This window comes from Solanum verrucosum, unplaced genomic scaffold (genome assembly GCF_900185275.1).
Source record: "Solanum verrucosum unplaced genomic scaffold, falcon-dt-bn FXZP01000302.1, whole genome shotgun sequence".
Taxonomy (NCBI): Eukaryota; Viridiplantae; Streptophyta; class Magnoliopsida; order Solanales; family Solanaceae; genus Solanum; species Solanum verrucosum.
In genome coordinates, this window is record NW_026019914.1 from 1,696,584 (window position 1) to 1,768,672 (window position 72,089).

General features: G+C 37.1%; 1 protein-coding gene and 1 pseudogene across 1 annotated transcript; both read left to right on the forward strand.

Annotated features, from left to right (window-relative positions):
- The first annotated feature begins 6,424 nt into the window (after positions 1-6,424).
- Positions 6,425-26,083, forward strand: LOC125822732 (SPX domain-containing protein 2-like; annotated as a pseudogene).
- Positions 26,084-29,612: 3,529 nt separating this feature from the next.
- On the forward strand, positions 29,613-30,290 carry LOC125822741 (uncharacterized protein At1g08160-like). The gene has a single exon (XM_049502183.1). The coding sequence runs from the start codon at positions 29,613-29,615 to the stop codon at positions 30,192-30,194; it is 582 nt and encodes a 193-aa protein (XP_049358140.1). The 3' UTR covers positions 30,195-30,290.
- The last annotated feature ends 41,799 nt before the right edge of the window (positions 30,291-72,089 follow it).

Here is a 72,089-nt window from a genome sequence, read left to right on the forward strand (position 1 = left end):
TGGCTTCTAGGTTGAGGGACTTTGGGATGATGAATCCTCTGGTATTTGTTGGCTCCAAGGTGGGAGAGGATCCCCAAGAGTTTTTGGATGAGGTGTATAAGATAGTCAATGCTATGGGGGTGACTTCTAGAGAAAAAGCGGAAGTGCCTTCTTATCAATTGAAAGATGTTGCCCAAGTTTGGTTTACTCAACGGAAAAGCAATAGGCAGGTAGGAGCAGGTCCTATAGAATGGGAGGAGTTTAAGAAAGCATTTCTAGGTAGGTACTTTCCCCGTGAGAAGAGGGAGGTTAAGGTGGAGGAATTTATCAAACTAAAGCAAGGTAGCATGAATGTGGAGGAGTATTCCTTGAAATTTACCCTATTGTCTAAGTATGCTCCATCTTTGGTGTCCAACCCTAGGGACGAAATGAGTAGATTTGTGACCGGTGTATCCGACCTAGTTAAGAAAGAGTGTCGTACCACAATGCTCCATGATGACATGAACATTTCTAGACTTATAGTGTATGCTCAATCTATTAAGGAGTCCAACTTGAGAGAAAGAATAGAGAGATGAAGAGGTCTAAGTCCGGTGAACAAAGTCAACCAAGGTCCAAAAAGAGGTTCTACAACCATGATTCCTCTATGGTCAACAATGATAGGGTGTCTAACCCTAAATCTCAAGGAAGGAATGGAAGTGGTTCTTCTCTTGAAAGATCTATATGTGCCAAGTGTGGGAAGCAACATTTAGGTAAGTACATTGCCGGCACGGATGAGTGCTTTGGGTGTGGAAAGAAGGGTCATAAGATGAGAGATTTCCCAACACTCATGGCAAAAGGGAGAGAGACCAAACAAGCTTCTCTTGATGGCCCGAATTCAAATGCTCCAAAGAGAAACCGTTTCTATGTGCTTCAACCTAACAAGGACAAAAGAGCTCATCTGGATGAAGGCACCGGTATGTGATAGTACCTTATAGATTGTGAATGTTGTATTGAGATTCCTATGTTGTTTTCATGTTATTATTAGTTGGGTTTACTCCTAAGTGGGGGATAGAATGTGGAATAGTAAGGTTGTCGAGAGTTCCGATATCCTTATCGCTTTCCTTCTATTATTATTCAAGCTTTAGACAAAGAGTTCCTTGTAGCTTGTTTCATGTTTTGGAGTCATGTGTGATTATGTGCTTCCATGGCCTCCTTATGATATGCATGTTCTTGATGAATTCATGTTTGAATGAGAAAATGAGTTTATATTAATTATGGTCCTCATGTTGATGTGTATTTAGTATGAGTTGTCTATTTGCTTCATGAGGTGGATTATTGAACATGGCTAGATTTGTTTTTATGAATAAATTGCATAACGTGCTTAATGATGTTATGATGAGCATGATATGAGTTGGAGAAGGTAATTTCCTCCAATGAATGAGAAATGTTGAAATTTTCATGCATAATGAGTTTATAGATGTAATTCCTACCTTCTCGTGTTGCATTTAGCTTATTGATGTGGAGTTGATGTTTCCTCCTAGTTTTGAGCATTGTTTATAATGTTGCATACATGACATGATGCTAGTCTTGAGTTGTGAATCCCTTGAATTGTTTAAAAGTATCATTTGAGGACGAATGTTCCCAAGTGGGGGATAATGTAACCACCCATAAACGAATAGGTGAAACTAGAGCCTAACTAGTGTGTGCTTTAGTTTGTTGTGGTGTTTCATGTGGTAAAATGTTGTCCCGAGCCATGGTTGAGGGGTTTAGGGGTTAAACGTAAAGGTATGACCCCCCAAAGACCAACCAAGGGTCCTTGAGGGGGACCCTGAAGTGTAAACCCCAAGGAAACCAAAAAGTTGTAATTTTGGGATGACCTACGGATGGCGACCTATGCCCTGTAGGTCCATCCACACCCCGTGGATGTCCTCCGTAGGTCAAGGCCCTAATTGGAAAGCCACAGCCCCAAACCACGGACCAGCAGGATGGGGCGTTACCCACCTACGGTCCGTAGGTCATGGGGCGTCGATGGCACCGGTAATCTGCCCCAATTCGGATTAAGTGAGGGTGGTTTGGTAAATTGCTAATTAAGTTAGTTTATTTGGTGGATGGTTATTATTGGTTTATTAATGTATTTTAAGGGTTTTCAAAGTATTAAACTCTATTTTAGAATTCATTATTTCAAATCACAAATTAGAACCCACCTCTCTTCTCAAAAGTTCTCTCTCTAGAAACCTCCATCGGAGGTGAAGGATTCAAGCTCTCAAGGTAAAGGTTTCATCTTTTTCAAGTGATTTTCTTGGAGTTCTTCCATAAAAGGTATGGTGGTCTTCATCCTTGACTTAGTTTCTTTCAAGGGGCCAATTTCAAAGATGATTTCAAGTCTCCAATTTTCCCCAAAAACCCTAGTTTTCAATCTATGCATGGGTTCAATTCCAAAACGATTTTAAAGGCTTTTATATGATAAATTATGAATAGAATGTTGAATTATTTATGAATTAAGATGATTTCTCCTATGAACCCATGTTTTCCCCCAAATTCTTAAGTTGTGAATTGTGATTGGGAATTGATTGATCATGGAAGTATGTTGAATTGTTTATGTTTATATTGAATTAGTGATTGAATCGTGTCAATTTACTTATCTATTGTAGTATGTTAGATTTATGGATTGATGTTGGTTCATAGCCTTGGAAGGCAAGTTCATGAATGATTTCTGTATGATTATGATGTGAAGTATATGTGTGTGATCTTAATGAAGGTGCTATGATCATGTATGGAATGTAATTGTGTTATGATTGAATGTTATTTCTCAAGTAACACTTATGAATGATGAGGTTATATGTGAAAGACTATTCTCACATACACACACTCATGAATGACTAATGAATGAAGTTTATATGATCATGTTAATGATGAAGTATCTATTGAAAAACTATTCTCAATTGTACTCTAATGAATGATAATGACATGTTGTGAAAGGACTTTCTCACAATATGGGGATTCTTAGTTGAAAGGCTATTCTCATCTTTGAATCTATGAGTTATCCAATGAATGAATGTTGGGTTTGAGATGGATACTCAACCGTGAGTTGAGGCGAGGCATCTGGTAACAATCTCTTATCCCATAATGAACTGAAGTAATGAATGTTAAGTATTACTTGGGGAATACTGCTAAGCACCGAGTGGATAGTGATATGAGATAGAAGCTCTCACGTAAGTTGAGGTGGGGTTTCTAGTAGCAATCTCTTGAGATGGATGCCCTCACGTGAGTTGAGGAGGGGTATCTAGTAGCAATCTCCCTATCTCTTAAACTATGTGCCCACAGAGGTGTAGCTAGTGGATCAACCTAAGCTAAAAACAATGGTCCTACCTTAGGCAAGTATGAATCCCTTATCCGGTGAGGGTGACACCGGGATTCCATGAATTGCGAACATGGTCTATGTCGGTTAAGGCTTACCCCACAGAGAATGTTAATGAACTATGGCTTCTCAAGAATGCACTACTTAGTGTGGGTGGTAGTATGCGATGCCATCCATGCATTGCACAAGTAGGTTTTGAGAGGGGTTGTGGTGTGTTCCTTTATCATGTTAAGTGTAATAAATGTACTCTTATGATGATGCTTATGAGAATGTTGCTTTAATGTCTAATGAATGAAGGTGCTCTTAATGAAGCTAACGAAGAATGTTGAATTAGCCTCATAGATTGAATTAGATCAGAGTGAAGAAACAAAGAAAAAAACACAAAATATGGAAAAATGAGAAGGAGAAGGAGAAAGAGAAGGAGAAGGAGCAAGACGAGGAGGAGGAGAAGGAGGAGAAGGGAAAGAAGAAGTTGGGGATCCGTCGGCCCAAGCAAGTCCAAATTATGGATTAGTTGATTTTGAAATTATGAGCCAATTCTTGTTAATATTAATATAGATAAATTGGAAAATATGATTCGAAATATGTAACTTTGTATATTTGAATTTATATTACATTATTAAAGTTAAAGGCTCATTGAGTCTTTGCATTTCTTAATGTTAGTCGCGAGTGGTAATTATAGAAAACTATAGTTATGATGACTAATTAAATAGTATAAATTTGTTTATATATTAATAAAGTCAAAGGCTCATTTAGTCTTCACATTACTTAATGTTAGTCGCGAGTGGTAATTATAGCAAACTATAGCTTTGATGACTAATTTAATAGTATAAATTTGTATAACCAGTAATTTTCCCTATAATGTAAGTATTATATTATATTAAGTAGTATAGTGTGTGTGTGTGTATATATATATACACATGTTATAGGGTGGAGTGTGACGAGCGAGATTGGGAGAGGGAGGAGAGAGGCGATCGAGAGAGGGCAAAGAGTAGAGACGATGAATTGTATATGTATATTTGTCAAAATAATTATATATATGTAACTGATATACATACATTTTTGTATATCTAGCGAGCGAGATTGAGAGAGGGAGGAGAGAGGAGAGCAAGATTGAGAGAAGAAGGAGAGAGGGAAATAATTTGTATGCTTCGCATCTCGTTTGTATAATTCGCTAGGACGCTAGTATAATTTTCATGTTTTTGACTAATTGAGTAATACAAAGTAATAAAATTTGAAATAGCGAATCATTACAAACATAAACATATGAACTTTAAACAGTTATACAAATTATATTATACAAATTACATTATATAAATTATATTATACAAAATCTGAAAAATATATGTTTATACAAACTTTAAAAGGTTATACAAATAAATATTGAACGTATATGGTGATAAAACTGAAAAATCGAAGGGAATTGTCGTCATATTCAAATACAAATCAAACGATGAATTGTTAGTTGAAAATTCTACAAATGTGGCAAATCTACAAACGTGGCTAATTATACAAACTTGAAGCCAACCCAAATAATTAATGGTTAATTTTAGTCGTGAGTGGTAATTATAATTAAGGGAAAAGGGTCAAAAATGCCCTTTAACTATGTGAAAGGAACAAAAATGCCCCCCGTTTATAGTTTGGCTCAAAAATGCCCTTACCGTCAATACTTTGGTCCAGAAATGCCCCTATAGTTACAAAATGGGTCAAAAATGCCCTTTTTCGAATAAATATTTTTTTTCTTTTTAAACACACCTTCTTCCTAATTAAAATATTATTAAAGAACACTATTCTTGTTTTCTTTTTTGTAAAATCACTTTAACAAATAAAAATGTAGGAAATATTTTTTTTCTTCTTAATCTCATTATATCAATTAAAATAGAATAACTTCATGTACCATTTGGACATATAATATAGGGAAAAGGGTCAAAAGAATGGTGCAGTGCTGACACCAATCCACATATTGCAGTGCTGCCTTTGCACCCTGATCTCCGAGCCAAGTTTAACGAGACTGCTGCTTGGGAATATGCACGAAGCATGGCAGGAAAATCTTATGGTTACCACAACCTAATATTTAGCTGGATAGACACAATTGATGGAAATTACCCACCACCCGTGGATGCTCATCTGGTAGTGCATGCTATTTTTGTCTTGCCATTTTTTTGTTTGACCTATTATCTTGAAGGTGGTCCATACATACCCTTACTTAGTAAATCCTCTGGTTTGCGAGTATAGTCATCTCTGCTTAGGCTAACTATGTCCTATCAAAAAATAAAAAAGATAATCACAACAAACAGCTAACTTATATGTCCAAATGGTACATGAAGTTATTCTATTTTAATTGATATAATGAGATTAAGAAGAAAAAAAATATTTCCTACATTTTTATTTGTTAAAGTGATTTTACAAAAAAGAAAACAAGAATAGTGTTCTTTAATAATATTTTAATTAGGAAGAAGGTGTGTTTAAAAAGAAAAAAAAATATTTATTCGGAAAAGGGCATTTTTGACCCATTTTGTAACTATAGGGGCATTTCTGGACCAAAGTATTGACGATAAGGGTATTTTTGAGCCAAACTATAAACGGGGGACATTTTTGTTCCTTTCGCATAGTTAAAGGGCATTTTTGACCCTTTTCCCTATAATTAATGATGATTTATTAAATAGTATAAATTTGCTTAACCACGTAATTTTTCATATAATAATGCAAGTATTATATATATAATGTTACTATTTTATTATTTAGATAGTTATTGTCACAAATAGTTAAAATTATTACAAAATTAAATAGATAAATACGTCATATTGATAATTGACTCAAAATTTTAAATTAATAATAAATAAACTAATTTTTTCTTTTAGAAAAAATGAATACAACCTGACTCGACCTTTATCGGATTTTTTCCAACAATTTTAGTGATTGGGAAACTCTGTAACTATTGTTCCTTTGAGTGAAAAGTAAAAAAAGAGGCAAAAAGGAAGGATTAAAGGAATGAGGGTATAGTGAGCAAAAACATATACAGCGAGAATGGTATTTCAATATTGAGAAGCATGTGTGGACCAATTCCAATGCTCGTTGATTGGTGGTAGAAAAGGAAATTGAGGAATCATGAAGTTCAGAAGGATGTTAATGATGTTGCTGAGCCTCATAGAAGAGACTTTACCAGAATGGCAGGATAAATTCCTGTCTTACAAGGATCTAAAGAAACAATTGAAGTTGATTTATGCTAATAAACTCCAAAGAGGTGAATGATTTTGTCAATCTTTTGGGAAACGAAATCGATAGGTTCAGCACTTTCTTCATCGAAAAAGAAGAAGATTATATCATTCAATTGAAGGTATCCATTTCTTTTCCATATACACTATCTTGTGTTGTACTAGTTTAGATTGACATATACTTAAAACTAATTAAATTTCAAAACCAATTAATGGGCTATTAAGCTCGTTTAGATGATAATACTCTTCTACATGAGGTGTTTTACCCATATTCAAATGCATTTTGACCTTTTCATCACTACATCATCATACATTTTTGTTTACATGTATAAATATTACTTCATCCATCCCAATATTTGTGATGTTCTTTGACTTCACACCAAGTTTAACAAAGAAATAAAAACTTTTGAAACATGTAGTCTAAAACAAGTTATACATGTTTGTGTGGCTATAAAATTGTTATTAAGGGTAAAATGAACATTTATGCAAGATCATTTCTTTTGGCAACTGTAGGTACTTAGAGATAGCATTGCTGAGATTAGAGAATCTGAAGAGTTGATGAGAGTAGGCAGAGACCTAGTGGATCTTCATGGACAGATGGTTCTATTAGAGAATTACAGTGCTCTTAACTATATAGGTACTCAACCATTACTATTTCAGCTGACAACATTTGGGAGTGTCACTAAAATGAAAGCATGGCTGCAGATCTATGTATTATGAAATTGTGTTCAAATATCATGCTTTAACAATATACTCCCTAATTACACCCAAAACTTGTTCTAAAAGGATAAGGTCACGCTGCAAATATAATTTTAAAAATAGTAGTTCTGATATTCCAAAGTTAACATGTTGAACAATTATAATTGAATTTCTATACATTAATTAACTAATTGAACTAAAATCAACTAAGAAAGAAGCTAAACTACAAGTAGTTAAAGTAAAGAGAATTCGCATATGATGCCTATTATTTTAATATTCCCAATTGTGTTGATGAATGAATGATGTGTTCCCTCTAATAGAACTCAGCAACAAAGTAGCAACATTATCCTAGAATTATTTTCCCGAGTTAATCCTAGATAATAAATCAATCAACTCACAAAAATCACAACAAAGTAGAGTTATCCCTAAGTTCCACTTTTGAATTCTAGCAGTCCGTTCCTTGATTATTCGGAAGTGGTGTTCAAAAACAAACTAGTCCTATGGTCTTTTCCAAATAAAACAAGATATAATGGCTCCCTTTGTTCACTTGAGAGATCTTCAATTAAACAACAATTAACATATAGTTGACCAAAGGGAACTAAAACAGCTAGATTAATAGGAAACAGAAGCAAATAATTCAACCATTAAAATGTTGCATTAATACAGATATAATGGAGCATTCAATTGAGAGCTCTTCAATTAAACAACAGTTAACATATAGTTGAACAAAGTTAACTAAAACAGCTAGATTAATAGAAAAACAAAGTCAAACAATTCAACCAAATTAAGGTTTCATGAAAACCCGAGATAAAGGGTTTAGCTAATCATGTTCAAATAAAAAACGATAATAAAATAATAAAATTCATTATTTAATATAAATATATTGATAGAAATTGAGTCACAATGATAGACATTGTCGCGCCCCGTTTTTTCGCAAAAACAAACTTTCGACCTAACAACTCTTTTGGGCTTTGAGTGGATTGAAGAGTTGTGTCACCTAACAAATTAAGGCGTGTTAGGGAACCTATCTAACCTAACTAAATCTAACTAGAGGTCAACGAACCAGAGATCGGGTAAGGGTTCAGGTTACCTTGAGGGAAAGGTGTTAAGCATCCCTCGAGGTCCACAAATGTGGGTTCTAGCCGTATCTCATGCAATTTATGTGAGGGTTACAAGTAGCAATTAAGGTCATTTCATTTATTTAGGTTATTTAAATTAAACATGCTTACTAAGTGATAACATAATATGTAACAATTAAGGGCACTTTAGCTATTTTAATTAATTAGTTAAGCATGCAAGACTAAGTGATAACATAATATTTAACAATTAAGGGCAGTTTAGTTATTTTAGTTAATTAGTTAAGCATACAAGACTAAGTGATAACATAATATTTAACAATTAAGGGCACTTTAGTTATTTTAATTAATTAGTTAAGAATACAAGACTAAGTGATAACATAATATTTAACAATTAAGGGCACCTTGATTTTTAAAATTAATTAGTTAAGCATGCAAGATTAAGTGATAACATAATATTAAACATGAAACAGTTATAGAGGATAAGCGAGAAGACAGAATATACAACAATAGATAGGCGAATCAATTTTTTATTGTTATTAAATACCCCAAATATTTATAATTATAAAACACATACAAGAAAAAAGGGAAAAGGGAGACTCTGACAGACTTTACGGATCAACACTCAACTTTTCTTTATTTTTTCGATAGGCTTCCGTGTACGGACAGGAAAAACCAAGGTTTGTCGCTTTAAGCTTGAGTCGATGTCATCATCTTCGTAGGGCCTAAACTACCCCTACCCCACCACCGCATGTTTTTCTTCTTTAAAAGGTGCCTAACGTCCCTGCTTAAGGTCCAAGAGGCATTGGACTACTATTAAGAGGTTTTAGACTAAAAATAAAATAAAGGTTCCTAATAGGCCCACCTAGACACCAAGTCAAACAATTTGGACAAGCATTTAGTACATAGGGTCTCATATTGGCCTCTAGATTTTATTGAACATGCTAGCAAGCACAAGTAATGTGAAAAGGCCTCATGCTTAGGTGTGTGGGTGTATAATCAATGAACAAGTATTAACAGTTAATTTCAATCGGGCATAGATATTATGAGGAAAACAGTTGCTAATTAATTCAACTAACAATCTCAAAATAGAGCAAATTTTAAGTCTAGAGATGAGCTAGTGCCAGAATGGCATTGATTAATATGCAGAAACTGATTTAGTAGCTTATTTTAAGTGGCAAAACAGTGCAGAAATTAATTCGAACAAGATTTAATCGGGACAGCAAGTAGCAGATGCAGAAAATTAATTTTAAGTGGCAGAACAAGTAAGAAGCAGATTTTAGTTCGGAAAAATATTACTATACTGATTTCAAAATGGCAAAAATATTACTAAAACAGTTTATTGTTGCAGAAATTAAATATTTCAGGCAGATTTCATTTTAAACATGCTGGAGGTTATTTAGTTATTTAACATGCTGAAAATTATTAAAAGTCTATAGATATGCTATCTAAGTGATTATCATGTTGAAAATATTATTATCAATCGTGTTAATAAAGTCCTATAGGCATGATTTCTAAATGAATTAACGCAGAAAATAACTAATAACTCATATTGACAGATAAACTAAAGATGGAAACAGTTTAGATTCACTTCTTTTAGGTTTGTTAGCATGCTGAAAAGTTGCCTATTGAAATTTATTAAAACCTAACTGTTGAATTAACAAGCTGAAATTATTCCTATAGGTAGAATTTCTAGATAAGGATAAACTAAAATTTAAGCCTATATGCATGATATTTATGCCCAAATAATAAGTAAGATATTGAGATCTTATAGACATGCTATCTATTGCAAATTACAAATACTAATATGTTATTAGCTAGACATTGATTTACAATTTTAGGTTTTAATGACATGCTGAAAATTGATTAATAAATCTATATACATGATTTTTAAGTGATTGATAGATTAAAATATTACTGCTCCTATAGGCATGATTTCTAGGTGATCAACATACTACATATATCAATTAACATTACTTAATTAGCTGAATTGATTAATTACTACACTGAAGTTGATACCAACCGGTTAGTTAGGATAATCAACTCACAAGACTAGCATGAAACAAATTCACCAATTTTAGAAATTTATTTTGACATTAAGCTTATAGATTTTAAGTGAGTAAAGGTTATAAACAAATAATGATTTTAAAACCACCTATTTAGAAATATTCCACCAACTTATGATTTACGATGAATAGCACTCAAACACAAATAGACATAACTAAGTAAAAAAAAAACAATTAGCACGTATACCCCTCCCCCTTAGACGATTGCCCCAAATTCCTTCATATATAGTAGAGTTAGAGTTTACACAATATTACAAGCCAAGATAAAGAACAAATGAATAAAATATACAACATTAAAATAAACTTAAATATAATGGCTTCGTCCGGAATTGTTCTAGGTGACTCTTCAACATCTTGAACTCTAAGTTCAAAACCTGCTAGAAGGGATAATGAAACACATAGATATAATGGCAAAATAATCGCAACATCAAAAACAAACCGGGTGCTTCGTTTTATTCATTCAAACACACAACAATATTCAAAATAATAATGCAAGATGAAATTAAACTAATGAAAGAACAACTAACCAGTTAAAGCAGAAGTGTTTAACAACAATGAAGACCCACACTTAGTCCAATAACCGACATGAACACAGTAAAATAGCGAGTAGAGGAGCTTTAATGCGTTTACCGAAAAGCTTAATTCTTTCTTTTTTTTAGAGTAGAGAGCAATATTTTTAGTATTCAAGTAAGGTGTGAACAATGTCAGAATGTGAGAGTGTTCAAAAATCTCAGGAAGGGAAAATGTGTTAATTAACGGGAGCCAATTTTGAAATATTATTTTCCTTTAATAAAATAGAGCCAATCAGTAGATACATTTATTTTATTTTATTTATTTATTACCTAAATCAATCAAACCAATTACCAATATAAACTAAGTAAGAAATCAGTCTCACTTTTAATTAAGGTAAACAAATTCAGTTCAGCATAATACCACGTAACAAGCAAGGAAAGAATAAATTAAGACAAACACTAATTGATACAAGCAAGCAAGGAAACATAATTATTCACGACGTAATATAATTACCCCCAAAGTAATATTCACAAATTAATGATTTACTGTACTCGGACAATTAAGGAAATTAGCAAGAAATATGAAATCCATAAATTAAACAATTCAGAGATTAAGGGATCAGTGAAAGTGTTGACTTAAACAAATACGGAGAATATTAACAATTTAAAGTTTACCCAAGTGTTAACGCATAAATTATGGTGACAATTAAATAATTTAGTTACTGTTATGAAGTACCAAGACTTGGATGACAAATATTTGGAGCCAAATTGACGGAGAAAAACCGATCAACCAATGATGCTACCAAATTTGACCAAGTTTAAACAGTGATCATGTTAGAACATTATGTGAGAAGAACAGTAAAACCCCATAAAGTTTATCAAAATTAATTCCATTGCAAGCCTATCCTAAATTAATCAAGCAATAATCGATTAGACGCCAAGATTAGTATTGAAACGACCCCAAAAATGCCCGAAAATGTGCTTCGGAAACACCTAAAATTGTAATTTCCATATATCTCAAAATCCGTGCATCATTTCGGAAATTCGACTTCATATTCTTATTCAGGGGGTCAAATTGAGTGGGAAATGAGTCTAACCCGAATTTTAGAACAACCGTATCAAAATTCGAAAATCGCAAAAAATGCGATTTTGAGGGTCAACTTTAAAGGGGCATATCTCTCAGCACACAAGGAACTGGAAGGAGCTCAAACTATCAAAATTAAAGCTTTGTGAGTTAGCTTTCCAACGCAATTTGTTTCGCCTCATTCCGAGTTAGGATGAAGGAGTTATAACCATTTCGTAAAACCTCGCCGGCAGAAAAGTGCCATTTCCAGTAAGCCGAAACACTGTTCACCCGCCCCATTAATTTTTCTAAGTGTTGGACAAATTTTTTTCCAAAAGGGCATATGATATTCCCTATATATCATTAGTTTCATTCCAAGTCTCTAAAACATTTCTCAAACATCCAAAAACTCTCTCTAAACCCTCTCCAAAATTCCACCAAGATCTTCAACCAAATTCAAACATCTCAAACTCTAATTCCGGATTCAAGACTCAATCTCAAGCATCAATTCTCCATTCCAATCTTCATCAAGGATTCTCCAAAGTTGAGGTATGTGGGTTTGATTGTGGAAACCTTCCTTTCCACAAGTCCAACCATTTATCCTCTATTTTACTCCAAGTTTATGGGTCCTTATGATCATTTATGAACTCTTGAATTATGGAATTATTACTACACATCCTATTATGGTCTATTTTTGTATATTATCATGAAAAGGAATGATTATATGATGTTTATGGTTTTCATGCCTCCATGATCAAATTATGAAGGTTGTTATATATGTATATATATATGTATGTTGTTGGTGGGCTGTTTTATATAGATTTTGAAATTGGTTGGACTTAGTACTCTTAAAATACATGATTTTATTTACATGAACAAGTAGCCCACCATATGTTTGATAAAATGCCATTTATAGAATTCTTATGAAATGGAAGGTCCAATGTACGTCCTATGAGTCGGATGATTATATAAGTATTGAAATGATGATGAAATGGATACATGTATATGATTTTCTCTATATAGTGTGTGAGTCGATCAAGCCTAGCTCGGGGGGTTGTAGGCCCGGGTAACCGTATCAAGGGGTTGGTACCTTGGTTGCCTAGTACGGGGGTAGTAGGCCCGTATAACCGTATCGAGGGGTTTGTACCTTGGTTGCCTAGTACGGGGGGTAGTAGGCCCGTATAACCATATCGAGGGGTTTGTACCTTGGTCCCTAGCTCGGGGGGTGGTAGGCCCGGGTAACCACATTGAGGGGTTTGTACCTCTTTCGCCTCTCCAAGGGGTGGTAGGCCTTGGAAATACTATATTGATGGTCACTCACTACACATATACTATGCCCTACTAAATATGGTTTTTATATAAGCATCATTATACATATCATCTCATTAATATGCTATCTATCGGGTACGATTATGCATTTTGCCTATGATGTCCATCCCTTGTTGCATTGCATTGCATCCCATATACTTAGTACATTCAACGTACTAACGCATACTCTATGCCTACATGATGTCACCATGTAGGGACCGGAGCACCGCTTGACCCTCGTCCTCCGCGTGGCTAATACGATTTTCTATCAAGGTTATTGGTGAGTCCTCCATTCCGGGGACGTTGCTTATGATCTTTTGCTATGTATAAGACTTTTCCTTTTAGTTATGTTTGACTATGAGGGTGAGCCCAGTTGTTTGTCTTGGCCCCCGCTAAAGTACCTATGTTTAGAGGTGGTGTTGGACAAGTGTGTATTATGCTTGAGCTTGACTCAGCTATGGTATTTAAGTATCATTTCTTCTTCTTCTTTTTTTCTTGCTCCCTTAGTCCCGATTTTCCCCTTTGATTATGCTTATGGCTTATGGTCATTTTAATTGCTTCCGCGACCAAGGATGTGTAATGATACGCTATGAGGCTGTTTGGGGTTCCTTCGGGTTCCCCATTCGCCGGTCACGTCTAGGCCCTAGGCTTGGGTCGTGACAAACTTGGTATCAGAGCACTAGGTTGATAGATCCTCGGAGTCCAACACACCGCGTTGATTAGAGTCCGATTCATGGTTGTGTTGTGCACCACAACTATGAGTAGGAGGCTATGAGACGTTTTAGGAAATGTTTCCCTTCTCCTTGTTCTAAGTCGTGCTATAGAGTTGAATTAAGTTCTTCCCTAACGGTTGCTCTTTGCTATGCTAGATCATGCCTAATACAAGAGGAAGACGAGCCCGCGCACCCGAGGAACAACCGACCAATGGGGATCTTCGGGATGCCCTTACTTTATTTGCACAAGCTATGGCTAATCAAGCCAACCACGGGGCCCAAACCCCTCAGGCTCCTACCCCGGCATCTCGGGTGAGAGACTTCGTGCGGATGAATCCCCCGGAATTCTATGGGTCTAAGTTAAATGAAGACCCTCAAGAGTTTATTGATGAAGTCCTCAAGATATTAGCTATCATGGGTGTGAAGTCAGAAGATAAGGCGGAGTTGGCGGCCTACCAACTAAAAGGGGTGGCCCAAATATGGTACAACCAATGGAAGGAAGAGAAGGGGGTAAACTATGTGGTGCATTGGGAAGAGTTCAAAACGGCTTTCCTTAATCGATTCTTTCCTCTTGAGCTTAGGGAAGCCAAATTGGTGGAGTTCATGAATTTAAAACAAGGGTCTATGAGTGTGAGGGAGTATGCTCTCAAGTTTAACCAACTTTCAAGGTATGCTCCACATTTGGTTGCCGACTCACGGTCTAGGATGAACAAATTCGTGATGGGTGTGTCCGACCTAGTGAGTGAAGAATGCCGGTCCGCAATGTTGATTAGTGACATGGACTTGTCCCGCTTGATGGTCTATGCCGAACAAATGGAGGAGGAGAAGTTGAGGAAGAAGAGGGTCATGAGGCCAAGAGGGCCCGTTTTGAGGGCAAGTTCCAAAGTAGAACGGGAGGCCGGTTTCATCAAGGTCAAGGGTCTTCTCATGCGCTCCATAAGGGGTTTGCCAATGATGTTCCAAGGGCCCAAGGTGTTAGGGGTATGGGTCCTATTGATGTATGTCCGAAGTGTGGTAAGGCCATGGTGGCCCGTGCTTGAGAAATACCGGTGCTTGCTATAGTTGTGGGGAAATGGGGCACAAGGCAATGGATTGTCCTCGAAATCGCAACAAGGGTAAGGAGGTCCGTCCACAAGGTGCCAATGCGGTTCCTTTGGGGAGAGGGGGCCGACAAGATGGTGCCCCAAGGCACAATCGATTTTATGCTTTGCATGGGAGGCAAGGGGTCGATGAAGTCCCCGACGTCGTTACCGGTATGTTGAAAATCTTTGACTTTGATGTATATGCATTAATTGATCCGGGTGCCTCTCTTTCTTTTGTCACCCCTTTGTTGCCAACAAGTTTCATGTTGAGCCCGACTTGTTGCATGAGTCATATAAGGTGTCTACTCCTATTGGTGCATATATGGTTGCTAGGAAGGTCTATAGAAATTGTCCTATTTGCATCTTGCATAAAATATTGCCTTGTGATCTTGTTGAGTTGAACATGGTCGATTTTGATGTTGTTCTTGGGATGGATTGGTTGCATGCATACTATGCTTCCATTGATTGTAGAACCCGTAGGGTCAAGTTCCAATTCCCAAGTGAACCCATTCTTGAGTGGGAGAGCCAAAATGTGGTAGTCAAGGGTAGGTTCATCTCTTGCATTAAAGCCCGTAAGTTGATCTCTAAGGGGTGTCTCTATCATCTTGTGAGGGTTAGGGATGTGGAGTCCAAAACCCTTCCTATAGAGTCGGTTCCGATCGTAAATGAATTCCTTGATGTCTTTCCTAATGACCTTCCCGGTGTTCCTCCCGAAAGGGAAATAGATTTTGGCATAGACCTCCTCCCCGATACTCAACCCATTTCTATCCCCCCTTATCGTATGGCCCCGGCGGAGTTAAAGGAGTTGAAGGAACAATTGAGGGACTTGTTGGAGAAGGGTTTTATTAGGCCTAGCCAATCACCATGGGTGCACCGGTGTTGTTTGTGAAGAAGAAAGATGGGTCCCTTAGGATGTGTATTGATTACCGGCAACTCAATAGGGTCACCATCAAGAATAAATATCCTCTTCCTAGGATTGATGACTTGTTCGACCAATTACAAGGGGCTAGCCACTTCTCTAAGATTGATCTTCGGTCCGGGTATCATCAAGTGAAGGTGAGGGAGTGTGACATTCCCAAGACAGCCTTTCGGACTAGGTATGGGCATTATGAATTTGTGGTCATGTCCTTTGGGTTGACCAATGCACCGGCTATCTTCATGGACCTAATGAACAGGATCTTTAAACCCCACCTTGATTCCTTTGTTGTGGTCTTCATTGATGATATTTTAATCTATTCGCATAGCGAGGAAGAACATATGGGTCACTTGAGGGTTGTGTTGCAAAGATTGAGAGAGGAGAAGTTGTATGCCAAGTATGAAAAGTGTGAATTTTGGTTGAGGGAGGTTGCCTTCCTAGGTCATGTGGTGTCGGGGGATGGTATTAAGGTAGATCCTAAGAAGACCGATGTGATTAGAAATTGGCCTAGGCCATTGACCCCGTCGGATATTAGGAGCTTCTTGGGCTTAGCGGGTTACTATCGGAGATTTGTGAATGGGTTTTCTTCTATTGCTTCTTCCATGACTAAGTTGACACAAAAGAAGGCTAAGTTTGAGTGGACCGACGAGTGTGAGAGGAGTTTTCAAACCTTGAAAGATAAACTTGTGTCCGCTCCTATATTGTCACTACCGGATGGGCTTGAGGGATTTGTTGTGTATTGTGATGCTTCTAGAGTTGGCTTGGGTTGTGTCCTAATGCAAAATGGTAAGGTGATATCCTATGCTTCTAGACAACTCAAAGTGCATGAAAAGAACTATCCTACGCATGATCTTGAATTAGCCGCGGTGGTGTTTGCTTTAAAGATTTGGCGTCATTATTTGTATGGGGTACATGTTGACGTGTTCACCGATCATAAGAGTCTTCAATATGTCTTCACCCAAAAAGACCTCAACTTGAGACAAAGAAGGTGGCTAGAATTTCTTAAAGATTATGATATGAGTGTGCATTATCATCCCGGTAAAGCTAATGTGGTGGCGGATGCTTTGAGTAGGGTGTCTATGGGTAGCCTAGCTCATGTGGATATTGGTGATAGGGAAATGGCTAGGGAGGTGCATCGGTTGGCAAGGTTGGGGGTTAGGTTGGAAGAGGTTGGTAATGGTGGTGTGGTCGTTGTTGATGGTGCTAGGTCTTCCTTGGTTGATGAGGTGATAGCAAAACAAGATCTCGACTCGTCCTTGTTAGAATTGAAGGCCTTGGTGAAAGAGGGCAAGGTGGAAGTTTTCTCCCAAGGGGGAGATGGTGCCCTTAGGTACCAAGGTAGGTTGTGTGTGCCTCGTGTTGATGGTTTGAGGGAGAAAATTCTTGAGGAGGCTCATAATTCTTCCTACTCCATTCACCCCGGTTCCACCAAAATGTATAGAGATTTGAGGGATGTGTATTGGTGGGGAGGCATGAAGAAGGACATTGCCAAATTCGTCTCCGGTTGTCATAGTTGTCAACAAGTCAAGGCCGAACATCAAAGGCCGGGTGGTCTAACCCAAGACATAGAGATTCCTACTTGGAAGTGGGAAGAAATTAATATGGATTTTGTAGTTGGTTTACCCAAGACTAGAAAAGGTTTTGATTCTATTTGGGTGGTGGTTGATAGGATGACAAAATCGGCTCATTTTCTACCGGTAAAGACAACATATGGGGCGGAAGATTATGCAAGGTTATATATTCATGACTTGGTAAGGTTGCATGGGATTCCTCTATCCATCATATCGGACCGTGGTACTCAATTTACTTCACACTTTTGGAAGTCCTTTCAAAGGGGTCTAGGTACGAGAGTTAAGCTTACTACGGCCTTTCACCCGCAAACGGATGGACAAGCCGAAAGGACTATCCAAACACTTGAGGATATGCTTAGGGCTTGTGTATTGGAGCTTAAGGGTAGTTGGGATGATCATCTTCCATTGATTGAGTTTGCCTATAACAATAGCTATCATTCTAGCATCGGTATGGCTCCTTTTGAGGCTCTCTATGGGAGACGTTGTAGATCACCGGTTGGGTGGTTTGAGGTTGGTGAGGTGGCCTTGTTAGGACCAGATCTAGTTATGGAGGCTCTTGAGAAGGTTAGGATGATTAGAGAAAGGTTGAAGACGGCCCAAAGTCGCCAAAAGTCCTATGCCGATGTGAGGAGAAGGGCTCTTGAATTCCAAGTTGGTGATTGGGTCTATTTGAAGGTGTCACCCATGAAGGGTGTGGTTCGTTTTGGTAAGAAGGGCAAGTTGAGCCCAAGATACGTGGGTCCTTATAAAGTGATGAGGAGAATTGGCAAGGTAGCTTATGAGTTGGAATTGCCTAGCGAAATGGATTTGGTTCATCCGGTATTTCATGTGTCTATGTTGAGGAAGTGTGTGGGTGATCCAAATGCCATTGTGTCTCTTGATGTTGTGGGTGTTGTTGAAGATAATTTGACCTTTGAAGAGGTTCCGGTCCAGATTTTAGATAGACAAGTGAAGAGGTTGAGAAACAAAGATGTGGCTTCCGTTAAAGTCCTTTGGAGAACTCAACAAGTTGAGAGTGCTACTTGGGAGGCCGAAGCGGACATGCAAAGGCGATATCCTTATCTTTTCCACTCCACTCAAGCTTAAGGTATTGATCTAAGCCCTTTATAAAATCTCAGGTCTTAAGTTCAACCCCCATGTCATTGCATACATTCATGTTTAAATTGACAAGTTCATTGTGGTTTTACAACTATGTTGAGGTTTTGAAATAAGATGTAAGTGCATTGTTGCATCCTTATGTGGGCTGATATTGCCATGTTTGTGTCCCTCATGTACGTTTCTTTAACATTCGGGGACGAATGTTCCAAGGGGGAGATATTGAAACGACCCCAAAAATGCCCGAAAATGTGCTTCGGAAACACCTAAAATTGTAATTTCCATATATCTCAAAATCCGTGCATCATTTCGGAAATTCGACTTCATATTCTTATTCAGGGGGTCAAATTGAGTGGGAAATGAGTCTAACCCGAATTTTAGAACAACCGTATCAAAATTCGAAAATCGCAAAAAATGCGATTTTGAGGGTCAACTTTAAAGGGGCATATCTCTCAGCACACAAGGAACTGGAAGGAGCTCAAACTATCAAAATTAAAGCTTTGTGAGTTAGCTTTCCAACGCAATTTGTTTCGCCTCATTCCGAGTTAGGATGAAGGAGTTATAACCATTTTCGTAAAACCTCGCCGGCAGAAAAGTGCCATTTCCAGTAAGCCGAAACACTGTTCACCCGCCCCATTAATTTTTCTAAGTGTTGGACAAATTTTTTTCCAAAAGGGCATATGATATTCCCTATATATCATTAGTTCATTCCAAGTCTCTAAAACATTTCTCAAACATCCAAAAACTCTCTCTAAACCCTCTCCAAAATTCCACCAAGATCTTCAACCAAATTCAAACATCTCAAACTCTAATTCCGGATTCAAGACTCAATCTCAAGCATCAATTCTCCATTCCAATCTTCATCAAGGATTCTCCAAAGTTGAGGTATGTGGGTTTGATTGTGGAAACCTTCCTTTCCACAAGTCCAACCATTTATCCTCTATTTTACTCCAAGTTTATGGGTCCTTATGATCATTTATGAACTCTTGAATTATGGAATTATTACTACACATCCTATTATGGTCTATTTTTGTATATTATCATGAAAAGGAATGATTATATGATGTTTATGGTTTTCATGCCTCCATGATCAAATTATGAAGGTTGTTATATATGTATATATATATGTATGTTGTTGGTGGGCTGTTTTATATAGATTTTGAAATTGGTTGGACTTAGTACTCTTAAAATACATGATTTTATTTACATGAACAAGTAGCCCACCATATGTTTGATAAAATGCCATTTATAGAATTCTTATGAAATGGAAGGTCCAATGTACGTCCTATGAGTCGGATGATTATATAAGTATTGAAATGATGATGAAATGGATACATGTATATGATTTTCTCTATATAGTGTGTGAGTCGATCAAGCCTAGCTCGGGGGGTTGTAGGCCCGGGTAACCGTATCAAGGGTTGGTACCTTGGTTGCCTAGTACGGGGGGTAGTAGGCCCGTATAACCGTATCGAGGGGTTTGTACCTTGGTTGCCTAGTACGGGGGGTAGTAGGCCCGTATAACCATATCGAGGGGTTTGTACCTTGGTCCCTAGCTCGGGGGGTGGTAGGCCCGGGTAACCACATTGAGGGGTTTGTACCTCTTTCGCCTCTCCAAGGGGGTGGTAGGCCTTGGAAATACTATATTGATGGTCACTCACTACACATATACTATGCCCTACTAAATATGGTTTTTATATAAGCATCATTATACATATCATCTCATTAATATGCTATCTATCGGGTACGATTATGCATTTTGCCTATGATGTCCATCCCTTGTTGCATTGCATTGCATCCCATATACTTAGTACATTCAACGTACTAACGCATACTCTATGCCTACATGATGTCACCATGTAGGGACCGGAGCACCGCTTGACCCTCGTCCTCCGCGTGGCTAATACGATTTTCTATCAAGGTTATTGGTGAGTCCTCCATTCCGGGGACGTTGCTTATGATCTTTTGCTATGTATAAGACTTTTCCTTTTAGTTATGTTTTGACTATGAGGGTGAGCCCAGTTGTTTGTCTTGGCCCCCGCTAAAGTACCTATGTTTAGAGGTGGTGTTGGACAAGTTGTGTATTATGCTTGAGCTTGACTCAGCTATGGTATTTAAGTATCATTTCTTCTTCTTCTTTTTTTCTTGCTCCCTTAGTCCCGATTTTCCCCTTTGATTATGCTTATGGCTTATGGTCATTTTAATTGCTTCCGCGACCAAGGATGTGTAATGATACGCTATGAGGCTTGTTTGGGGTTCCTTCGGGTTCCCCATTCGCCGGTCACGTCTAGGCCCTAGGCTTGGGTCGTGACAAGTATCAACTAGCATTCAACATTTACGAGTTGCAATTATGGCAATCATAATAAAATAGTGAATAAACATTGTTAGCAAAAATACATGAATCACATAGGATGAACAAGAGGAATAGTAATAAAATATAAAGATGTACCGGGACGGATATGTTGAGATCCGTCTTCAATCGACCCCAAAACCTTTGAACTACGTCGGAGTTCACTGTTTCTGGTGGTCGTGTTCATGGGCTACGCAGGGAAGGGAGATTTGGGAGCAACACTTGTCGGAGCTATTGTTCTCTTTGGTCTCGCCTGACCGGAGCTGCTGCCAATGGCCTTCGTCGTGCGCTGCTGCTCGTTGGAGTTGTTGTAGCCCCAGGCTGCTGGCTGTTCACCGGCTACTTGTTGATGGTGGTCCTGCGAAGAAAGGAGAGAAAATAGAAGAGGAAGGGAGAAAAGAAGGAGAGGCGGAGGGAGATGAGAGGGAGAGAAGACGCCGGAGCTGCTGCCCTCGCCGTACGCTGCCGCTAGTGGCCGGCGCTGCCCTTGCTGGTTGCCACTAATTTTGGTGGTTCGCCATCTCCGTTTGAGGCTGCTCGCTGCTCCGTAACCATTTCGCCGGAGAGGAGAGCGGAAAAAAGAGGAGGGGCAAGGTCGCCTAGCTGCTCAACAACTGCTGGCCGGCGCTGCTCTTGCTAGTGGAGTTGTCGACTCACCGGAGTCATTGACCAGAGTTGCTGCCCGCTGTTGCCCACCGGTGTTCGTCGGGGTTGCTACTAGTCGCTGGAGCGAGGAAGAGAAGAGAGAGAAGGGGGCGGCGGATCTTTTGAGGGAGGAAGAGAATGAATAAACTTTTAGGGTTTTTGGTCTGTGGTAGATTAAAAGGAAAGAGTACGTAGACTCAATCTGGACCATGGATTTATTTTAAATGGACGAACACGATTGAATCTTGAATTGATCTGATTTAAATGGACGGGTGAGATTAAAGGAAATTGAAATCTTGAAAATTGAGACAAGAATAGGCTAAATTTGAAACCAACAAGTGGCTATGATTGAAATAAGAATTTGAATTGAAGTGGCTAGAGTTGAAAGGAATTAGAATATAATAGGCTGAATTTTAAATGATTTGGAAGAAAAATTAAGGAAGTGCTATCCAATTAAAAAAATACTACACTTATTAAAATATTTTCACATAATTAAGCACACCTAAATTCTAAAATAATTTAATACAACAATTTTTTATAAAAATATGCACACTAAAATATATAATTTTTAGACAAAATCGATTTACATTTTATACTCGAAATAAGTTTTTTAAAAATATGCATTTAATCGAATAACATTTTCGAAATAGTTATAGGTCGATCAAAATTGAGTGTCAACAGACATGTTGAAGTCTTGAATATTCCTCTCCAATGGTGAAAACCTTTGTGCCTCTCCTCCCATTGCGTTGCTCCGTCATTTTCCCCAAAAAAACAAAAGATAACTTAAGTTACAACAATTGTCCTAACCATGGACTTAATTAAAATTCTTGTAAAAGTTGGACTGCGGCTCCACAAATCACTATTTGCGATTTGATTTGTGAGTCACAAAATTTTCTTCAGATTGTCATTTATTTGGTCTTTACTTTGGCTTTTAGCAATTCAGTTTTGCGAGTAGAGCTGGGATCTTGAGAGTTGTGACTTGTCACAATTCTCGCTGCTTCAAACACCACTTCGCGTTGTGCGATTCAAAAGTGTGGTTGACGATCTTCGTTAGCTGATAGCAGTTCTCAAACCAAGTCCCAAGCTGCACAATTGTGGCTCCTTCTAATCATTTCTTTCATTCTTTTAGGGTGTGTTTGGTATGACGGAAAATGTTTTCCAATTTTCTCATGTTTGGTTGGGTTAAATGTTTTGGAAAATGTTTTCCAAATCAACTCATTTTCCTCAAATTTAAGGAAAATGACTTCCCTTCAAAACTTAAGGAAAACATTTTCCAAAACTCTCTTCCAACTTCCAATTAAAAAAAAAAATTGTTGAAAAAATCAATTTATTTTGTCCCTACCCTCAAACCAGCCCCCCAATCAACCCCCCACCCACCCACCCCCTACCCCCCCAAAAAAAATATTTCAAGTATGTTTTTAAAAAATATTTTCAACTTCAAAATTTCATTTTTCACCTTATCTTGACCCCCCTCACGCACCTCCTACCCAGCCCCCCCCCCCCCCCCCCACCCCTACCAGCCCCCCCCCTCCCCCCCCAAAAAAAAATATTTTAAGTTTGTTTTTAAAAAATATTTTCAACTTCAAAAATTCATTTTTTCACCCTACCCTTGACCCCCCCACCCACCTCCTACCCAGCCCCCCTACCAACCCCCCACCCCAAAAAAAAAAAATTAAGTTTGTTTTTAAAAATATTTTCAATTTCAAAATTTCATTTTTTCATCCCTACCCTCGACCCCCAACTCTCCCACGCCCTACCAGACCTCCCCCCCCCCCTCAAAAAATAAAAAAATTTAAGTTTGTTTTTAAAAAATATTTTCAATTTCAAATTTTCATTTTTTCACCCCTACCCCCTCCCCCCTCCCCCTACCAGCCCCCATCCCCCAAAAAAAAATTATAAGTTTGTTTTTAAAAAATATTTTCAACTTCAAAAATTCAATTTTTCACCCCTACCCTCAACCCACCCCCTACCACCCCCCCACCCCACCCCCAAAAAAATTTAAGTTTGTTTTTAAAAAATATTTTCATTTTCAAAAATTATTTTCTACCCTAGTAAAAATAAAAGATATTTCTCAAAAAAAAAAATCATTCATAATCAAACACTAAAAATCTTTTCCGGAAAATATTTTCTACTCACCAACCAAACATGGGAAAATAAGTCAAAAATCAACTTGTTTTCCAGGAAAACATTTTCCATGGAAAACATTTTCCTTCATACCAAGCACACCCTTAATCTTCTTAACTTCAAATCAGTTGCGACCTATAATTATGCAACTTATGTAAGCCATATTTATTATTTAAAGACAACAAAAACTCACGTAAAGATGTAGATAAGTCGGTACAAACCTAACTTATTATTCTTCAACAAGTTTTTCTTGTACTTTAATATTCTATCTATCACCTCAGTCATGGAAGTGATCTGAAGTCTGAACAGGGTTCTTTTTTGTTAGAGAGTGGAGTGTGTTGGTGAAGTTCTCATTAGACATTCAGTTTAAGCTAAATGAAATCTTCAATCTCTATGTAAATGATAATGCATTTAAGGTTCAATGGCAGGATATGTAGGGTATTAAAAACTAGAGTCTAAGAAAGTGGAATCACACTTTTCAAGTGGTAGCTCGTTCTTAAGTTTAAGGTACCCTCTCTTCTTGTTTGTCAGTTGAATGTTTGAAATCTTTACTAAAGTGGAGTTCACATCATTTCTGGCAACTGATCAAAGTGAGACTGAAACTCTTTTAAAGTAGCTTTTGGAAGGAGTACAGAAAAAAATGATCCATGTTGAATTAGCTGACAAGTTTGACTACGACCGTCCAAGCTTAGCATGAAGCAAGCTGAACATGGTTTTGTTCATGCAGTTTGACTATTAGAGAGTGTAAACATTTTGTTCAAAAGTGACATTTCTTTGGTGAATGTGGAAAGAAATTGAAGAGGAGTCCTTCCATTAGAAAAATATTTTTTATTTTTTGATAACCATTGTGTCCAGGCCTGCTTTCACGCACCTTGACTAATTCCATGGAATACCTTCCACCTCCCACCAGCAGCAGGTATCTCTGTCCACCTAGGACAGATGGGAAGAAATCACGTGTTTTTGTCTCTGCTAAAATTCAAACCTGATAACTCATGGTTCTCAACCCACTTCACAAGGCCACACCCTTGAGTGCATTAGAAAAAAAGAAAATTATTAAGGAACAACTGTCTGCAAAACAATGTGAGAGTCAGTAGTCTGTTAGGTACTTGGTAGTGGGAATTACATCATTTTCCGTAACGGAAATGTCTCCAATAGTTTATCGAATAGCAATTGGAAAAGGAAATACTTCTTCATGCAAAAACCAAATGAAGAAAATAATGAAAATGAACGATGCTCTATTTTTCAGGAATTGAATCATTTGCGACTCTTTTCGTAACAAAATCTTGAAAATAGCAACTCATTGCCAGGTTCCAATTGGATGATGAACTATAGATTGTTAGAGGACCTTTTGAATGAATTCTATTTAGGAACTTGAAGATTTGTAGTTCTTGAGCCAAGGGGTATCTAACTGTGTTTTGGCGTAGCCCTTGTAATCCAATTCTTTAGTAATGTATGGAAACTGATTGGTACATTTGTTCATTTTTAAGCTTTTTCTGTAATTAGCTGATTGTGAATAGGCATAGATGAGATCTTTGTGACTCATTTTGTTCAGAATTTCTGTTGGCGCCTTAAAACATTAGACTTCTGCCAGACTGCTACGTTTAAGCTTTCTGCTATTGCATATATACTCGTTCGCCTAAAAATACAGGATGATTCTCTTCAGCAACATCCATAATTGCACCACTGACATGATTTGGATATTATTTTCAGTTCTTTTATAATTTTCACATATTTTTTCTGCTTTGGAAATAATACTTTCTGCAGGATTAAGATACTAAAGAAATATGATAAACGTACTGATGCTCTTATTCACTTGGCTGTCATCCAAAAGGTGCTAGAGGAACCATTTTTCAAAACTGATGTTCTGAATAAGCTAGTGAAGGAGTGTATGACCATGCTTAGTAGCCTTCTGTCCCAAAATGAGCCATCGAAAGCACCAGAAGGAGAAGGAAGTAGTGGAGGAGGTAGAAGTGAAGGAGTTACTGGAGGAAGTAGTAGCAGAGTTGGGGAACTTGCAAAGACGAAAAATCCATCTAAAGCAGTACCAGGAGGGGAAGGAAGTAGTGTAAGAGTAACCAGTGTAGCTGAAGATCTTTCAGAGATTCAAAACCCTTGTAATAAAACACCAGGAGGGGAAAGAAGTAGCGGAGTCAAAGATGCAGAAGAATTAGTGGAGATGGATAACATGGGAAGTATGTACTTGAAGGTTACAAAATCAGCACTGAAAGTCTTGCAGGAAATGAGAAGTGGAAGTTCAACTGTCAGCATGTTCTCTTTAACGCCAATGCATAAGGTCTCAAAGAATGTTCCAGTCGTAGGACAAGCAACTGAATAGCATTCTCTGTCATCTGTGACATGCTCTACATATTGGTGTGTTTTACCTTTCTCCAATGAAGTAAGAAGTCCAATTGATGTGATTACGTCCTCAGGCCTTAAATATTGTCTAGATTTAGAGCATATCCTGTATAGTTAGATGTTCCTGATCAACTGTTTTTGGCTCTAGGACTTGTCAAGTTTGCTAAGGTGGTTTTCGTATAGGTACTTTATTATTTCTTATTGATATGTGGAGGCAGAATTTGATACCAAGACACTGTAACTTGGGATATCATGAGCGAACCGTAAAGGCCTCACTTTAATTTTATATGGCAGGGGAAATTAGATTCATGAAGTTAAGGTGGATTTTTCAGTTTTAAAATTCTAAACATTTACAAGTAACTTATAGTAATACTAGAGAATATTATATAAGATAAAAGATGATTAAAAATTATCACAACAGTATAGGGAAGAAAAATAAAATAAAGTGGTTGCCCCGACCTCGGCTCCAGAAATCACAATCACCACTTTCTAGTTGTAAAACATGATGAGCCAAGATGTTAAAAGGTATCAGATACCCCAGAGCCGACTCTACAAGATTGAAGGCCTAAAGTCAAACCTTAAAGTGCTTAATATTTTTAATTTTTTTAAAAAAATAAAAATAATAATCATGTATATATTTATATAAAATCTAATTTTATAGCCTTTTTAGATGTGAAGTCATTAAATACTGTTTTCTAATCGATTTGTTTTAGTAATTCTTTTTCAATTGATAATATTGCTAATGCATTCAATCTCACGTTGTTGATCTTAGATAAGATTTTATCAAGTTTAGTTTCGAAAAACTTTTTTCGGTCGAGACAATAGTTACAGGAATTGTTAACATTATTCAATAAACAATATATGCATTAGGAAAAGTATCAAGTCTTTTTATTTGATTGAGTATTTCCATTAAATCATTATCTTCTACTTGTATTATTTCTCTTAATAATAACTAGAACGAGAATATATATACTTACTAACTAAGAATATCAACAATAACAAAAGTTCAAGAAAAAATATAAAATAAAGTTAGAATAATAATTATGGCTCACGAATTTGATAAGTTGATATAACAATATTGAAATAGTATTGCGTTCCTTCAATATAATGATTGTTTGTTGCACTTCTTAATATTTTGAAGAAGACACTCAAAAGCAAATTATGTTCTTTTTTAACTTGCAAGCAACAATAAATCATTTTTTTAGGAGAGAGTTCAATATTGAGAATAAAAATAATAAAATAGAGAATAAAAAAGATGAGTATAAGGTAAATAATAATATAAGGTCAATTTTTTAGGAGATAAATAAGGAAACACAATTTCCCACAAAGAAAATTATTTTCAAAAATGTTTCATTCCCTTAGAAAAGTGAGGAAAACTAACAATTATTTTGTTCTTTTTTATACTTCTTACATGTTTTTTTTAAAATTTAAAAATACATATAAATTTAAGTAATATGTATAAGTATTTTTTAAAAATTGGGGGCCTCAAAAAATATGGGCCCCAAGCAATGACTTTAGTGGCCTAGTGGTTAAGACGGCCATGGATACCCCTAAAATCAAATCACATTGATGGAAATTGTCAAGACATAATTTGTTTGGCCAAGTTTTTGGGAAGCCAAAAATGATTATTTTTTTCGAAACTTTAGGCCGTAAGGGTCATTTGGTTACTAGCTAGACTTGTGCAAATATTAGTAATATGGAGATTATTTATATAAATTTTAGTTATTCATGTATTTGTTATCACATTTTCTACACTATGTATCTACGCTCTATGTTAATTACTAATACATGATTTAGTTATTTATATATTAGCTAGTCATCAAATTTTCTATCCTACATAAAATAATAATTAATTTTTACATATATTAATTGTAATATATGTGAGATTGTAAATTAGTAATCAAATTGCTGAATATTATATATAGAAACTAAAATGCTACAATGCATAGACCTCACTAGTGGTAGAAAACTTTAGAGATGGTTTTCGAATAACTTGTAAAATAAGCAAGAATATTCACGATATTTATATATATATATATATATATATATATATATATATATATATATATAGCATTCCATAATTCTTTATTAACACATCATATTACTATAGTTAAGCCAATCATGTCCGATATGTTTCTCCTAATGCAAGATAAGAATATTCATGCAATGAGTACTGTCTATTTTATTCTTTACGATCAAACAATGTTCACTTTCCCAAATCTGTCTATGAGCTTACAAGGCAACGGAATATATGCTTCAAGTTCAGACGCTTAATCTTTATAATTCAGATCACTTAAAAGACATTTCTTCGTTTAAATTTATATAAACATATTTCATTGGATACAAATTTTTAGAAAGAAAGATTTTCCAAACTTATTGTCATAAAAATTATTCTTGTTAAAATTAATGTGATAACGGGTGAAATGAAAATTCACTTTAAATTGCTTATACAAAAAAAATAAGATGTCATTTTCTCTAGGACATATATTAATATTAAAAGAAGTGTGTGTTAAATAAAATAAGATTTATAGAGTACCGAGAAATATTGTTTGTGAAAAGTGGGATTAACAAAATAATAAATAGAATTAATTATGGAAAAATTATGCGGATAAGCCAAAATATACTAGTTAATTTAAACATAACTATAATTTGAATTAATTACTGCTCGCAACTTCATTTTAGCTGTAATTACGTGCGCCTCTCTCCTCTCTCCTCTCTTCCTGTCTCTCGCCTCTCTCTTTTTTTATACATATACAACTACAAAATTATACAAATACAATTCGCCTCTCTCCACTTCCTGCCCTCTCTTGCTTGCCTTTCTCCTCCCTCTCCCAATCTCGCTCGCCTCTTTCCTCCCTCTCCCAATCTCCCTTGCAAGATATACAAATATATATGTATACTAGTTACATATATACAATTATGTGACATATATACATAAACAATTCGATAGATATATATACAATTCGTCTCTCTCCACTCTCTGCCCTCTCTCACTTAGCTCTCTCTTCCTTCTAATATGTACCTACGAATCGTAAATAGCTATAAAGCCTAATTAAAATTATTTTAGTGGCAATTTGTGAAAGTTCCTCTTGAAACTAAAGATGTATTATATATAGAAGTTTAAGAGAGAAAAAAATATAGATTTTGAATCTAACTTAACCTAAAATGTTAAAAGAAGATTATTAGATATCCCTTTTCCATGTAAACACAATTATCCATATTTGAATAGCATAATAAAGTTATTCCAGAAAAAAGTAAAAGAAGAGGCATATATATTCATTGGATAATATGACAACTCTGAGATCTCTTGAGTTGCATTGAAGAAACCTAAAGCTTCTTTGAAAAGAACAAGACATCTCTATCATCCTAACCTTTAACTTCTTTTACTACGTAATGGAACAATAATTTTAAAGCTAGAAAAAAGTAGCTTATCACGACATACCTTCTTCTCTATATAATATAATTAGTTGTTGTGAATATTGGTCGTTTTCATTAACAACTTGTTCATAATGGCAACTCCCACAAAGACGAGGCGTTTAAGCCCTGTAAGGTGCATAGCCCTTATAGCGTTAACCATTATTGTGATTGTAGGGCTAACAATACTTGTGATTTGGCTGTCGGTGAAGCCACGACGACCAATTTACTCAATTGAAAATGCATCACTCCACAATTACAACATGACAAAAAATGAGCATTTGTATGGAAATTTCAACTTCACGTTAAAGGCTTACAATCCAAATAGCAGGGTATCCATATATTATGACAGCATTGAAGTGAAGCTGTTTTACAATTCTTTACAGATTGCATTCAACAATGCGGAAACATTCTTTCAGCCTCATCGTAACGTGACTTATTTGGACCTTTTCCTTTCAGCCAAGGACGTTGCATTGTACGGAGACATTGCTCGTGATTTGAAGGAGGAGAGGACATCAGGAGCTGTGGAAGTGGAGATTAAAGTGAGAGCTAAGATAAGGTTCAAGGTTGGAATTTGGAAATCAAGTCATAGGAAGCTGAAGCTATCCTGTAGCCCTAGGGTGCCTGCTTCTTCAACCAAGGGTTCACAGACATCCCCTTGTGACTTGGATTTATAAGTTCATCTCAATTATTAATGTTTCTTATTTTTAATTATTTATGAATTGTTGTAATACTTTTTTTCATTTTCCTTTATTGAGCTAAGATTTCAATGAGTGGCAAGTATAATTGTTTGAAATTCATTTATTACATAAAAAAATCCCATCCCTACGTCATCCAAGGCTTCAACCATCCCCATGAACACCCCAAGCTCACCATCCCCAATCCATTCATTTATAATTAACTCCAGGGTGACAATTTCAGTCCATACTAATGAAATAGTCCATTTTATCCATATTTAATGACTTGGATGAGTCATATTTTAATTGGGTAAATATGGGCTTCAAACTATTTTAAGAGTCTCTACAAATATGATAAAAATTTGTAAAATATGGATATCCATATTGACCCATAATAGATCACTTAGTTTTCACGTCTACACAAAATTCTTAATTATGCTAAAAAACAAAAAAATTAATATTAACTTTTAATTTTCAAAAACATTAATTTATTTTTAAAAAAAATTGTAGTGTGGGCGGGGCTGAGCTTGGGGGTGGGGGGGGTGGGCAAGAACTTTTTTTTTTAATTTTTGAAAAAGACATAGATTTTTCTTTTTAGAGAAACATAAAAAACTTTGGGCATAGATGGGTGTGGAGGAAGAAGTGGGGTAGGGGTGGTGGTGGGGGGGGGGGTAAATTTTCTTGTTTTTTTGAAAAACATATATTTTTTTATGGAAAACATAAAAAAATTGGGGGTAGGTTGGTGGAAGGTGGGGTGGGGTGGTGGGGTGCCCGGGGGAGGGGGTAATTTTTTTTCTTTTTAAAACATAATTTGTTTTTTGGAAAACAAAAAAAAATTAGGGGTAGGTTGGTGGAAGGTGGGGGTGTGGGGGGGGGGGGAGGGAGGGGATAATTTTTTTTTTTTGGAAAACAAAAAAATTTAGGGGGAGGTTGGTGGAAGTTGTGGGGGTGGGGATGAGATTGGGGTGTGATGAGTCCGAGGTTTGGACTCATTTAGGAATTTATTTACAATTATTTAGTGTCCTCAAATGTTTAATTTGTGCAAATAACTAATGCAAAATCCTTGATTTCCAGGTACATGGATTAAGGAACAAAGCTAGGACATAAATGGGAAATAGAGACAACAGAAGCGAAAAAGAGAAGGGAAAAACATGCTTGATGATCGCCGATGTCACTCGGCGACTCGCCAAGTTTTCACTATACCGCCTAAAGTTACAGAATGATGAGGCTAAATTAGGGGTAACTTCGGCGAGCAGTAATTCCATTCGGCATGTCGCCAATTGCTTCGACGTTGGATGACCAGGTCGCCAAAAGTACTGATGGAGATCCAGACAAGTGCTGATGGGCGAGATGAAAGGAGAAAGAGAGACTCGCGGAACCACTCGGCTATCACGATCTGGATTGCCTAAAATTACAGTTGTTGGACTAAGAAGAAGTGGGAAAATGAAGGCGAGAGGAAGGAAAATCGGTGAATCACCGAAATGTCGGCGAAGCCCAACTTTCCTCGCCGATTGGTCCTAAACAGTCACACATCAGACTTGCATAAATTGATTTTTTCTAGAGAGAGAGTATTCAGAAACTGGAGGAACAAAGGATAGAAGAGAGAAAGAACACTACTAGGGGTGATTTCCTAGTGATTTTAGCAAAAACTTTCTTTGAGGTTTTGTAATAGAGGATATTTTTAGTTAAATTTAACTTTTAATTTTCGTTTTTACCTAGCTATGAAAAACATGGCAGATGTTGATTTTCCTCTGTTTGCTATGATTGGCTAAAACCCTCTCCTTGTGGTTTTGACTATGTGACCAGTTTTTGAGTTTTACTAAGTGGGTGTCATTGATTTGTGAATAATGCTGTTAATTTGAAGTGGGTCTGAATTGCTACTGCGTTTTGAGGTTGTCTTGCATGATTAGTGTAACAAGTTCATTTTTTGGTGCTTGCTCGAGAGAGAAGTACAAAGCCAAAGCAGCAAATTTAGCATCCTTAGTAGTGGGTCACCATGATTTCAACTTGAGAAAGTGAAACATGGAATCCATCCTTTGTATCTAGCTCGAGAAAATGGATTTGATAAGGTTGAGGGCTGGACATCTTCCGTCTAGTGTTGAAGTTTGAGAGAATTCGACAAAGATAAGGTAATTGTTCGAGAGAAAATTGCTTTACATATAGTTCGACCTACCCACAACAATTTATCCTATTGTAAGCATCAATTTTCATCAACTAAGTTAAATTCAATAATTGGTTGGTCAATTCCCCAAGTGTTACTTCACTATTTGATCGTTTCGTGTTAAGTGTTGACTTGGATTAATAATTATAACCTGAAATTTGAAGCTAAACCAGAAAGGTACAATAAATGTTCATTTGAAGAGATTGTTGTCATACTTCTATAATTGAATTCGAAGGAAAAGCTACTCTCTTTGGGATCGACCCCGACTCATTCAGTTGGGTTATATACTGACTGGCATTCGTTGACACTTAGAACTGGATGAAGTGTCTTTGAAACGTTAATCAAAATGGCACCGCGTCGGGGAGTAGCATTACTTAGAATTCTTTGATCGAAGATTTGATTTGGGAATTTGGTGGCTGTAGTTGAATTGGCTTAAGCTGCATTGTGTAGTGTTGGTTGGGCTACATAGAATTAAAAATAAGTGAAGAAGAGGGGAATGGTAGTCAAGCAGGTCATCGAGACGGTATCGACGATATCAATATTGTTTACAACTCATCTCATGCAGGTGAAATGGGTGCAATTTGCATACCACAAGCTGATGGGAATGCAATATTTGAGGTCACTAGCACGACTTTTCATCTCCTCCAAATGAGGGGACTCTATGGAGGGCTAGAACACGAAGACCCACATAAGCATGTAAGTAATTTTACAGAGGTGTGTAGACCGTTTTCATTCAACAATGTGCCTCAAGAGTCAATTCGGCTTCGATTATTTCCATTATCTTTAAATGGGGAGGCTAGCAAGTGGTTGTTCGAGTTACCGAACAATTCCATCACATCATGGGAGGAGCTGATTATAGCATTCAATGCAACATTCTTTCCCCCTATCAAGGATGATGAAACATAGAGACGACATTCAAGGTTTCAAGCAATGGGAGGGTGAACCCATCCATGAAACGTGGGTGAGGTTTAAGAAACTCTTACTTAAATGCCCAACTCACTGGCAACCAAACTATTTGGTACTCCAATATTTTTACCGGAGTATTGATTCAATTAATAAAGGAGTTGCTGATTAATTGGTACGAGTGGGAATAATGTTTGCAATCGTTTGAAGTGGCTTCATTTCTTATTGATGACATGACGGAAATAAATCAAGCTTGGTACACTCAAAAGGATCAAGTCTCTCTGTTTTGTTTTAGAATGACACAAAAACAACTTGATAAGGAAAGAGAAAGGGATGCAAACATCAAGAAAATGTTGACCCAAATGGAGCTATTACAAGAGCATATGATGGAGAATGTGGGAAAAACCAAAGGGACAATCAGAGTGTTTAAAGTTTAAGAGGGTTCTTCCTCAGGCTATTCAAAGTTGGGGGAGAACCAAGGTTGGAATTCCAGGAGATATGAGGAGGGTTTTCACCCACACTATTTACAAGGAGGTGGAAATCAAGGTTGAATCTATCATAATGGGGAGGATCAAAGGAGATACTATCAAGATTGGGATGAACATAGTGATTATTGGAGAAGGGAGGATGGCCATGAAGAGGACCACACTCACTCGAGTGAGAGCCCAAAATCGAAAGGGAGTGCAAGTAGTCCTCGGGTGAATGATTTGCTGTCACGCATCCTTGATTAAGTTGAAGGTTCAGATGATTTGTTGAAGGGGATGAAAGCTGACTTTTCATCATTGAACAGTAAAGTGAACCCTCACGCAGATGCAGTCAAGATACTTGAAGGTCAATTGAGTTTACTTTCAGCACAATTGAAACAAAAAATGATGATGGAAGATGATGATAGAGGGCTGGGTGTGGTTACTCATAGTGGAAAGGTAGCAATAGGTGATGTGAGTAATTTAGGGGTAGGTTGGTGGAAGAGGTGTGTGTGTGGAAGGGGGGGGGGAGGGAGTAATTTCTTTTTTTTTTTTTGAAAAACATAATTTTTTCTGGAAAACAAAAAGATATTCGAGGTAGGTTGGTGGAAGGGGGTGGCGGTGCCCGAGGGGAGGGGGTAAATTTTTTTATTTTTTTAAAAACATAAAAAGAAACTCAATTTTTCTTATGAAAAACCATAAAATAGAAAACTGAAAATTGGGGGGGGGTTGGGGTAGATTTGTTTTAAAAAAAACATTAAAAAAAGTTGGGGTGGATGGGTGCAGGTGGTGGTAGGGGGGATGAAGGCGGGGTGAGGGGGGAGGGTATGGGGGTGGAGAGGGATGAAAGCGGCGCGGGGGTTAGAAAACATAAAATAAAATTAGGGGGTGGATGAATTGGAGGTAGGGGTGGAGTGAGTAGAATAAAAAATTACTTTAAAAACTTAAAACATATAAATTCATTTTTCAATTCTTCAATCAATGTGGATGAAATATTGGTAAACTCATATCCAATCCGTCCATTAATTACTCAAACCATATTTACCCATATAGAATATGGGCAGATTAGATAATTACCCATTTTTGTTCAAACCATTTTAAATCCATCCAAATCCAACCAAATCCAACCATTTACCACCCATAACACCAATATATAGCCTTCTTTAAAATTAAAAAAAATATTATAAATATTATTTTTTATTCCCTTTGTTTGTATTCATCTGTTTCTCTTTGTTTATATTCTTGTGTTTCTCTTTATACTAATCAAATTCTTTGCAATTACTTCGTCGTTTAATTTATATTTGTATTTTGATAATGTCAATAGTGCATTTTCATGTTCAATATAATTCGTATTTATTTAATTGATTAATTTTGTTTAAATCAAATATTAACAAGACATCCTGGTATCGATTATCGTCTTTAAATCTTTAACTTGGGTAAAAAAAATTAATAGTAAAATCCTTGGAAATAATTTATCATATTTCTTAGAAATGATTAAATTCTTAGATAATGCATACGTTTTTTTTAAGGATCCTATTTATAACTTGACCAAAATTTTATACTATTATTATTATTATTAAAAACGATTAAACATCAACTTAATTGATTTGACTTGATTTCAACAATTGTAAAATAAAATAATGATCCAAACTAAATCACGAGCAATCCTGTTAAAAGTATTAAGTTTCGACTTTTGATGACTAGATATATTTAATAAGAAAGATAATAAAATTTCATGAAGGAACGTAAAAAGGAGAAGAATAAGATACTGAATAGGAGAGAGAGAAAGAAATGGAGATTTTACCCCATGTTATGTAGTGGGACCCAACTCCACTTGGCAAAACATGAGAGGATCTCATACATGTACTGTCTGCAATGTTATATTTATGCCTCTCACAGAATGCAATTTTTCCAAAAATTCCACCCCTTCGTCCTTGATCCAGCCCCATGAACACAAGTAACACCCCGAAACCTAGTAGGCTAAGTAAGTGACCAAGTGAGAGGTCATAAGCAAAAGAATGAGCGTGGACACCCTTCACGAAAACCTAGACGAGCCGTGAAGGGAACCACGAGGCGTGGTGTAGCTCGTGAAGGCTCACAGTGTCATGCCAAAGAGGGCTCCCCTTTCACGAGCACCTAGACGGATCGTGGTGAGCACCACGACACGTAGTGATGCCCGTGAAGGGGGAGACAGTAGCTCCTTTAAGGCTGACTCTTCACACGAGCCACTAGACGACTCGTGAGGGCCAAGACAACTCGTGGTGCGGGTCATGAGGGAGTCAAGAGTTTATGGGGTGTCCCCAAACCACTGGTCAAGGACCAGGACTGCCACGACGGCCCGTATGATCCTTGACGGCTCGTGAAGGGCATCGTGTGGGCGGGTTCGTCAACTGTAAGTTCAGGGCCATTTGGGCTTTTCTAGATTTCTTTAAAACAATACTATGTTGTTTGCCTATGCCTAGGACCCCTATATAAGTGATTTTAACCCCATATTAATTCATTCACTTCATTCTCTTTAAATTGACCAAAAGAAGTTGAGTCTTTCTCTCCCAAGAATATTTCTCTCTCTAGAAGTTTGAAGAAGAAGATTTAAGATAAGGTTCAAGGTCAAACCTCCATTCGTCAATTTCTTTTGGGCCTTGATATCAAGGTATGGTAGCTTTTGATCAATGGAACCATTGCATCCATGGGTCCCAAAGTTCTCCAAATTGAAAAGTAGAAAATCCCCAATTTATGTTAGGGTTTTTCTTCCAAGTTATGGGTTCTTATGAATGTTGATTCAATTGATTGAATTATGATTAATTATGCATGCATTGAGATGATTCTACGCTTTTATGATGAAATTCTATGTACCCATGCTTAACCCATGTTTCTAAGAAGAAATTGATTTAAAATGGGTTTTAATCTATGAAAGGAGAATTTATGGATTTATTTTTATTCGTATTGGATAAATAATATGAGATATGAATTTCTTTGATATTGAAGCATATGTGACGATTTATGATATGAATTGCTTTGAGATGGAAGCATATGTTATTAAATGTTGATTATTGATGTGATTGTTGTGGAAGGGATTTTCCCACATGATTTCTTGTGAAGGAATGCTAAAGGCTTTCTCACATTGAATGAGTCTAGGATGAAAGGATTTCTCACCTAAAATGAATATAAGCTAAGGAACTATGAAAATGAAAGGACAAGAGGCGATTACCCATGATCCTTTATGAGAAGGCAAGAGACGATTCCACATGTCCTTAAAAGATAAGCTATGATATGTTAGGATAGATGATGAACTCGGATTGTTGCTTGAGTTTGCCTTCCATGATGAGTAAGACTAGAGGCGGTTACCCATGCCTTGACTAAGATGAATTAAGGTTACTTCAAGAAGTACCCCTTACTTGTTGAGATGATCTATTATGTCGCTGATTATGCTTCATGACTTATGTTGTCTAACTCGTATGTTATGTTTATGCATCCTATCATATTTAGTACACTTTTGTATTAACACATACTCTTTCCTACATTTCTTATCCAAATATAGGTTATCCAAATGTAGGGTCCAACATTCCCGATTCTCACCTCTGTGGCTAGGACCCATAGTAGAAAAACAGCTGAAGATTGGTGAGTCCTCATTCAATAGAGTATTTGTCCACTACTTTCCTTATGTTCTTTTTATTTTGAGTTTTTGAACATTGATGTACGGGTTACGTCCCAAGATTCCATTGTATTAGATGGTTTTTGAGTTGTGTAGACTTTTGCTTTGCTTTGAAAAATTTGCTTATCTTGAAATAATGTTTTAAATGTTATCTATTTCTATTATCTTGACTATGAAAGCTAAGTGGCTTGTATGAAGCCTTTTTGGGTCTTGTACGCCATGTTACATCTAGGGGGTACCCCTAGGTCGTGATAACACCCCAAACTCACCCTCCCCAATCCGTTAATTTCTAATTAACTCTAGTGAAGGGAATATGTGTTTTTCTATTGTTCTTTGACACAACCTAGACCTTTGTTTTAAATGAACTTTTAGCCTAAATTAAATGGGTTTCCTAACGTGTTTCAATGAAGCAGTAAAAATAGTAAACAAAGAACACACTATTTTTACGTGGAAAAACCCAATTAAAAAGCTGTAAAAATCACAACATGTGCCTCTGTAAGATATACTCTCAACTTCACCAAATCACAATGAGCCTTGCAACAAAAGATTAAAAACATATGTTACCTAAGTACTTATAAACTATAATTTCTAATTAACACATAAGCCTCCCAAGATATATGTTCCCGGGTCTTTGAGTTGCCCCAACTTGAAGACTATAATCCTAATTCAGCTTATAACTTCCTAAACCTAAGAATACATCGAAACTCAACACAAATAAAATAGCCTAAAATATAAACTTTGTAACACGATCAGGTTCTTCAAAGTGTTTCTTCCATATTCAACAACACTATAAAGTCAATATGTTAATTGTCATTTTTCTCTGTAAGTGTGTGAGTTGTTCTTCACTACTAACTCATCTTTGATTCAAACTCTCTTGACTTTGAGTTCCACTTTAAGTTGGATTCCTTCTTTCGTCAGACTCCTCGCTTCATTGGTGTTGTAGTCATAGTACAACTCTTCCATTTAACACTTATTTGCTTATCTTAAGTTTATCAAAATAGTTCTTTATCCATTACTTGATTTGTGCCTTTTTGTCTTTAGTTCTGTCGTTATTAATTTTGTAAATTGGCACCGAATTCATCTACTTGAGATTGTGTGGCTTTTCAACAGCTTGACTGAAATGTTTGATCTTTCTCTGTCAATCATTTAAATTGCATATACTCCAACACCTATGATTTTGTACAAACGTACACTAAACAAATCTAGCACTGAAGGTAACTTTGCATCAAGCTCATACTATTCAGCTATTGGGGGTTACTCTTGTCAAGGTGATATCAATAGAGTGAAAGTTCCTTCTAGATCATATGACATAGTTTATGGTAAACCCTTCATTAATATATTCATATTTTTTCATTTGGAACATGTTGTTGTCTGATGCTTATCGTGACCAACGACACTAACCTACGATATGAGTGGTTTTGAGAATTAATAGAAAAATAAAATTAAGCTCTAACTAGTCGTAGCTAAAGACATTAACGAACAGAAACATGGTAAATTAAAGGGGGTGACACGAAAGTGTCAAATATCATTTGGGGTTTTGTCACAATTAGTAAAAACAACAAAAATAACAAGAAAATCAAGTATGGGTAAAAATTCTTGGGGTGTGACCGTAATACAAGTTGAGATAAGTAGTTGGGTACATTCTTTTGAAAGGAAATTTGTAAGATAATAGTGACTAGGCTAAGTTTTAAATGGAAATAAGTTCCCTCTTGGGCAACTTAACCCGTTTCAAATGCATTCCTCTTGGACACGCATTTGCCGCATGAAGACCAGCCTACGTCTTACCCCACTCACTCTCTCAAGTTGAGTGTTAGAATATGAGACTAGGGCTCACCCTCTCGGGCTGAACCTCATGTCGACCCACTCCTTAGGCCATAAGTCTAGTGGTCATGGTTTCTCGACCTCCTTCTCGGGCAAGCTAAAAACACATGGGTGGCTTTATATTTACAACTACAAACCCTTTAGGTTTAACCACAACCAGTAGGTGAAATCACCATTAAACTATATCTAATTTATCAGCAAGCAAGACCCAACAATAATATCAACACATATTTGCTAAATCACACCCCAAAGAATGGGGGGTTTTAGCCACACATCAAGATATAATAAAAAAACACCTAAAATGATAGTGAAATCAAATGGGTATAAACCTTGATTTAAGCAAAGGAAAAAAGAATGGAGAAGACTCACTTCCAACTTGGGGAAGAAGAAATACATCCTTCTTTCTTCAAGTCTCCCAAAAAACCCTCTCCAAACTTGAGAGAAAATATCCAAAAAAGTACTATTCTATTTTGGAAATTAAAATAAATGTTCGACTCTCTAAAAATTAATAACAAGTTTAGTATTTATAGACTTCAGAAAATAGTGTTGGCGGATCTTTCGGCGAAGTTAGTTGATGCCGCTGAATGACTCGGCGACTCGCCCTTCTTCTGTTTCAGCGCCGTTTCATGCTTGCCTTCAGCATCTTCATCTTCTGGACCATTGGGCGATATAGTACTGCTTCGCGGAAATATTTGGTGAAGTGCCGATTGCTCCTTTTATCGCCTTTTTGATCCTTCTCCTTCAGGGTTTCGCATACTGGAACAAAGGGCGGAGTCTGTCCTTTAGGCGAATCGCCAAAGGTTCTTGGCGATGCTCATGCTTCAACTTCTTCGTTCTTTTCAGCCATTTTGTTCCTTTTTGCGCCTAAGTGTCCATGCTTCCAGTAAAACTTGAAATATCTAAAACTTAAGAATTTCATCAGATATTGAGACAAAATAAGCATTTGAGGACACTATTTCTATCAAAATAAAGCCCTAAATGAGTCCAATTTGTGGACTCATCAACACCCCAACTTATACTTTTGCTTGTCCTCAAGCAAACTCAAGTTCAACCTTTCAAAAAGAATGTCTCAAACAGTGCTGCACAAGATGCAATCATGAACATACACAACAAGACTCAAATTACTTATGCAAAGTTCAACTGTGTATTCAAAGATTCAAGTTGTGACACACCATTACCAGAGATTCTCATGCTCGCAAAACTTGCTACTTGTGCATGTTCAAGCTCAACAAAAAGTATCTAAATGCCCTCACATGAAGAACGATTCCATATTCACACATAGAGGTTAATCAATTCAAGATCAGGAATCCGATGCAACACTCACACTCAAAAAGAGGAACACAATGCATGTTTTCACCCATAGGTTTGACCTTATTTTCCAATCGACTTTTGATTCGGATTTTTCAAGATAAAAAAGAGGTCTTTCTAAGGCTTGTAATGGGGATGAGTGCAAATGTATGGTCACTTAGGCTCAGTGGCTCCTTCCTCGAGAGATGTAGTATGCTCAAGGCATTCCCTTCTTTTCCGTTATCGATTCTTTTTCTAGTGCTTCTAAGTCACCTTTTTATTCACTTTTCTGTCCAGGTGCAGGTAGTCCGCATCTTCACAGACATGTCTATTTCACCGAGCCTCTCTCCGAGACAGTGCCCAGATCGTTACGCCTTTCGTGTGGGTCGGAACTTACCCGACAAGGAATTTGAGATTTTTTAATTTGGACCATCATAAGGACTAAATTAATCTTACCTAGAAGATGTAAACTCAATTTGGTAACGATTTTTATCTTTTTATGATGTCTAGCTAAAACCCCAATTCTTAAGGTATGATTATGTGCTTGTGGGTATTGCTAATTCTTAGTTGAAATGTTGTTTAGATGTGATTTCAATCATTAATTGTTGTTTAATTTAAAGAATTGTTGTTGCAAATGTAGTTCTACCTTCGTATTTTTGGCTTGCTCTAGAGAGAGGTTTTAAAACCCAGATTGTTGATTAATGGTCTGTATTGGGTTATCATGGGTTCAGCTCGAGAGAGTGAATCCTAAACCCTTTTCCACACATTGAGCTCAAAAGAACTAAGGTGTAAGTTGTTTTTATTTTGCATGCTTGTCAATGTTCGACAGAAATTGACTTGATTCAGAGTAAATTGTTCGAGACAAAGTTTATCTCCGCTATAGTAAAGCTTAATCACTAATATTTAGCTATTTTATAATAGTTGCAGTTACCCATTTGTCTACATTAGCCTATAATCAAATTACATCCCAAGAACCCCTCTCATTATTGTTATTTTTTTATTGTTTTGATGTTGTTGTAGTTGATAAATAAAACCAAAGCCCCCTTTATTTGACATTAGTGTCACCCCCTGATTTGAATTATGTTTTTATTCGTAAATGTATCCTATGGCTGATTTGAACATATTCACACTTTACTCTTGAATCTTAAACATGTACCACTTCCTGTGGGATTCGACCCCAACTCATTTAGTTGGTTTATTATATAGACTAACGATCGTTGATGGTTAGAACTAGATTAAGTGTCCTTGAAACGTTAAAATCAAAAAGAAAAAACCCCTGCTTATATATAAAAATAAAAACAACCTTTGAAAATTGAAATGAAAAAAAGGTTTGGTGAAATAAAAAGGTGTTTCCAATTAAATGAGTGACAAGTCCAAGTTTGAGTTGTCAAATGAAATGAAATGAAAATAATTTGAGAAGAGGTAAAGATAATTGCAACAATTCTTTGAAAAGGTGAAGTCACTAAGCCAAATTGACCATACCTTAACCCTCAGCCCCATTAGAAGCCTAAAAGACCCTTGAGATCTGGCATGAACTAGGTTGTATGATGATTTGAAGATATGGGTAAACCATTGAGATGAAGATTGAATGTATTTCTCTTTTGGAAGATTGAGAGTTGTATTGATTCTTAACTTCTTTATTGATTTACTTGTGAGAGCATGTAATCGTTCTTGATGTGAGGTTACTCGAATACATTTGTTAAAACATAGTTTGCATTATAGAAGTCGTGCCTTAGAGTTTGGTTTATAAGTATCCTTTTCCTAATCCTTCTCTTGTGTTTATAGGAAATGAATACGAGGGCGAATCGAAGGAGAGAGGAAGATGAGTTAGGTGATGAGGGAGTTCGTCCTCAAGTTGTGCAAAATGGTCAAGGTGTGCAATGCAATCAAGTTCCTATAGGTGAGCAAGAGAATGAGGTTCCGGTGGTTCCCCCGGCCATGACTAATGAAGAGATTAGAGCGGCTTTTGTGACCCTAGCCCAAGCCATGACGGCTCAAGCAAATAGAGATATGGGGCCTAGGGTGAATGCTTATGAGAGTACGGTAGCCTCAAGGTTGAGAGACTTCGTAAGGATGAATCCTCCTATCTTTTTAGGCTCTAGAATTGGAGAAGATCCCCAAGGATTCTTGGATGAGATTTACAAAATTGTGGATGCTATGGGAGTATCTTCTAGAGAGAAAGCGGAATTGGCTTCATACCAATTGAAGGAGGTGGCCCAAATTTGGTACACTCAATGGAAGGCAAATAGGCCGGAGGAAGCGGGTCCTATAGAATGAGAGGAGTTTAAGGAAGCATTCTTGGGTAAGTACTTTCCCCTAGAGAAGAGGGAGTGCAAAATTGAGGAGTTCATTAATCTTAGGCAAGGTAATATGAGTGTGGAAGAGTATGCTTTGAAGTTCTCTATGTTGTCTAGGTATGCTCCATCTTTGGTGTCTAACTCTAGAGAGGAGATGAGTAGGTTTGTTACCGGTGTATCCGACTTGGTGAAAGAAGAGTGTCGTACGGCAATGCTCCATGGTGACATGAATATCTCTAGGCTTGTTGTGTATGCTCAATCTATTGAGGAGTCCAAACTTAAGAGGATGAATAGGGATGTGAAGAGGGGTAGATCCGATGAGCAAGGTCAACCTAGGTTCAAGAAGAGGGTACCAAACCTAGATTTTTCAAGTGCTCCCAAGGTTAACCAAGAGAAAGGTGGTGGATCTCAATTTGTTAAGCCTACTTGTCCCACTTGTGGAAAGAAGCATTTTGGGAAATGTCTTGCCGGTACTAATGGGTGCTATGGTTGTGGAAAGAATGATCACAAAGTGAGAGATTGTCCTAATATTGTGGCTAAAGGAAGGAATGCTAGGCAAGCTCCTTATAGTGGTCCTAGTGTTGATGGTCAAGCAAGGAATCGTTTCTATGCTCTCCAAGCTAACAAGGAAGCAAATCCGGATAAAGGTGTCGGTAAGTCATAATTTCTAGTTTTGTGTTGGAATCCTTTTGTGTTGGTTTAGATGGGTTTCTCCTAAGTGGGGGATGGTATGTTGAATGATGAGTTGAGGTGAGTTTGGAAATTCTTGTCTCTTTCTTTTATTCCTAATCAAGCTTGAGTCATAGAATTGTAGAAGCATGATGCATGGATTTTGGAGTCTTGTGTGAAAAATGAGTTTCTATATTTCTCCTTATAATGATGCATGCTTTAAGTTGAATTCTTGTTAAATGAGAAAATGAGTTTTCATAATGATGTCTCTCATGTTTATATGCATATAAGATGAGTTGCTAAAATATTTCATGAGTTGACTAGTTGAGCATGCTTAAGTGTTTTCTTGATGTGGCATGATTGTGTTTTAATGAGATAATTGCATATTGTGTTCTTTGATATTGTTATGAGCATGAGGTGCTATGGAGAAGAAAGTTCCTCCAAATAAATGAGAAATGGAAAAGGTTTGAGGCATGTTGAGTTGTAGGTGTGATTCCTATTTCCATAAATATGAATGAAGTTGTGTTGTAATGACTTGTTATGTGGAGTTGATGTTTCCTCCTTGATGAGTGTTTTTATATTGATATAGTAAGATTTTTGTGGGCTGCTAGTTTTAAATCTTTACCCTTAATGTTTTGAAGTGTCATTCGGGGACGAATGTTTCCAAGTGGGGGATAATGTAGCGACCCTAAAAATAGATAGGTGAAACTAGAGCCTAACGTATGAATTTTTAAAGTTTAAGCATAAATTGGAGTTATGAAAATTGGAAGTAGTCACTTTTGGAAAAGAAGGTTCTGAATCTGGAAATTTGGTTAAGTGTGGGAAATCAGTGAGTTTTTGGCCAACTTTGAGCAGTCATAACTCCTAGATCAGGATGATCCAGGAGTAGTTCCAGTTATGTTTGGAAAGCCCTTGGAATGATCTTTCCAACGCCACCGAGTTTGATCGATTCCGAGTTCGTATGAGCGAGTTATGCCCTTTGAAAGTTGGGCAGTTGGCAAGGAGTCCGTCCGGAAATTTAAGGGGCATTTTCGTAAATATTAATTTTAGTTAAATTAAAAAGTGGGTATATTTTATATTATTTCTAATTTCTATATATGGTATTAAAACTTTTAAAAAGGTTTGTTTTAATTCATTCTTCAAAAAAAAAAGGGTTCTCTCTAGAACACCATTGAAGGCAAAGGTCAAGTTGGAGCTAGGGTTTCGAATTGAAGGTTTCTTGCATCAATTTTCGTGGGTTTTCTCAATACTAAGGTATGGTGGCTCTTTATCTAAAGCTAGTTTTCGCTTTAGAGCCAATTTCAAAGGGTTTTCAAATTCTCAAAAGTTATGAAAAACCTCTATTTGTTACTCTACTCAAGGGTTCTTGCATTAAATGGTTTTAAATGATGGATTGTGATATTGTTGATATTAAATTGATGTTTTCAAGTGAAAAATCTCATGAACCCTTGATTTCACAAATTTCTATATTTGACTTACGAAATGGGTTTGTTGATAATTATTGGGTATTGATGAATTTATGCTTATAATAGATTGTATTGTTGATGTTTATGATTTTCTATATCTATTGATTAATGTTGAGGATGACTTTGGAGGATGGTAAGTTGGCTTAATCTCATATTATTGATATAATTGTTCTTGCTTGGTTTGATCCACTTATAATGGAGGTGTTTAATTATGGATTGTATTATGAATATGGCCTTGAAGGCATTATCTATTGAATTAAAGTGTTATCAAGTTATGAAGTGTTATAGTACTATGTGAAGGTAAATATGTGAAGGTAAATATGTGAAGGTATTCTTATGGTTATAGGGTGATCTTGTACAAAGTGTTATTGTAGTGTGATTGAAAGTATGTTCTCTTTAAATGTCCATATGTGACGATTGTTGTTGGTAGGTTGAATCCACCTTTGGTGGAAGTGTTATATCTTGTTCTTGTGTCTAAGTATGGGAGAGATGTTTTGGGAAATGTTTTAGAGATGAGAATTGAACTAATGGTATATAGGAAATAACATATGTCCTTTGGAAAAATGGTTCAACACTTAGAAAAAAAATGAGGCGGGTGAACAGTAATTTCGGTCACTGGAAATTTGCATTTCCTGCCGGATAGATTTTACGAAAATAGGCATAACTTCTTCGTCGGAACTCTGAATGGGGTGAAACGAAGTGCGTTAGGTAGCTAAATCAAAGGGCTTTCCATGGATATGTTATGGGCCACCCAATTATTTGTGTGCTAGGAGATATGACCCTCCAAAGTAGACCCTCGAAAAAGGCTTCACTTGGAAATTTCGGATTTTGATACGGTTGCTCTAAAATTTGGGTTAGACTCATTTTCCACTCAATTTGACCCCCTAAACAAGAATATGAAGTCGGATTTTCGAAAAACGAAACGGATTTTTTTATATATAGCTAAACAAGTTTCCGGTAACTTCCGAAGCACTTTTTTTAAGAACTTTTTGGGTCATTTCAGTGTCTCTCCTTGTTACTTAAAGTCTTGAATGCATGAATGTGTGAAGTGGGCTAGAACTAAGAAATGGTGCCCTTTCTATAAATGCTAAAAGAGGAATTCTAGGCCAAGACTTGAATCGGCAGAACTAAGAAATGGTGCCTTTTCATAAGTCTAGCTTTCCTAAGTAAATGTATAACCTTGAAGGATGGGCCTTAGGGCGAAGTTCCCTTCTTGAGTGAGATGATAGACTTAGAGATGGATGGAGCCGGAACGGCATGAAAATCCTTATCTAAGAAAGTCAAATGAGTTATCCTTATGAACCTTGATTGGCCATGACTTAGAGATGGGGCCTTTCTTGGGAAGAGGTACTATGAGTTGGTTGAACTAGAAAAGGAACCCTCTCTAAGTACATATGTGATTGAATACTCTATGGGAAACAAGGCTAGCACCGAGTGGATGTGGTTAGGAAGGTGGCCTAGTTGAGTATGAGATTAGGCACAATGAACTTCCTTGGACATCCCCTAAACCATGTGCCTACATGGGTTGCTTACTAGTTCTACCTTTGGCAAGTAGAACAACCTCCACGGAGTAGGATAGACTCTGGATTCCATGCCTAGCTAGTATGGTCTATGTCGGTTATGCCTAATCCCATCATGTGGGATGTGCACTCTAGTTATTGGATATGTTCTACAACGTGTAGGTAGTAGTATGGGATGCTATCTACACATGGCACGAGTAGGCTTTGAAAATACTAAAGTGAGTTCCCTAAGTCTAACGACTATTATGTGAAAGTCCCCTTATGTGCTTGAATGTCTCCTAAATGGTTTCTTAAAGAATGTTGGTCTATTGATGTTATGTTATAAAGGAAATGTCTTTATCTAAGGTAATCTTGAGGAACACTTAAGTGTGCTTGAAGAAGTTGTATGGGCGGTCACTTCTTGTCTCACTCAAGTGTGTCTTAAGGTTATATTAGGTAGAGGTCCTACGGTAATGAAATGACGTGTGAACATTGACTTGTAATATGTCTCTTATACTTGTGAAGTGAAGGTTTTATCAAAATAATATGAAAACATTTATTTCTTGTAAATGTCCGTTTGGCATGTTTTTGCATGGTCTCCATACTTAGTACTTAATTGTGCTAATTCCATATTTCTCTATTTTCTACAAGTGTAGGTTCCGGAAAGTAAGCGGGTTCTATAGTAAGCTTGGAACTTGAAGTTCTTCCAAGATCTTGTGGTATGTCCTCATATGTCGAGGACAAGACTTTTCTATTCTAGTTTTATGATAAGGTTCTTGTAATAGACTTAATAGACTTCTTTTGATTGTAAAGGGCCGTGTCCCTAGTATGTTTTCCCGTTTATGTCTAAGATGGCTAAGAGACTTAGTATTCCGCTTGTGTACTTTTGAATGATGTTTTTAAAAGTGACCTTTGAGTCTTATGGGATTTTATTTAAAGAGTTTTTAATTCCGCACTATTTTACATATCTAATGTGATGAATGCTAAGGGTTGTATGAGACCTCCGAGAGGTCGAATACGCATGTTACGACTTGGGGGTGCTCTCGGGTCGTGACAGATTGGCGAGCCCGTCTATCATTGTTGAAATGGTCATCCAGTGAGTTTTGGGCCAAATTTTGGGGAACTACAAATATCCCAAAATAGAGATAGAAAGAAGAATCTGACCCCTATCCCAAATCATGCAATCATTCCTAGGGACTGGTATTAGCACTTTTCTCTAGAGTTTTTAGAGGAAGAAACACTTTACCTTGAGAAGAACATCATTACTTTGGGTGTTTCTTATAATTGCATAATTTCATGTCACCCATGGTTGCTTTCATGAAAGGTATAATTTCTATATACACTTCTTGATGGATGGATAAATCCCCGAAGTATAGGGATACAATTATGTGGTAAGGTGTTGATTTAATGTAGTGGGTATTGTGTTATTCTCTATTTTATTGTTGTTCATCTATGTAATTGGGATAATTAACATATGGTTAATTTATGGGTTAAGGTTTCAAACTTAATCCTACTTACGATCTACGATTGATTAGAGTGGGTAATTAGTTCAATACATGCAATTTAGGTTTGATGTCATAATTTTCTTGGAAAATAGATTATGGGTTAGATATATTTACCCTATTTCTGCATTGAAAGAGAGAATAATGTAAGGTATTGGGTTGTTTAGTTATGCACATAGATGACACTAGAAGGAGATTCAATAAATTTATGCTATAAGATTGAAAGAAGATTAGTGTCGTTGAAGATAACCCAGCCTATCCATGAGTGTTAAGGACTATAGAGCAACACAACTACCCCTATGTGACATCAATATCCAATCCCCACACCCCTAGATTACTTGATACTTATTTGAATTTCTTAAATCTTAGTTTACTTGTGAATCTTGATATCAAAACCATTTTTTATAATTTTGGTGGAATCATCCACCCATTTTTCTTATTGCTACAAATGAATTTATCATTTTATAACCTTTTTGATACAATTCTTTGCACTATATCACTCTAATTGAGATTCGACCCTGACTCTTAGTTCAGTATTTTATATTGACGACAGTTACTCTTTGGATTTGTTTTAGAGAGTTGTTTTAGTGCTATCAGTTAAATCTCATAAGGAGTGATATAATGCAAAGAATTCAAATAGGAAATTAAGAATGCAAACCAATTCATTATAGTAATTAGACATATGGGTGGATGATTCCACCAAATTTACTCAAAGAGTTTTGTTATCGATTATCAAAATTAAAATAAAATCAGGGATTCAATCAAGTAAGACATGATCTAGGGGTGTGAGAATTAATATTGATGTAAAATAAGAGTTTACGTGATTTCTCAATAATGTTAATCAATCATGGATAAGTCAGAAAATCTTCAATGATACTAATCATTTTTTTTATCTCAAAGCATTATATCTTAAAATGTCCTTTTGATCTCATGTATGTGAATCACAAATAAACCCAATGCCTTACTAAAATCTCTCTTTCGAGCAGATTTGGCAACTAAAATTTAACCACAATTTCTTTTTCGAGTAAACTGATGAGTTTGCACTAATTTGAGGTTTATGCAGTTCAATCATTAGTGTCCTCAATGCATAATTTTGTCATATTATGATGATATATTAATGGTTTTCAGCAATGAAGGGAAATGGACAAGACAATGATTTATGTTTAAAAGAATGGCCAAAAATACAAAATGAACTGAAAAATAGACATTGTTGATCGCCTAACAAGAAGGGAGAGTCGCCAAATAAAACTGAGACCGCATAAGTCGACAGTGCATTGAGTCAACTCTCAAGGTCAATTGGCGAAGTAAGGTAAGAATGGTGATCCACCAAAAGATAAAAGGCAAACTAAGTGGGTGTCGTTGAATTTGACAGTACTGACGAATAAAATGATGGTCCAAAGGGTGACATGAGGTGGAAATTGGCGATTCGCCCAGTTGACAAAAGAAAACTAAAATGGGATTGCTGAATAAGGCTCAAATACATAAAGCCTGCAGCAAGAAAAAGGTGAACCAAAGAACGATGGGCGATTCGCCGAATGTGGTTGGCGTACACTGCTTACATCACCGAATGAGATGCGGAGTTAATATTTGGGCAAAATTTTGAAAAACTATAAATTGACGAGAGGAAAGAGAAAGAAGGTGTGGAAAAATTGAGAGAAATAGTTTGAACATTCTAGAGAGAGAAATATTTTTCCATTGAGTGAGAACACTTTTGGTTGAGTTTTTCAAATTTATGAACTTGAATTTGAAGTGGGTTTTCTATTAAGTACCCAATTTCGGCTACCCATGGCTAATTTCATGCAAGGTATAATCTCTTTACACTTTGACATGTGTGACTAAAACCCCAAACTCTTACTTCAAGTGCCTGTCTTTGAGACAATGATTTGGGCACCTCCACCAAGTGTCATGCATCGCTTCACTTGATAGTTGCTTATGTGCACCTATCTCGTCCTTCATCTGCACGCCTTTTCATTCAGGAAATAATATCTCCATAAACGTTTCATTTAACTTTTGACAAATTCTAATTGAGTCATGTGGCAACTCATTTAGCCAGTTTATCGCTTTCCCAGTCAGATACAAAGGAAATAACCCCACCCTCATAACAGTTTGGTTGACTCCGGCAATATCCGATGATTTGCAAATCACCACAAAATTCATCACCTGTTTGTTGGCATCATCACCCGCAACACCTTTAAACACGCCTTTCAGGTTCAGTAGTTGGATTATAGTGCTAGTGATGGGGAACTTCATTCCTAGAGGCAGCATTGCCAGTATTATGGATCCAGTAGCCCCAACTCCATCTAAGTCTTGATCATCATCTTGAAGTATCATATGTGCTTACAGTTGAATTCGACACCTTAGACCTAAAGGTTGGTGATGAGGAGGAGATATCTCTTCTACTCCTTTATTATCCTCTACAACCCTAGTTTGGTCTTTAGCATTTTGCTGAGAGCCTCTAGCAACGTCCTTAGAATTTTGTCTCAGTCACTGCTTCTAGGTTTCAAGTTCCTAGGCATTAACCATCTTTTTTTCATTTTGCTTAAATCTGGGTGGTAAGGAATTAAAGGTGATACCTTACTTTTGGTGGTTAGCATGCATTAGTGAACTCACATGTAAGCGACACAGACAAGAAACAAGAAACAAGAAGTAAAATTAGGGAAGATTACTAAAATTGAAGTAATTGCTAGTAAAGTATTTTTGAACAAAAATTCCCCAGCAATGACATCAAAATTTGATACGTCCAAACTTACACCTCAATTAAGAAGTATAAACGGTTGACATCAACTTAAAGAACTCAACTAGATTAGAGGTCGATCCCACACATAATTTATTGCAAAAATAGTCTTACTGACACTCTTACTCAATTGTGATTGATATTTTCAAAAGAAAGTAACATGCGTAAAGTAAATATTGGGTTGTTTATGGTAAACTTTCTCGGATGAAAATTCTGTCAGCGTGATTAGCTCTTGAATGTCGAGTGTGGTCTAGAACGACCTTTTTTGCAGTTCCCTAGGTTTGTAAGTAAGTTTGCAGTCTCATTTTGAGCCTTCATGTGGTTTTTAGCTTAAAATGAAATTTGGGTGTGGGACCCATTTTTCATCAAAATGACCGTGGATGGAAGTTTGATGGTTTCGTTGAGTCTAGAAATGCCGAATTTGATGAGGTAGCATATTTCGTTTGTGCGCACGAGCTTCCAAATGAATCCCGGACACATCATTGGAGAATTTGGAGTTTGAGGAAACCAACTAAAGTGTTGATATTTGGTGAAGGATATTAGCAACCTGATATCTCATTTTTTGCAACTAGTTTTTTATTTTTAGCGACCAGATTCAGGTATTTATACCTAGAAATTTCATCTTAGCCCTCATACTTCCAAATGCGATATCTTGAACTTGGGGGGCTCCTGTTTGAGTAATTTAAAGTACTGGGTGATCGTTTGTTGCGTGGCTACATTGTGAATTGATCGAGAGCTACTGAAAGATCTCTATTTTCGGTGAATTTTGTGATTGAGAGACTGCCCTATCTTTCTTTGTTGCTTCCCTTTTTGATTTTTCTGCATGCGTTGTTGTAGGCTGTTTAGGCTTCAGATTGTGTTCATCCTTTGAACAAAAGTTTTAGGTATAGTTATTACCTGTTGACGGAGACAATTCCAGAAATTCTGGTGTGGGTCCCACGATTCTCGTTTGACTCTAACAATTGGTATGTCTCTATTTTGGGTGATTTTGGTGTCTAAACGAGTGTATTGACGTTGTAATGCTATTTTTTGTACTGTGGTAGCGTTCAAAGGTTGTTCGGAAGGGTAAAGCTCCACCCTTGTTATTTGGACAATTATGATCGGGCTATATGTAAGCTATTACTTCCTTTCTAATTAGATAGAGCATGAATGTGTGAATTCATGATGGTGAGTGTGAATTGGGGGCGAGTACCTAGCTATTCCTTCTTTTCTTGCTAAAGACCATGATTTAAGGTTAATTACTACGATTTCGAGGTAGTACCATGCTAGTAATGGGTCGTATGTGTGTTATAACATGCTATGTGATTTATTTGTTTAATTACTTGTTTTTGGAGCATGATTTTACCTTGGACTATGATAAACTTGTTTTACCTTAGACCTATGCAACTTGTGACAATGGTATATCTGCGACGTTTTTTCAGATTGATTAGGTCCTTGTTTATTAGAATAGTAGACTTGGGTTATATATTATCAACCATAGCTTAGGAATTTGCGTTTCTTGCTAGCCGTTCTGTCTCTTCTCCCTATTTTTCAGCTCCGATGCGTTACCAGAGATTCTGAGCTTTCTCAAGATTAAAGTGCTTTCGACTTAGAGCCTTTTATGATATTGTTTAGGGTTGACGTCGATCCACAGAGTCTTGAATCCAACTTGAGATCCTCCTCTGAGTTGATACGCCCTCAGGCACTCTTGCTATATGGGTGGATGCTTCCCTTGGGAGTGGGCTCGGTGGCCTGGCGGCCTGGATATATGACATCCGCTATATAGTTGACACGCCCCCGAGGCACTCTTGTTATCTAGGTGGTTGAATCCCTTGGGAGTAGATTGTATGGCTGGGCGGCAATGTCTATAGTCACTCTTGCTAGCAGGGCTGGGAGTTGATTTGAATAGTTATTGTCAGTGTTGCTAAACTTGGCTATTTTGTGCTCCTGTAGGTCTTTTTCAGATCTGTTCATGTTTTATTCAAACTTACGCACGAGTATACCTTCTGGGCTTATGGCGGTGCAATTAGGTTTAGTTTAGTTATACTTAGATTTACTTCCGCTATGCTTGTGTGCCTTCTTATTATATCTGCTTGGGCCTCTGTTGTGTCTAGATTGTTTCTTATCAAATTGTGTTTACCTTTCTTGCTTTGTCGGCCTATGATGCCTATTGAGTACATTGTTTTGGTACGTATGCTACATTCAGCCTCTTTGCATTATGTAGGTCCCAGTACCAACTAGCAGCGGTGATTGTTTGTGGCGTCTTTTGAGGCTTATGGATATAAGAGATGGAGGTTAGCACTTGGCGTTCCAGATCAGCTTGTCTCCTTCTGTACTTATGTTAGCTTGTCTTTGTCCTTTGAGATGGCTTGTTGTGGTCCACGTTAGGGACATATATTTATCTTGTTACAGCTCTGTATTCGTGACAATGTACTACGTATGAAAGCTAAACAACATCATAAAAGCATCTCAAATGGTTAGTCAACATAAGACATAGACATAAGAGACAATAACATAATTATAACATAAACATCATAACCATAGCATAGTCTCCAATACAAGTATCATATAAACATAGTCAACATAAGACATAGATATAAGCATAGAAGATCTATTAAGTTCATGGCATAGTCTTACTTAGACTTTCATGGTTAGATACTTCAACCTTAAGTCCTTCATATTGCAAGAGAACTACTTCACAAGCCACCTCAAACTATACTTGTGCAATGCAAGCATCCCATACTACCATCCAATATAAGTACCTCTCTTTGGTCATTCTTTGGCATATTCCACCTTCGTATTCATGACTTAGGTCTTCATGTCATTTTAACCTTAAACCTATATACAAGGTCAACTCTTAAGCTTCTCTATGCCATAAGGGTACCACACTTCTAAGCAACCCCAAGACACTTGTGCTATGCATAAAAGGCATCCCATAATACCCTTCACACTAAGCATAGCATTAATGTCATCCTAGTCATATTCACCCAACTATGGCCTCATTATTAGCTTAACTCTCATAACTAAGGGAATCTCTCATATTTAGTCAATTTTAACTAGGAAGGGCAACTACAGTCCAATCATATCTCAAGACTTCTCTTTAATTATCCTAAGTCGTACTTGTGCAATGCATGCATAGTACCCCATAATACTATACATGCTAAGTACTACCTTTAGGTCCTCATGCTAACACTTCTTAGTTTGGAACCTAGTTCCTCTCTTAACTTTAGAACGCTTTAAGGTACTCTGTTAAGTAAGTCTTAGTTCCATTATACTTTAGAACACTATGAGATACTCTCATAAGCATGTCTTAGTTCAACCTATGCTTTAGATCTCTATGAGATGCTTCTCAAGGATATCTTAGTTCATAGGATAAGAAGATTGCTACCAACAACCTTAACTCAACTATGTGAAGGTTCCCATCTCATGAGACCTAACTTTGGGAAAACCCACACTGTACTACGTAAGAGTTCCCCACTTTAACTTGGATAGTCCTAACATCAACTAGGTGTGACTCTCCTTTCTTCTTGGAGTCCAGACCCTATCTTGTGTGACACTCCATCTTATTGTCAATATCCACTTGGAGCCAAGCATACACCCCAAGGATTACTTGTTAAGCCTTGCTTAACACTTATCTCTCATGGAACGATGTCCGTGACAACCAATCCATGGTAAAGTGATTCTATCACTTTCATTGAACAAGCATTCATAAGGTAGGTTAGGTGAGTATAGGACTTTCACCACAATTCAACCTATTAGACTTCTATTCTCTTTTAGACTTAAGTCTGAAAGCATTAACATTACTAAGTTATCAAATTAGCTTCACCATAAAACCTTAACTACAAGCTAACAAGCCTTACTCTCTAGGTTTCTTTCTAAATCTCTTCTATAAGCCTAGATTTCAAGGTAATTTGATAACATTCTTCATTACTAGGTGATTCTAGTCTTAATTAATCATGAAGGTTCAATTCTAACTTCACAATACAATAGAGTCTAGGTAAATTTATGATTATCGGATCCTAACTTTGATCGATTTCAACAAATATCATTGAATTAGGAAGATCACATATGAACCTTCAACCTTGCCTCTAATGGCGTAAACCCACATAGAAATAAAGCCCTAAATGAGTCCAAATCGTGGACTCATCAACACCACCAACTTAAACTTTTGCTTGTCCTTAAGTAAAACTCAAGCTCAACAGCTCAAAAAGGATCTCTCAAATAGTGATACACAAGACTCAATCAAGAATGCACACAAAAAGACTCAACTTACTCATGCAAAGACCAAATGTACACTCAAAGACTCAAGTTATGGCTCAACATTATCAAAGACTCTCAAGTTCACAATACTTGCTTCAAATGCAACTTCACGCTCAACAAAGTAATCAAATGCCCTCACACAAAAAATGATTCCATATTCACACACAATGACTCAACAATTTAAAGGTCCAAAATCAAATGGAACACTGACACACACAAAGATGAACACAATGAATGAATTCACCCATAGGTTTACCCGTATTTTCAAATCAACACTTGTTTCAGGTCACTCATTATCAAAAAGGTCTTTTCAAGGCTTGTAATGAGGATGAGTGCAAATGTATGGTCATTTAGGCTCAATAGATGTAATCATCATGAAATGTAGTGTGAACAACACTTTCTTTCCTTTTCTTCATCATTCTCATTCGTGCTCACAAGTGAACCCCATTATTCATCTTCCATGGACTGTTGGACAACCCATTTCTCTTTGCATTTTCACAATTGTATTCCACAACTTTGTCATTCTTTTTCTTTTTCATTCTTTTCTTGTTTTTCTATGTTTTTTTATATGAAGGGGTTTCATCTTTCTCAAAATCATGGGTCAAATAGGATTTTGTTGCACTTCTTGATTTACCATCTCTTTTCACCACACTCCCAACTTAGGCTTTTGGCCTAACTTGGCTAATCATACAAACCACAAATGATGAGGATTATGGGAAATGGATCAAGAAAGGTCATAATTTCATCAAATTCCTTCCAAGAAAAGGGTAAGACTCAAAATGGTGCTCAAGTGAAGTTCACACACTCACACTGTAGGCCACAAAAAGAGGTATAATGTCAAATTGTTACACATTATTCAAAGTTTCCTAAGATCATTTCAAGAGATTGCATCACTTAGTTGACCGGACTAACGGGGCAAATTATAGGTGTCATCACACATGGTTCAAGGTAAGCTCATCATGCAAGGCATTGACACCAATGTCAAACAAGAATCCACACTTTTAATAGTGTGCAATGTTCATGACAAGAGACTCAATTCAATAATTGACTAGTCACAACGAGGTGCAAAAAGGTAACATATTGTCGATGCAACTTCATATGGCGTCATCGTAGCTGCACATTTATTTTTGGTCGATTATGAGTACTATTTAAGTCATCGTTATTGATCAAGACTGATACTCAAATTCGCAAGAGAACAGCCACATTCAAACACAAATAAGAGGTGGCACAATTTTTTTTTGGAACGGTGTAAAAATCATTTTCAATTAAAAACAAGGAACCACAAGCTCAACCATCCACAAAAATGCAGTAATAACAGGATTTATAGCTTAAAAACCCAAATATATAGACATAACATTCATCAAAACTGGTGGGCCTCACCCCACCATAAATAAAAACCATTTACCCTCAAATGCAAGCAAAATAATATCCACAAGTCAATTAAAAAAAGACAGAGAGGGAGGTAAAGAGGGATCCTGTCTAAACAGTTTCTCCATTTGTCTAAGCATCAGTACCCAACACATCACTCTGGTCCTGGGTCTCAGTACCGGAGTCACCTCAAAAGTTCACCAGCTCCACTACACCCACCCATGGTGATGTCTCTAAAAGATGTCTGGCACGCAGTCTCGAACATGGCATCATCGAGGTCAGCTATATAATCATACACCTCAGCATCATGCACATCGATCTGCTCCTCATCAGTCTCTACATCTGACTCATCAGCAGTTGTGGCATCCATATGTATATCTCCTGGGTAGCCGGAGGAATCACTGAAGTCTCAGGAGAGTCCACATCAACAACAACCTCTAGTAATGAAGTGAAGTCGGTAGACTTTAGATAGTTTACCTCTTTCCTCAAGTCTGCTACTTCGGCTTTCAAAGTCGTAACCTTGAAGGTCTCCACCTATCTGCTCTCACAAGCCTCCACTCCATTGTGAGAGTGTCAATGGAAGTCTAGAGGGGGTTAGTACAACAATGATCGCAATCTCGATCATACATGGGATGGATGTCTCAAGTTGGGTCACCATCACATCAGCTGCATGGGACAGGTGCCCCATCTTCAGGATCATAGCCTGAGTGATCCTTGTGGGCTGGGAAGAGGTAGAGGCACCCGGAGCCTATGAAAAAGAAAAGTTCAGAGAAGATGTACCTGAAGGCCGGAGGCCGGACTAGGAAAAGATGCCTCTAGAGGTAAAGAATCGACATCCACCTTTGGAGAAGTATCTATCGGAGCTTCTATCCTCCTATCAACCTCCTCTCGTGTGTACTCAGCCTCAATATGCCGAATGTTAGTGGAGATGAAGGGGTAACCTCAGTATATCTCACATCATCCCGGGGTACTCCAACATGCCTGCACAACTCAATGATCAAGACCGATATTGGTAGAGAAGTCTGCCTCTGCTTGGCCCTCATGGCCATCTCTTGCTCAATGATAACTCCCAAGTTGAGCCATTGATGTTTGTGTAATGAAGAAAGAACTTCCAATGCAAGTGTCTATGATCGTATAATACTAAAGTAACCCAACCAAGGTTTGAAATCTTTCCCAAGGGAGTAGTTTTGAGAATTAGTAGAAAGATAAAATTAAGTTCTAACTAGTCATCGCTAAAAATATTTTCAAATGGAAACATGCTAAATCTAAAGTATGACACAAGTGTCAATTATCACTGGGGGTTTTGTCACAAGTAAGTAAAAACAACAAAAATGCAAAAAGTACTAATCAAGGAGATGGGGTTCTTGGGATGTGATTGGAATACGGGAAAACTAAACTATTGGGTACATGTTCTTGACAATAAATCTGTTGAATATTTGTGACTAGGCTAGACTATAGAGGGGGTAAATTCTCTCTCGAGCAACTTACCCTGAATCAAATGGGTTCCACTCGGACACCCACTTGCTGCATGAAGAACAACCTCCGCCTTAGCCCACTCACTCTCGAGAGATGAGTGTGTGGGAATGAGACGGGGGTTCACTATCTCGAGCAGAACCTCATGTCGACCCAATTCCATCGACCATCAATTTAGTAGTCTTAGTTTTACGACCTCTCTCTTGAGCAAGCCGAAAACACAAAGGTGAAATCGTATTTGCAACTACAATTTCATTAAGTTCCACCATAACTACTAAACGAAATCACATCTAAATAACAAATAAATCATCAACAAGCAAGACCCAATAGATAATCTAATTCATATTCACAAACTTACACCCTAAGAATTGGAGTTTTAGCTAGACATGTAAAAGAGATAGAAATTTATATTAAAATAAGTTTTCTTTCAAATGGGTATGAAGATTTAAGTCTCAAAACAAGCCAAGATTGAAGAATTCACAAGACCCAACTCCAATTTCTTGGAGTTGAAACCCTTTAAATCTTCAAGTTCTTCAAAACCCTCTCCAAACATAGAACTCAAAGTCTATATTAAAAATTCTATATTAGAAAATCTGATACTAAACTACAACTTTTCAACGAATATTTATAATTTTAAAAATTTGTGTTACAGCGGATCATTCGGCATCGTTAGTTGAGGTCGCCGATCAACTCATCGATCCGCCCTTTGGTAGGTTTCATCATCGTCTTACTCTATCCTTCAGCATCGTCGTGTTTGGATCATTGGGTGACATAGTACAGCTTCGAGGAACTGCTCGGCGATACGCCGACTACTCCTTTTCAACCCCAATTTGATCATTTCCTTTAGGACTCATCTCACTGGAATAAAAAGCGAGGATGAGACCTGTTGGTGACACACCGAATGGGTTCGGCGATTCTCTTGTCTTCATTTCTTTGTTCCTTTTGCCAAGTACTGTTCATGCTTTCCCTCAAACTTCAAATACCTGAAACTTAAGGGTTTTCAGCAAATATTGAGACAAAATATGCATTTGAGGACACTAATTCTATCAAAATATAGCTCTAAATGAGTCCAATTTGTTGACTTATCAACACCCGCAACTCAAACTTTTTCATGTCGTCTAGCAAACTCAAGTTCAACCATTGAAATAGGGTGTCTCGAATAGTGCTACCTAAGACTCAATCATGAATACACACAACAAGACTCAATTTAGTTATGCAAAGATCAAAATGTGCACTCAAAGATTCAAGTTGTGACTCACCAATATCAAAGAACCTCATGCGCACAATACTTGCTACAAATGCAAGTTCAAGCTCAACCAAATTGTTCAAATTCCCTCACACAAGGAATGATTCAATATTAACACAATGGTTCATAGTTTGAAGCTTCAGAATCAGATGCAACGCTCACTCTCATAAGGAAAAACACAATGCATGCTTTCACCCATAGGTTTTCCCGTATTTTCCAATCAACATTTGTTTTAGCTCACTCCACATCAAAAAGCTTTTTTCAAGGCTTGTAATGGGACTGAATGCAGAGGTATGGCCATTTAAGATCAATGACTTTCATCCTCATCAAAATGTAGTGCTCACAACCCTTTCTTTCCTTTTCCTTAATCATTATCTTTAGTGCTCATAAGTCATCCTATTATTCACTTTCCATGGATTCTATGGGAACCCCATTTCTTTTGTACTTTATTCCACAACTTTCTTTTTCATTCATTTTGTTTTTTCTTTTTCTTTTTCTTTTCTCTCCGTTTTTTATATGGAGGGGTTCCATTTTTCTTCAAAACCATGGGTAAGGGGAATTTCTTGCACTTCTTGATTTGCCCTTATCTTTTCACCACACCCACAATTTAGGCTTTTGGCCTAAGTTGACTATTCAACTAACCACAACTTCATGAGGATTATGGGTAATGGATAAATAAAGGTCATGATTTTATCAAGTTTCTTCCAAAGAAAGGTAAGGCTCAAGGGGTGTTCAAAAGCCATTCACACACTCACAAGGTAGGTCACAAAAGAGGTATATGTCAAATTGGCTCACAACCTTAGAAGTTGCGTAGGATCATATAAGGAGATAGTATCACTTAGTTAACCAGCCCAACGGGGAAAATTCTAGGATCTATCATGCATGGTTCAAAGTAAAACTCATCACACTAGGCATTGACACTACAGTCAAACAAGACTCCACATTTTTGCTAGTGTACAATGATAGTCACAAGAGACTCAATTTGATACTAGGCTAGTAATAACGAGATGCAAAGAGTTCATATACTGTCTATGCAACTTTGTTTGACCTTATTGTAGCCGTGCATTCATGTTCGTTCCATTGAGAGCACTATTCAAGTCATTGTTATTGATCAGAATCGAGACTTAAATTTTGCAAAAGAGCAACAACTTTCAACACACGAGAGGTGGCAAAAATCTTTGGACGGGTCAAAATTATTTTTGCAATTTTAATATAAAAGGAGCCATAAGCTCAAACATCCAAAGAAGAAATGTAAACACAATTTAAGAACAAAGCCCAAATATAAACAAAATACGAACTTTAATAGCACACAAAGGTGGGTCTCACCCCACCACAAATAAAAGTATTTGTCCTCAAATGCGAATAAAGGTATCCAAAAATTAAAATAAGTAAGACAAAGAGGGAGGTAAAGAAGTGATACTAGCTATGCAGGTGCTCCATCTATTTGGGCGATATGGTTCTTCCTGCGACTTTGGGTGTAGTTATATCTGCTGCTTCGGGTTGTAGACCTTCCACAAATTTAGCATTAAAAAAAGGCGAGGTGAGGATGTTAGGCGAGTCGTTGAGTTGTTCTGCGAGCTCTAGACAGCTTCGCTAAGCAACCCAACACGCCTATTTTCAACCCACTTTCTCGAATGCTTCACAGCCACCCTGCTTCAACTTTACTTAAATGATGTCCGATTCCTGCACTCCCGACGATATTAGTCGTGATCATCGAGTCATTCAGCGTGTCACCGAGCAATCACTTGTTTCACCGAGTTTTATTGAACTTTCTAGTAAGCTTGGGAGTTCAGACGGTGGTCTCCATCAAGATCGTTAACAGAGTCGGTGATGCGCGAATAATTTCACAAGCTCACCTAGTTTTAGAGGCTCCAATTTTGGAGATGTTTGGAGTCAAACGGTGGATAAGGTTGGGTTCGTCGACCTCTTCGGTGACTCGCTAATTAGATCTGTTGCTCGTCACCCTACAGTTTTCGAGCAGTTCTCACACTAAAACCTATAGCAAAAACACATCATTATTTTACCAATACACAAATATAAAAATAATAAGGGGTTTTGTGTTGTCTCCCAAATTACGCCATCCAGAACTGCTCGGTGATACATCGACTGCTCCTTTTCACCGCCCATTTGATCCTCTCTTTCAGGGCTCAGCTCACTGGAACAAAAAGCGAGGATGGGACATATTGGCGACATGCCTAATAGGTTCGGTGATTCTCAAGTCTTCATTTCTTTGATCTGTTAGCTACTTTTGTTCGTTTTTGCTAAGTAGTGTCCAAGCTTTGCCTCAAACTTCAAATACTTGAAACTTAGGGGTTTTCATCAAATATTGAGACAAAATATTCATTTGAGGACACTAATTCTATCAAAATATAGCCCTAAATGTGTCCAATTTGTGGACTCATCAGCCGCCTCTTCGATAAGATAGATCCTGAACAAGCTGCCTTCACATGTTAGATGATGGATTCGTTCTGTGAAGCCATGATGGAGCTGCTGATGAATCCAAACCAATACCGGGCAGCTACATTCAAATCCTTCTTCTTGATTTGGCCTCCCGCCTCTATCCACCTCGGTGTGACATCAGAGAGAAGGGGGTAAGCCAACCATTCAAGGCATCCAGGGACTTATCTATCACCAACCCTCATAATCGTGCTCAAACCCTATGGCTCTCTCAAGGACACCATTCATGATATCCCTGCAGCATCCAACTTCTACACCTCGAACTATGACCGACTTAACCGGTCTGAACTCGCTGAGCTTCTTATTTCTCTTCGGAACCAAGTCACTATACACTGTATAGAACTCCTAGACCCATGAAGGAATATAGGGTCCTCAGGGCCTACTGAAAATTTGAAATATGTTCCACTGCAATATCTCCCTCACACTGGAGTATCTTCCCTCTAGGCCTTCCGTAGACAAAAGCTTCTTTGTCACGACCCGAATCTAGACCCGGATGCGACACGGTGTACTTGACCCCAAAGGGGGCTCCCACAAGCCTCTTAGCATTCATAACATTCAATATATAGAAATAGTGCGTAATTAAAACTTATTTAAATTTAAGAATCCAAAAACTTCATTCAAAAGAAGAACACAACGGAAATCTAAGTCTCACATGGCCATCTAAAACAATATCTTTAAATTAAAGTAAGGACACGACCCTTTACAATCGAAAAGACTAACATTGTCAATTACATGAAATAAAAGAAACTTCTAAAAGTATATGTCCTCGATCTATGAGGACATACCACGTGATCTTGAAAGAATATCAATCCAAGCACTTGCACTAGACAGAAGCAATCACTTGCTGGTACCTACAATTGTAGTAAACATATGAAGAAATATGGGTTAGCACAATTAATTACTAAGTATGATAGCCATGCAAAAACATGCTTAAAAGGGACATTTTATTTGAAAGTAATGCTTTTATGCCATTTTGATAAAACTTCATGAACATAAATATAAGAGGCATAATATTCGAACATAACCAACATACAAGTCTTTTAACAACATTAGAACATAATCAACATGTAAACCGTTACCTTCAGATTTAGCCTTCACCTCAAGTAACCCTCAAGCTATACTTTGGCAATGTATGGATAGCGTCCCATACCACCATCCACACTAAAGTACCACCTGAAGGTCACCAAAAGTGAACTTATCATTCAACCTTTCATAATTCATATCATCACGTAAGGACCACCACCTAAGACAAGCCTAAATCATCCTTGTGCAATGTGCAAGTAGCATCCCATACTACTACTCACACTAAGTACTCCGTTAAAGTCACCATAAGCAAGGCACATTCATACACAATAAGTCATGACAAGGAAGTAACTCATAATACAATCCAAGTATAGCATGTATCATTTACATCATCTCATTTAACCATATAAGAGTCAACATTCTTCATTAACTTCATTTAGGACACATTCATACATTAGCCATTAAGACTTAGAGAACTCACTATGATCCTCTAAAAGCCTACTCGTGAAATGCACGGATGGCATCCCATAGTACCACCCACACTTCATAGAACTCATCAAGAAACCACAATGCACATCTCACATAATGGGAATAGGCATTAACCGACATAGACCATGATAGCTAAATCAAGGAATTCAGTGTCATAAAACCCTACACAGAAGGAAGGTGTTCCACTTGCCTAAGGTAGAACTAAGTGTGTTTTACCTATTTGGGCACATAGTTATGGGATAAAAAATATGTTCATTGGACTCTAGCCTAATATTGGGAGAGTCAGCATCTTACCATATCCACTCGGCGCTTAGCCTCCATTCCCATAGAGTAGTTTATGCACATTTCAGTGTTGTACTTGAAAGGGCCACCAACATTAGGCCTATCGACCAAAAGTACATTACACGAGAAAGGGCCACCACCATTACGTCTACCGATTCAAGGTACATTAAGGATAGTTCATTGATTTTCCAAGAAGGGCCACCGATATTAGGTCTACAGATACAAGGTTCATCATTTCACACATGAAAAGGCCACCAACATTAGGTCTACCTCTTCAAGGTTTTAACATTTCATTAGTTCTTAGACTCGTCATGAAAGGGCCACCACCATTAGCTCTACCGATCCAAGGTTTAGCCTAGAATACTTTATCATTTATTCATGAAAGGCTACCAACATTAGGTCTACTCATTTCAAGACATTAAGTCAAGATACATTCATTATAAAAGAAAGAATGCCTAAGAACCAATTCTAGATATACAATTACATTCTAAACATGACCATTTTACAATTTTGAAAATCACACACATATACTTTACATCATGATCATACATAGATCCTGCATATATAGAGGTACAAGGAAGATATCCATCAATTCAATACCACAATATACATAGTTAGTACACACCTCCACCTTTCAAGTGGATCAATAGATCAAGCACAATTCTACTTCAATATGTAATTTGATCATAACTTGCCCTTCAAGGCCATGAATGCCAAATTACCAACACCCCAAAAATTTACTACAATTAAGGCATGGATAATGATACAATTCTATAACCCAAAAAAATTTAGACATATCCCATTCATAAGAATATAGAATCGTCACACCCACTTCATAAAGGTATAATTTAGGAATTGAGAGAATTCACGGGTTCATAGAGTATTTTCATCATTAATCATCAATTGAACACTAATACAATCATAATATGTCATTAATAACCATTTGAAAATATTTGGTGAAAGAACCCATGAGATTGAGGAAAACCCTAGGTTTTTGATAACTTGAAATCACCTTGAATGAAAAGTTAAACAAGGATGAAGACTACCATACATTGCTATAGATTTCCCACAAAATTTGAGAAAGAAACACCTTGAATCTTCAAGCCCTAGCCTCCCCTACTTCTTCTTCTTCAATGAAGGAATTCTAGTGAGAGAAATATTTGACAGGAGATGGGGGTCTTCTTTTAATTCTATTTGGAGTGACTAACTTGAAGGGATTTATGTCTAAAAGGTTATATATTTTCTAGGAAAGGAATAGAATAATAAGGACTCAACTTTGGAAAAGGATTAAGGAACCACAAAGTTAAAACTTAAAAATCTATACCTTGCCCGACTTACCTCTCCCTTTAACCCTCATGGATCGCCAAGGGCACTAGGAGACTCGCCAAGTGCACCCCTGCCTCTCACATTTTTCCAATAGGCTCACGAAATAAGAAATTTAATAGTCAATGAAGGGGGCTAATGGGAGATTCGCCAACCTAGTTGGCGAGCTACGACTTAGCTCGCCCTTTGTTCCAGAACTTAGGCCTAAGGGATAGCCTAGTAGGCGACACCAAGTGAACTTTGGCGCATCGCCAGGTTACTTGGGTGATCAAGTAGTCCTATCGCCAAAAGATCCATCAAAGAACAAGGTTTTTTTCACTCTATCTTGCTAGCATAGGTCCTTACTTGCACCCTAGACTTCTTTCATGTTTAATTAAGTTCTAAAACAGCCTATACATCCACTTAAGGTTACACTAAACCACACGATGAGGCTCTAGTTCAACCTATGATTTTGTGAGTCATTCCATTCTCCTCGAGAATAGTTCAAAATCCATCACCTTTTAACCTGTTGAGAAGCATGGGAGAAGGGACGACTGGTGGCATATGAGCCACAGAGGGTGCCGGAGCTGGCACTGAATCTGCTATGGTGGAAACTGGAGGGACTCTAGCTGAGTTAGGGTGATATCTAGCATGAATCTCATTCGACCAGGACAGTAAGTACTGGTCATCCTTACGCTCAGATAAAGCATCCCAGCAGTCAGCGTCCACTCTTTCAATTGTGGGCCTCTTTCCTCTGCTATGACCTCTAGTTGGAGGCTTTTGCCTTCCCCTTTTGGGAAGGTTTGCTCCCCCTTCATTTATTGTGATACCCCGTGCTTTTTTTCAGGGTGGCATGTCGATATTTGTCCTTACTATTTTTGCAAAACATCAAAAAAAGTTAGAAACAATTCAATCAAAAGCACAAAAAATCAGTTGCAGCCAAACTGGACAAACCGATCAGCGAGTCGCCAAATCTGTTTGGCGAGCTAGATCGGGATCCCCTAAAGAATTGGCTCAAAAATCATAGAAAATTTTGGCATGTCGGTGATGGGAAGGCCTTTCGGCGAGCAGGAATGAGCCCGCCGAAAGTTACAGTGCAATTAAGGGTCAAAGGCGCAGACAAAGGGCGATTAAAAAAAGACTTTCGGTGAGTCGCCCAGTGCACTCGGTGATCTCAAGCTTCTCTCTGAAAGTTACAGAACCAAACATCACATTCAGCATTAAATAAAAGGCGAGATGGGGAACTTCGGTGAAACACTGATTGGTTCGATCCAATGTACCTACTTTCAACTGAACTTCTAAAATTGAACCCCAACAGCCCCTGAAGAAAAATCAAACCATGCACTTATCAAATTAAACTAAGACCCATTGTACCCATGCCCCCGGGATACCCAGACTTCTCCTGTTTGGCCAAATTTTGCCATTAGATGACTTTTGCCCTTTGGAATGACGTCAACGGGTCCTCATTAGGCAAAATACATCATTTGACACGAATACGGGCTACTTAGACTTCACCCGACTAGACCCAACAACATACAATCACAACCCCACAATTTGTAAAGCCCCTCAAAATGAAATAGGATAATTAGATCTTCACATGTGTGTTAGTAATTGATAAACTTGTATAAATGGTTGAAAATGAGTTTATAGGTCAGCTTAGTTTAGTTGAAGTCAAACGTCAAAGAGACGTTCAAGACATTCAAAAATTAGTCTTTTACGTGTTGGTGTGTTCTAGTATGCTTTTCATATTTTTAAGTGTTGTTTGGAGTCTAAAATTAGTGGAGGCGACCCTAGTGTCTTAATAAATGTATTTAGGGTCAAAATATTTGGGTATGACTCCCCGGGGCCATCCTAAGGGTCCCCGAGGAGGATCCCCACCCTTGGCCAAACAAGCTACCAAGGTAGCTTGAAGTTGTTCTTGGAGGGAGTGGCTCTGTGTCGCGAACCTGGTCCAGCAATGGCCAAAAGTTGGCTCCGGGTCGTGGAGACACCGCAGACTCTGCTATCTCAAAATTTAGTTTCCAAAAACTTGTTGGAACTCCTCCGCATCGCGGACTTGTATCCCGACAAAATCTGTGAAAATAAAACTCAAGTTTGACTTGTTTAAAAGGTCCAACTAAGTGAGGGGTAGTTTGGGTACTTTGTGGAATTATTATAAATGGTTATTCTACCTATTTAAGGGTATTTTAAATGGTTAAAACCCCAAAACCTAGAATTAGACCTCATTATCAAAATTGAACCTTTCCTCTTAAAAAAATTCTCTCTAGAACTCCATGGAAGATATTGATGAAACTTCAAGCTAGGGGATGGATTCCTACTGATTTCTCTTCAAATTCCTAAGGAAAATTAATCACAAAGGTATGGGGATTATATATTTGATTCTCCTTTCAATCAAAGAGCCAAATCAAAGTGATTTCAATGTTTTTCAAAAACACTAAAAACCCCAATTTCAATTTTAAGCTTGGGTTCTTGCATGAAAGTATTTGAAATGATGATCTATGTTAATATTGATGGTTTTAATACCTCCCTGAACCCTTGCATATCTTGAAATCCTAATTTTGGGTCTAAAGTAGATCTATTGATTATGAGCTAATAATGTGAGATTAATGTGTAGATTGTTATGGGCTATTGATTTATGTATTGTTCTATATTAAATTATGAGGAATTGATGGTGAATTGTGTTATATTGGATGTTTTCCTTGAATGGGCAATTGTGACCTAAGGTTTATGATGATGATAAAGTTGTGAATAGATTATTGATTCTAGTATATTATATATATATATATATATATATATATATGTTGTAGATGTTAGAATTGTGAGGTTTGATCCCTTTAAAAGTGGGGAGCTGTTTACTTTATAAGCATGTTGTGATCATGGCGTTGTAGGCAAAGATGAATGATTGTTGTTTTGAGTAATGTTGGTTATTTAAAAGGTAATGTGATTTGATGTGAATTTGTATATGGTCTAAGAGTATGAAAGGTGACCTTGTGTAGAGACATTATGTGTTATGATTGGTTGTTGTCTTCTTTGAATGATTTGTAATGAAGGTGAGGTTAGGATAAACTATGTTTACCTACTCTCACACCTAGCGAAGAATGAATGATAAGAATGGAAGAATGTGAGAATGAATAAAAAGAATGGAAGAATCTGAGAATGAATGAAAAGAATGGAAGTTAATGCTAATGAATGACAATTGGGTCTATTGTAAGGATGGTCTCATAAAGTACTCCTTTAAATGAATGGGGTTCCTAGATGAAAGGTTTTCTCATCTTTGAATCCAAGAGCTTCATTAATGAATGAATGTGGGTTAGGATGAGCACTCCTTCGTGAGTTGAGATAAGAGTACTTAGTAGCAATCCTTATCCCTAAATGAATGAATGTTGCACCAAGATGGGTACTCATTCGTGAGTTTAGTTGAGAGTAGTTAGTAGCAATCCTTATCCCTAAATGAATTAATTTTGGGCTAGGATGGGTACTCCTTTGTGAGTTGAGATGAGAGTACTTAGTAACAATCCTTATCTCTAACTGAATGAATGGAATGAATGTCCAACTCCGTGGGGGAGTAATGTCTAGCACCGAAAGGATATGAAGATGGGTGGATACTCCTTCATTAGTTGAAATGTGAGTATTTAGTAGCAACCCTTAAGATGGGTACTGCTTCGTGAGTTGAGATGATAGTACTTAGAAGCAATCCTTCTATCCCTTAAATATGTGCCCACATAGGACTAGCTAGTGGTCTCTACCACTTAAAGGCTAAACGAATGACCCTACTGTAGGCAAGTGGGGATCCCCCATCCGGTAAGGGTACTACCGGGATTTCATGGCAAGCTCCATGGTCTATGCCGGTTAAGGCTTCTCCCCCACATTAAGGAATGAATGAACTTGGGTCTCTTACGGGTGTACTACTTAGGATAGGTGGTGGAATGGGACATCATCTAAACATTGGACAAGTAGACATTTAAGGGTGATCTTGGTGTGTCTTAGTAATGATAATGAATGAATGAGTCTCTTTGGGCTAATTAATGAAAGTGTTGGTTTTTGAGCATGCTAATGTGAAAGTGAGTCCTAATGAATTGAATGTAAGTGCTTATGTAGAATTGAATGTATGTGATGATCTTATGTCATTAGTGAATCAAGTTGTCTAAATGCATTAAGTTGAATCAACGATTTATGTTGAGATGTGAATGGAGCTTGTCTTGTGTAGCCTTAAGGATCACTGGGGTGTGGTATGGAGAGGTATTATGGGCTGCCTCACCATGTCTTACTTAGGTGAGTCTTGGGATGACATTTGATGAGTGTTCTAGTTTTTATGAAGTGACTTGTTGGCTTATGTGCTTATATGTCTTATGTGATTAATTGGTGAAGATTGAGGTATTCCTGGTAAGTGCACATTGTTTGACCTTAAGGTGGTGCCTTAGTGTGGGTGATGGTATGGGACGTTGCCCATACATTGCACAAAGGTATTGCTTAAGGGTTACTTAAGGTGGAGGTCCAAGGCAAAAAGGTAAAGGTAAATGGGTTATGTATGTTTATGAGGTATTCTGAAGCATATGACTTTGTATTGTTGGTCGTGACTTGTAAGGTGCCTATTATGTTAATGTTCTTCAGATTTTATCAAAATGACATGAAAGAATAACTTCCAAACAAGTGTCCTTTTTAGCATGTTTTGCATATCCTCATACTTAGTATGTGTGTTGTACTAACCCCTTTCTTCTAGTTTTACTACAAGTGTAGGTTGTGTGTAACTAGGAGGAGATTGTGCTTTGGAGTTTCTTAGATTTCTTATGTCGTCCAAGTCTTTGGTATGTCCTCAAGATTCGAGGACTATGTTTAGAAGTTTCTTAGGCATTGTAATAGGCACTTAAGTTTCATTTCATTTGTAAAGGGCCATGTCCCTTAGTACGTTTTAAGTTCTTGTCTATGATTGGCTAAAGAGACTTAGTAGTTCCGCTTGCGTATTAATGTTTTCAAATGTTGATGACTCATTTAGTCTTATGGTTTTATTGAATAAAAGTTTTAAATTCTTAGTGATTTTTATGATCTATGCAATGAATGAATGCTAAGACTTGTATAAGACCTCCAAGAGGTCGAATACGCATGTAACGGCTAGGGGGTGCTCTCAGGTCGTTACAAACTTGGTATCAGAGCACAATGTTTTAAATAATACTTTTAGGTTCAAATTCTCGTAAGCCACGTCTAGTAGAGTCTTGTTCATCGGTGTGAGTCGCGACACATCTATAAGCGAGAGGCTATAGTATGATAGAAGTTTCACTTTCTTCGTCACACTTTTGTCGTGTCGTAGAGCTAACTCCATATGATCTCTCTCTCTTATTTTCCCTTGTCCGATGGTCTTCTAGATGTGATTAGTTGGAAGGGGTGATGTTGCAAGGATCAGGGAAGAAAAGGTGATTTTTAATGATTTTTATGATGTGGTGACTATATGAGTATATATGAAGGTAGATTAGGAAATCGTATATTGATGCCAATCATGGCTATGTGTGATCTATGAGGTTGGAGGCATTACATTGAGAATGTTGTATGGTGGTGTAGTTCTCGTATGATAAAGAGTTGATTAAGCTCACCCCAAGTGGGGGATAATGTGCCTAGATGGTAAGGTTTTGAGTGCCCTTAATATTTCTACATTGAACTACCTTGAGTTCTCCATGTTGAGAATCACTTTGGGTGATAGATGTTAAGTGTAGTGGTATAGATACTCATTTTAGGATTCTTGAAATCCTCACCTAAGGGAGTATATTGAAGATTTAGTGGAGAATGGTTCCTTCCGTAGAGATGAAGGAGGTAATGATTAAAGGAGTTTCCATAACTTGATTGCAAGAGGGGGACATTGTGCTTAATTGGTAAGTGATAGTTCTGTTGGTTACTTTAATGTGTTCTTAGATGAGTTTAGCCTAAGTGGGGATAATGAGTGAGTAGTAAGGTTATTGATATCCTTATCTTTTCTTTCTATTCTTATTCAAGCTTGAGACAAATGAGTTCCTAGTAGCTCGTTCATGTTTTGGAGTCTTGCATATGATTATGAGTTGCTTGATCTCCATATGTTATGCATGTTTTGAAGGATTCTTATTACAAAAAAAATATATTATTAGTAATAAACTTCATGTTTCTCATGTCAATATGCATCTTTATATTGTGAATGCACTCTTGACTTCATAAGGAAGAATGTATGAGCATGCTTAGGTTAGAAGATGAGAATTTCTACTTAAATGAATTGACCTTTGTGTAATGCTTGCTTATGAGTTTATGATGCCATGTGTGTATGTTGTGACTGGGAGAAGGTAGTCCTTCCTTGAACATAACTAAACATGGTAATGCCATGTATGTTCTTGATAGTAAAATGATTAAATGATAAGACTAGTAGATGATCTATAATCCTCATGTTAGGGTGCAACTAGTATCACTACAACATTTTAGGCCTACGGCCATACTAATTCTAGACAACGCTAGTAAAGTGTTACATAAATTATTTTTGGGGACGCTTTTAAAGAGTAGCCCAAGTTTTTAAATTTTAGCTTCAATAATATTGGCAACACTTGCAAAGTGTACTCTTTAATGGTATAAGCTACACTTTATAATTGGCAACAACTATTTACATATATGGCCACAATTTTAAAGTGTCCTTTTTTTATAATTGTGAAAACAACACATTACAAGTGTGGCCTTAAAGTCTTCACTAAAATATTATATTCCCTCCAACATGTCTAACTCTCCCTCCCATTTTGATTGGGAAAATAAATATTAAAATTTCTTTTCCCCAAATCATAAAAACACGCTTTTTCCTGATGAATTGAAGAATACACTTTTCTCTATGAACTGAAGAACACTCTTTTCTCCGATGAACCGAAGAGGTGAAGCTAAGTCTAAAGAACTGAAGAGCTGAAGTTAAGTCTCTCAATTCACAGAAGAACTGAAGCTAAGTCTCTCCGTAACGATTTTCTCTCAAATTTCTCACTGAAAAACATGATTTCTCACAGATTTCTGGCTGAAGAGATGAAGAGTTTCTCGATGAAGAACACGATTTCCGTCATAGTTTTCGCTGAAGAACACAATTTTTTTGGGTTTATCAAGTAAGAAATTCTATCTTTGAAAGTCTAAACTTTAGCTTTAGGGTTTTGATATTCTTGTGTTTTTGATATGATTTTTGGGAGTCTAGCTCGTAATTTAGCTTCATCAGTTGATTCTTTGCCCCGAGCATTAATCGCTAAATAAGTATAAATGGGCTGATTCTTCACTTGAATATTCTTCTTCTATTAGTCTTTTAAGTTGATTAGGGCTGAAATCGTCCATGATAGGGTAGGTTTCATTTAAATCTTATAAGTATGATGTTTTTGTTGCTTAAACTTTATTAGTTTCTTGAATTATTTATCTAGTCATGCTTTCCATTTTATTTAGTTTTTGGGGTGAAATGATTCAGTTAGCCATATCCTCTATTTGTTAGTAAACATTGGATAGCTTGTTCTAACTTGTGTATCTGTAAATGAATGGCTAAGCATTCTATTGTGCGTGTGAGTTTATTTGCTCAAATCCTTGGTAGTTTGTT

Excerpts from the sequence above, each read along its gene's own strand:
- LOC125822741 (XM_049502183.1), top strand. The coding sequence starts at position 29,613 with ATGGCAACTCCCACAAAGACGAGGCGTTTAAGCCCTGTAAGGTGCATA.